The sequence below is a fragment of the Rutilus rutilus genome, assembly GCF_951802725.1.
Source record: "Rutilus rutilus genome assembly, chromosome: 6".
Taxonomy (NCBI): Eukaryota; Metazoa; Chordata; class Actinopteri; order Cypriniformes; family Leuciscidae; genus Rutilus; species Rutilus rutilus.
The window spans coordinates 9,905,078-9,977,166 of NC_140214.1; the positions used below are offsets into that span (position 1 = coordinate 9,905,078).

The window sequence follows — 72,089 nt, forward strand, 5'->3', positions numbered from 1 at the left end:
GGCACTCATTCAATCCCACAATGCACTGCAATAACGAGTGTACAACCAATGTATGCACAACAGCTAGAGAATACCCATAATGCACTGTGAGAGTTGCGTGCTGAATGAATTCTCGCATCTTGCTTTCAGATGAATCTTCTCAGAGTGTGTGCGCAAGTTTGTGTTTGTTGTTTGACAAATCTGTTTTTAAGTGTTTTGTTGCATAGTGGCTTTTTTCAGAATACAGCATATTTACCTTTCTCTGCCTTTCCCTCTACAGCCCTTCTATCTACAGGGGTAAAAGTGTCACTGCTGACCTTTGAAACAATCAAATATTGCTTATTTGAGATGTCATCACTAATTTAAGCAAATAGCGATGCAAATTTGATTGTTTTTAACAGTGTCTTTTTTTTCTCTGTGTGCAAATTTTTTTGTGGACAGCTGTGCAGTCAATTTATCATCCCCTTCTGCTGCCATACAGTTTCCCCAAACCCCTCCCCTTTCCTTAGGCACATCCAATCCAAAGCCAATTTCCCCTTTTTTCTGGACCGCCTTCTTCAGTGACTAACCTATCAGAGCCCTCCTATCAGTCACCAGTCAACTCCAGCCTGCAGTTCACCCAGACTTTAAACAAAAAAATGTTCCTGAGACCATGCATTAGAAGTTTTATTGTAATTCTTATTGGTTTTAGCATAACGATCTCTATTTTGTTTTAAGTTTATACATTCTCTGGATGGTTGAGAGCAAAGCACTTTATATATTTGACACTATACCTTCACCCTCTCCTTGGGTCATTTTGACCCAAAATTCATTCAAATTTGAGTGTTCTTCAGAGTTGCACAAGACCTTGTCAGTTTTGTCACACTTGAAATTGGAATACACATAAAAAAAAATGGACTGGATTCAAAGAGTTTTTGTGGTTGTAATTAAAAAAATAACAAATCCAGGTAAATTTGACCCCTATAGGAATGAATGGGAAATGGGGAACATGTTTTTGTGTCAGAAAAACAAACAAAAAACCGTGCACAACCCAGAACGAACACACACACACACACAAATAAAGAGAAGAGACAATAGAACATCCCACACTCACATAAAAACACACACGCCTAGAAATGCACATTAAAATAATGGTGGCAGATCATTTACTCCCTGTTGAGTTTTAAGGCCATCTAGTAGCAATATTCATTAAATGCCATGTTATATTTTTCCCACATGAGGTCAGCAGAGACACCCAATGCATGACTTTCTAAACGGAATTTAGCATGTACTGCAGTTATTTTGTATTTAAAGAATGTGAAGAATGTGCTTATTGTTAAAATATATTAATTTAGAGGTCAATAAAAAAAAAACATTTTTAAAATTAAAAATAGAATGAAATGATAAAAGCTTATGGACAAATGAAGTGTAGTGAAATGAAGTGAAATTACAATGAAGTGTAATTTTAATGCTTCGGGTCATTTTGACTTGTGAGAGAAGGATGTGCAATTCAGATACAAGGAGAGTATAAAGGTTAAACAAAGTATGAAGTTGATTCAACAATTTGTCAGCTTCACCTTTGTTACTCCAAATATTAATTCTAGGTTTAAGGAACTCCAATATATGTGCAAACAACAGAAGTTTCCTAGTATACCCAACAACATTTTAAAGCAGCCAGGTTACAAATTATTTTGTGTTGAATCAGCTAGTTCACAACTGAATCAGCCACTATTTCACAAGGGGGAAAAAGGAAAATGTTATAAATAAAATCTATGAAATAAAATTAGAAGCTTATAACTGATCTGATGTCAGACCCCAGCCCTCATGTGTCACACACACAAGAGTTACAGATAAAATATCTGAGCAACCCAATTCTGTATTCTGAAGTTTATTTATTTGTATGAAAGATTTTACCAAGACAGACTCTAAATATTCATAGTAACACATTGCAAAACTAATCCGAACCCTATACCCGTACTGAGCTTTGACAGACACAATAGCACAGTACCTTTCTGCAATGCATGTTAGAGCTATTGGGCTCAGCAGGTGGAGAGATCACATGGGCTAGACTTTGTGTTCTGAGATTCAGAGATATTGGCTGAACTGCATCGGGAGAAGGGCAAGATATGAAAAAAACTCAGCTGTGATCTGAGGCAGTAAAAGTGAAACATACGGTTACGAACAACAGCAAAAGTTGATACGACTAATCGGTTCCAGATCCTGCCTACATTACTGATACAGAATAAATATAACGTACAGATAGAGTACAACTTTCTCTGCATGTTAAAATATAGTACAGATACAAATATCTTATGATTTCAGTCTTTCACTCCCACTCTGACAAAGAACAGGGGCTCCTGAATTCCTGTCCAAACTCACTGATCCATTTGTTAGCCACTGAAAAAACAAACAATTTTTACCATTAACATTTCTCTTTCAATCATCAGCTTTTCTTTTCAAATGATTCATGACCAAATTGATTTTCTCCTCAAACACAGGAACTGTTATAAAAAATAAATAAATAAATAAATAAATAAAAAAAGTTCACACAGAGTACGATTGTTTGGTTCAAGAATACCATACAATTAAAAAAAAAAAAAAAAAAAACACACACAACACAATAATACCTTTATTTTACAAAGAACGTTCACAAATAAGACACTAATGGTGATGATACACAGGACAACTTTTTGAGCAATGTTGCTGGGCAATCTTGCCGAGCGAATGTTGCTTGGGCACTTTCCCATTGAGAATGGGCAACAAATTTCTATCTGGATAATTTAGATTGGTCGTGGGCCCTGTGTCTCATCTGGTTGCCCAATCAACATTGCTCAAAAAGTTGCCCTGCGTATCATCACCTTTAGATTAAAATAATTTGTATTTTGATAAAGCTATACAGTAGAATATTGTTTTATGAATATAAAACTAAACTTTTGAGCAGAATGGTTACTGCTCAAATAAACAAAACTAAATATGAAGTGACATTTAGATATTTTAATATACATTGAGGAGGATACACAAAAGTTCCAAAATCATATTTTAGATATATCTACCTAATTTAATTTAAAAACATACCCCATTTGTTACCCATTAACACAGGGCATCCAGCGTGCTCCATATTCCAATTCCTTTCACCATTTCTGTGGAGATTGTACCAAAGCAAGGCTGAACCCTGCAAGATCAGAGAGAGGATGCTGAAATTATTCTTTTATTTGTAATTAGTACTTAGATTTAACTTAGATTATCCTTGTATAAAAACACAGAATTGAGGGTTTACCTTTTTCGGATGCACTGCAACTCCAACTTTAGGGAACACAGTGGCGCCCCCCATCTCCACATCATTCATCTACAGCAACAAAACATTTATTTGGATAGTTACAGGTAATATTAATACCTTTAATAGAAATACGGTTTAATGCCATTGAGGCAAATTGTTTTTCTGACAGCTGCACTTACAACTTACTGTAGTTGACACTGTCAACTTACATAAATTAGGAATGTAGCAATCCTGTCATTCTCCATCTCCTGTGAGGTCAAACATTCTTTAGTTAGTTTGTAATTATTTGACTGATCAACATGTAATCCAGTAAAAAGCCTAGTAGTAGTAGTAGTAGTAGTAGTAGTAGTAGTAGTAGTAGTAGTAGTAGTAGTAGTAGTAGTAGTAGTAGTAGTTACTTTTCAAACTGGACACATGAGGTTTGTGCTGGCATTTTAATTTATTTTCAAAGTAGATAATTAATTCAATTATCACTCGTAAATCCAAAACTGCCAAAGATTCCCGAGGGGACCAATGCCAAATTATGTGTTGTTTACAAAATTGATGTAATGTCTGTACAGTGAACTTACAAATGCATCAAGATGCAGTTCATATCTTCCACCAATGCCATAATTCTGAACCTGGAAAATTATTACATCACTCATGAATCAGTATTGAAATAGAAACAGTCTAATGTTTCACATGGAAAGTGCATGTTTATGTCCACTTAAGAATTCAAGAGTATATGTATGTATATATATATATATATATATATATATATATATATATATATATATATATATATATATATATATATACTGTATATATATATATATATATATATATACATACATATATACACATACATATGTACATACATACATCCATACACACACCCATAACTGTTGTACAAAAGTCTTAGGCACGTTAGTATTTTCACCCCAGAAAATGTTTTTAAACAGTTATTTATATATTTTGCTGTAGTGTGTCAGTAGGAATTTACATTTCCAAACATTAATTTGATACACTGCCGATTTGGCAGGTTTTCCTACTTAAAGCATGTAGAAGTCTGTAATTTTTATCATAGGTACACTTCAACTGTGAGAGACGGAATCTAAAACAAAAATCACATTATATGATTTTTAAATAAATAATTTCCATTTTATTACATGACATAAGTATTTGAACACCTACCAACCAGTAAGAATTCCGGCTCTCACAGACCTGTTAGTTTTTCTTTAAGAAGCCCTCCTGTTCTCCACTCATTACCTGTATTAACTGCACATGTTTGAACTCGTTACCTGTATAAAAGACACCTGTCCACACACTCAATCAAACAAACAGACTCCAACCTCTCCACAATGGCCAAGACCAGAGAGCTGTGTAAGGACATCAGGGATAAAATTGTAGACCTGCACAAGCCTGGGATGGGCTACAGGACAATAGGCGAGCAGCTTGGTGAGAAGGCAACAACTGTTGGCGCAATTATTAGAAAATGGAAGAAGTTCAAGATGACGGTCAATCTCCCTCGGTCTGGGGCACCATGCAATATCTCACCTCGTGGGGCATCAATGATCATGAGGAAGGTGAGGGATCAGCCCAGAACTACACGGCAGGACCTGGTCAATGACCTGAAGAGAGCTGGGACCACAGTCTCAAAGAGAACCATTAGTAACACACTACGCCGTCATGGATTAAAATCCTGCAGCGCACGCCATGTCCCCGTGCTCAAGCCAGCGCATGTCCAGGCCCGTCTGAAGTTTGCCAATGACCATCTGGATGATCCAGATGAGGAATGGGAGAAGGTCATGTGGTCTGATGAGACAAAAATAGAGCTTTTTGGTCTAAACTCCACTTGCCGTGTTTTGAGGAAGAAGGATGAGTACAACCCCAAGAACACCATCCCAACCGTGAAGCATGGAGGTGGAAACATCATTCTTTGGGGATACTTTTTTGCAAAGGGGAAGGACGACTGCACCGTATTGAGGGGAGGATGGATGTGGCCATGTATCGCGAGATCTTGGCCAACAACCTCCTTCCCTCAGTAAGAGCACTGAAGATGGGTCGTGGCTGGGTCTTCCAGCATGACAACGACCCAAAACACACAGCTAGGGCAACTAAGGAGTGGCTCCGTAAGAAGCATCTCAAGGTCCTGGAGTGGCCTAGCCAGTCTCCAGACCTGAACCCAATAGAAAATCTTTGGAGGGAGCTGAAAGTCCGTATTGCCCAGCGACAGCCCCGAAACCTGAAGGATCTGGAGAAGGTCTGTATGGAGGAGTGGGCCAAAATCCCTGCTGCAGTGTGTGCAAACCTGGTCAAGAACTACAGGAAACGTATGATCTCTGTAATTGCAAACAAAAGTTTCTGTACCAAATATTAAGTTCTGCTTTTCTGATGTAAATACTTATGTCATGCAATAAAATGCTAATTAATTACTTAAAAATCATACAATGTGATTTTATGGATTTTTGTTTTAGATTCCGTCACTCACAGTTGAAGAGTACCTATGATAAAAATGACAGACTTCTACATGCTTTGTAAGTGGGAAAACCTGCAAAATCAGCAGTGCATCAAATACTTGTTCTCCCCACTGTATATATGCTTTCAGCCCCCAAAGCTTATAATGTATCCCATTCCTTGGCAAAAGATAATATTAGAAAAATCAAGCAAACCAAATGTACCCTGCAAAGAGGTTTCTTTCTTTGGGTTTAGGGTTTGTTTTCCGAACAGCGTTTAAATTAAGCCAGGAGTAAGCCTTAATCTGCAATAGTTAATCATGGCTTAAAAACAAAATGGCTTTCTGAAACACACCTGGGGCCGTATTCACAAAGAATTTTAAGGCTAAAAGTAGCTCCTAACTGGCGAATTTAGGAGCAACTCCTAAAAATAATGGGCGTGTCTCTCGTAACTTTAGGACTCCTAATTTTTTTGACTAAGAGTAATTCACAAAGCATTTTAGCCCTAAAAGTAGCACCTAAGCCTGGGACAGCTTAAAAGAAGTCGAGAGGACTCCTAACTCACTAAGACCTATTTACAAACCGCTTTTAGTGACATTTCACGTTGCGATGTTTTGAAATGCGTATGCGGCGGCTACAGGAGCTTCCAGTCGCGAGGGAACAATTTTGCATTGTAGCCATAACTAGGGATGCAATAACGCCACCAACAACAACCAAAACTAGGCTACTCATTGCATGTAAACTAATTGTAACGTTTGATTGTGAATCAAATTAAAATGTTCTTCTCTTTGCAAACGTATAGGCAGAGGCATATAGTGACAGATTAATTCAATAATGTTGCAAAGATATTGCATCAATCCATATGTTTCATTAGGCTACTAGGCTATTTGTTTTTCCTTACTCTTTATTCATTTAGGCTATTTATTCAGTTATTCATCATCTTCCGTCCTTCGCACTACTTGTGTAGCGCACGCATTCTCAGACCTGTCACCTGTCAATCATCATCGTAGGGGAGGGGTTTGGAATCATTCCCGCGTTACAATCATCAGCAAATCAAGGTGGTCACTTCAGTCAAGCTCGTGCATGAGTAATGACGTCATCCATAGCAACAAAGACTCACTCTTAGTTTAGGAGTTGTCATTTTTCTTTACTAAGAGTAGGTCTGAAAGGCGTTGTGAATAACTTTTAAGAGAAAACTCCTAGCTAAAATCTTTTAGTGCGATTCAGGAGTACTCCTAGTGGTAAGATAAAATGCTTTGTGAATACGGCCCCTGGACTATGGAGTCCTGAACTAAAATAAACAAGATTCATTTAAAACCAACTGTGCTAATCTGAATTATAAAACGTGTTCCTATAAAACATGGAATGAAGAAAAGCTTATTGTATGGCAGCAGAAAAAAAAAGACTGCAATAAAAAAAAACCTTTACTGAACAAGAGAAACCCAATTTTAAAGCAAATAGCAAAGAAAAAATTAACACATCAGCTGTGGAATCTACGAAGCCCCTAAAGGGACATGGTGAAGGGGGAAAAATGAATGGGAGAATTTTTTTTTTAAATAATCAATTGTCACTGAGGGAACTCAAAGTTTCCTGCTCTACACACTCCAAGCAGGATTTGAAACCAGGGTCTGCCTCTTGAGGCCAGGGAAGTGAAGTTTACATGCACAACTCTTACTAGCTTGCCTCTGTTACATACATACAGTACTGTGCAAAAGTCTTAGGCACGTGAGTATTTTCTCCCCCAAAAAATGGTTTTAAGCCAATTATTTATATATTTTGCTGTAGTGTGTCAGTAGGAAATATCAGTTTACATTTCCAAACAATCATTTTGCCATTAAATTGTAATAATTCAGTGAAATGTTTGTATGCACAAGGAGTCTGACACCAGCCGGTATGATCCACACAGAGATCTGATCCCACCATCACAGAGTCTGTCTGGGATTACATGAAGAAACAGAAAGAACTGAGACAGACTAAATCCAGAAGAACTGTGGCAACGTCTCCTGCTAAACTGTGTGCAAGTGTACCGAGGACAAAAGCAGATTTAAAACGCAAAAGGTAGTCACACCAAATATTGATTTGATTTAGTTAAAGGGGCTATGTGTATTTTTTTCTACTAAAATGAATCCTTTTTTTATTGCCTGTGTGTGAGGGGGTTGTAATCTCACATTAAAATGATCCACTTGGCGGGTTTTGCCATTACCTCTGAAAGCAAGTATTCCAAGAAAACTACATATAGCCCCTTTAATAGAAGTTAACTGATAAATAAAATCTATTTATGACATTATTTTTGAAAGCATCCTCCCTTTACAGCATTTTTACAAAAGTGCCTAAAACTTTTCACAGTACGGTAGCTTTGCAGGATGGTTTCTTCAAGCATCTTGGAGACGTTGCCACAGTTCTTCTGGATTTAGTCGGTCTCAGTTTTTTCCATGTAATCCCAGACAGACTCAATGATGGTGAGATTAGATTTCCGTGTGGAGCACCAGGTGTTTGTCAGATTCCTTGTACATACAAAAAGCTCACTGGATCATTAGAATGTATGGGGAAATTAATGTTTGCAAATGTAAATTCCTACTGACACACTACAGCAAAATATACAAATAACTGGCTTAAAAACATTTTCTAAGACTTTTGTACAACAGTTCTGGGTGTGTGTGGGTGTATATATATATATATATATATATATATATATATGTGATCTTCACTGACATAGTCCAAGTAATCCAACGTTAATCTGAAGTTAAACCTGCCTCCTGGTAAATTTAATTTAAGCCTCAATTAAATCCTGGAGCAGCTTTAGTCTTTCCTCCAGGAAATCATTTTATTAAACTCTGGACTAGGCCAAGTCTAGGACTATTTAAAACCATAACAGAGAAAGCAGATTTGTGTTAATATGGTTTTAAAGGCCATTTTAGTCCAGGACTAGGCTTAATCTCTGTCCGGGAAACCAGCCCTATATTTATTTGCTTGCTTATTTAGTTAAGTAGTGCAAAGTATGTTCATGCTAACTGCAAGGCATAGCTGACAGAAAAGAAAATATAAGATGCCTGTGCATGATCATAAGCCATCTTTCTTACTGTGACGTACAAGCAGTGGTTCAGCTGTTTCCATGGAGAGTCCCGTAACATCACCAATCCTCTGACTGACACCAGCTTCCACAGGGTCAACGCTTAGAAAAACACTGAAAATATATAGTGATGATTATTCTTTGCGTAGTAAGTGTGTGACTAAAACGGTTTAATATTAAGTCAAATACTGACAAACATCATGTAAGACTATGAGAGAATTTAAATTTTGGGGTGAACTACGCCATTATAATGAAGTGATTAATAAACATTAATTAAACCTTTGAGAAACACGTAGTTTTGAGATTCCATAACGATTAACTTCCGATCTAGAAAGCTGTAGGCAACAAACAGGAATGAACGGTCAAGTATATGACTATGTATATGACTATGTCATTTATGTATATGGCTAAAAGTATGTGAACACCCCAACACCACACTTATGTTTGCTTTCTGAGCATTTGGTTTCAAAATCATTGGCTCTGATTTTGGATGATGAGACCTGCATGCCGGCACTTAGAGCTCCAATTTATCTCAAATGTGTTCAGTGGGATTCAAATCTGGGCTTTCTATAGATCAGCCAAGTTCTTCCACACAGACCTCAATGAATCATTTCTATATGGACCTCACATGAAGCACAATTCTCTACAACCAAGGTTTAAATTAGTCAATTTTAAGCTTAACTGTACAAAATTTGACTTTCATTCAAAATTGGTCAGAAATGATAAGATTTGTTGATTTGATTTATTCTATTCAGTTTTAGATTTTTCTCAAGGTTTACACATCAGCTGGGGAGTAAAAAAGTAGATATATTGTCAATAAAAAAAAAATAATACAAAAAAAAAAAACACTTTATAAATGTGTGTAAAGCAAAGAAAATAAATAGCTGGCTCTATAACTTAGGAGAAGGGTCCATGGCAAGGGGTTCATCATATTTTTGAAAATGTTTGAAACCCACCAATCTAGAATGTAATTATGTCATAGCATTAAGACTTGTCTTCACTGGAATTAAGGGGCCAAGCAAACATGTTCATTTGAAATGGATGTCCACATACATTGAATATAATGTGTGGGGATAGGGGGATAGAATATACAGCCTGTGCAGTATATAAAAAATAAAACATCATTGTCTATAGAAAGTCATGGAAGACATGGAAACCCAACATGTGTGTGTGTGTGTGTGTGTGTGTGTTCGATAGTCACTTGAGGTCTGGAGATATTCTTCAGGATCTCCATCTCTCTGTCTGATATAATGTCATGATATCTGATGATGCGAGGCTCGTCCCACTCCACTTCCTCTTTCACTGGTGCGTACATCAGTCTGGGGTTTCCTCCACCTGTGCTGTACCTACAGGACAGCGCCCTCTGTCTCTTGGAGATCTGATTTGATTAAATAATAAACTTCCAATCAACACACAAAGCTTCACAATGACTGTTTGTAATTTCATGTCAAATAATGATTTAAATTTTAGCACTTGCCCTCTCATCAATCTCTCCTCTGCACAGTGCCTCATAGTTACTTGACTCTGTGTTCAGTGGAAATATGTCAGGGTTGCTCTGTAAGTGAAGGAGTCTGTTCAGCTGAACTCTGGCTTCATCATTACTTGGATCTGAGGCAAAGTTGTTTATGACTTGAAACACAACAATTTAGCAAAACTGTCTGCCAAACTCAAATATAAAAATATTAAATTAAATGCAGGACAGCATGGTCTCACCCAGATTTAGAAGCTGCTGGCTGAAGTATATTGCCACAGACAGGCTGCCAAAATGATAGACTGAGTAACTAAGGAAACGCAGCAACTCTTCCTCAGTAGTGGTTGAGTTTTCTGTTAATCTGTCCAGACTGTACAGAAACCAGAGAAAGGCATGCTGGAATTTGTCCTCGTCATAAGCGATCAACCCTACATTAAAAGCCTCATCTGCATTTAGAGATGTTTCTGTGAAATATAAAGCATAAATCAAATCGGAAAAAGTGAAACTCTCTCAGTGAAATTGCATTGGTGCAAAACTGCAGGACAGTTTACCCTTTGTGATGTCTTCTGGGTGGAGTTTGTAGATCTCTTGCAGTCTGATCAGTCCTGAAGCGGCACCATCCAAGTCCTCCAGCTGTGGGATCTCTAGGATCATTGCGTCCAACTCATTCTGATACTCTTCACACGGAGTAAGATTCGGCTGAATGTGTTTTTCAATATAGATCAAATCATTTCTCATTTGTCTGAGGAGTCTGTAAGCTGCCACAGGATCTCTCACAGCTTCCTCTGGGTTCTCAGAGTCGGAGTATAAAAGCAGAAGATTCGGAAGAACACTGGAGAAGACAGGGGTTCATCAAAAGTTGTAATTTTAGAAGATGTATTAACATAATCCTTGATCTAGAATCATATATAATTGTTAAACATCCATTCCAAATTTGAATGTTTTTTTAATCAAAAAAACATTCATCTTGTAGTTTAATGGTATATTGGGAATAATGAAAGGGTTTTCACCTCTTCATTGTCTCTACATTCTCAGCATCAACACACTGACTGAAGAGCTTCAGAAGGTCTTTCGTCTTCCCATACAGTTGTGCAATTTGATCTATAAAACAATCTGCACTTAATTGTCAAAAGGGATTAGATTTATGTATTAATTCATTTTTACATCATTAGAGTTATGATGAAAGAGGTTTATTAGGCAAGAAACCAAAGAGACAGTTAGTGTTTAGTCAATAATGGAATTAAAAAGTGAAAGAGTAACTATAAATGAATGAGTGCAGAGTTGAAAGAGTTGAAAACAACCGTGGTATACTATTGTTCACTTTTGATCAAAAGTCTTACAGCTAAAGACATAAAATCAACTTATGTGTAAAAACAGTTGGAAAAATATGGACAAAATCCTACAACATTAAATTATTACTAATAAAAAACAATATAAAATATAATGAACTGATATTGAACTGAAACAATAACCTGTTGATGAGTAGAATTCATGCCTAGCATCAGCACAGACAATCCAAAAACAACCCATAAACACCGTCAGTTCCTTTACTGCCATTAGCAGACCTTCAATATCTCAGAACTCAACTTATCTGTATCTTTCAGTGAAATTGATCTTAAATACCAAGTTCTGTCTTAAACTCTAGATGGCGCATGCTGATAGGTCCTTAACTTAATTTGGTAGTTATCACATCGTTATCTGATTGGTTGCTGTTGCATTGGCGGCCAATGGGCTGCGGCTCAACATTCAAAAAAATACTGTAGTGTTTTGCTTAGCAGTTTGTAGGCTTCTCATTGCCGCGTGCTTTTTCAGAAAGCATCCGAAATCAACATTTAAGTCAAGATAAGTGAACGCTCTTTTACTCCATGTCTCTGTTCACATTGCGTGGTTTGCATTTAATTCCTAAATGACAAATCAAAAGATTAAACTAAGCGTCATGTTTAACCGTCTTGTGGAGTGATTGGAGCTGCAGTGTTTGCGTAATTTTGTTTATGCAGCATCAAGCAATAATTGCTGTGAAATACGGTGTTTAAGATGAGAAAAAGCTGAAGTGAAATAAACATTGGCATTTTCAACTGGGTTATGTTTAGCTGCATATTTCTGATGCGTTTATTTATTTCCATGGAAATTGTTTTCATTATTCTTAATGTGTGTGGTTGATTTCAACTGCAAGCAGTGTCAGACCAAACCCGTCTTTCTGTCTCGCTCTCAACAGCTTTTTCATTATCAATAAGAGTATAAGGTTCATATCAATGAAAAGCAAAACTTTACATGAGTGAGTGTTACCGGGCTGGTTGCGGCAGGAACAAGGATCTACTCAGGCCAGAATATATATATTTTTTTAAATCAACAAATTAATAACATGTGCACAAAGTCTTAGCAATCTTAAAACAAACCAACATAGCATAGACAAGAACAAACCACTACAACTGAAAACTGAGGGCTATAATACAGGGTGAATAAGGTAGAAAACAAGGAACAGGTGTTGCTAATCAGTTAACAAATGAGCAACTATGGAAACAAACGGGCTGTGTCCGAAATCGCCCCTATACACTTTAATAGGGCACTATTTGAGGGGACAGCCATTTGTAGTGATGTCTGAAGCCATTATGGATGTTATTGAGTGTACTCATTCAATCCCACAATGCACTGCAAGAACGAGTGTACAACCAATAGCCGTTTCTCTATACCAAGTACGCAAAGTTCGGACTTGAGTCCTTGGTAGTTCGGAGTTGACAAGTTCGACTCAGGAGAACGAACTCCCGAGGACGGGAGGACGCAAGTCCGATAATTCTGAAATGGAACAGCAGCGTGCTTGATAGTGTCACTCAGCTCGCTCTGGCTACTCCGGTTATCTCTTTATGTATATCTAGGCTACAAATAAAACAAAATATGTTATAAACCACCACTTTGCCTCTTTTCATTTTCATTAAACAAAATCTTTAACATAATGGCCACACAAATGTGGTTCAGGCAACGCAATTGATCTTCACTGCATATTTATAACAACACGAAATATAAAGCACAACCCTGACTCTTTTTGTTTTCATTTTAAAATATGATGAATAAAAAACATTATAATTGATCATTAAAACTAACATTTAGCAAAAAGAGACAGGGTTGTGTCATTTAATTTTATTATATATGTACATACAGTGAAGAGAATGTAGGCAACATGTAGGCTATAATAAAATATTTTATGTTTTAAATTTATAAAATGAAATGACATAACCTTTTTTGTTAAATGTCAGTTTTAATGATCAATAATAGCCATTCTAAAAGTATAAGTAGCCTAAAAGGTATAAGAAGCTGTACAATAATAAAGCCAACGATTCAGTCAAACATAAGTCAGCTCTCTAGGCTACAACGTTAAAGTTAAATAGACTAACGTTAAATAAAGCTGAAACTTCACTTTGCCCTCAGCTAAAATGTTTTGCCAGGGAACAAATTATAGATTATTGAAACAAATAAAATAAATAAATCGCCCGTTAGATATACTACACAAGACGAATGTTAAACCACTAGACTAGAGACATCCGAGCCAGCGGCAAGTCAGCAGCAGTAGCCGAGGAAAGGCTGTTCTCGGCGGGGTACGAGCGCCGAGCGTCCGATCGCCTGGTTCTCACAACTCCGAAAACGTCAGATCAAATTTTCAAATAGGCGCTATCTTTATAAATAAACCAAAGATTTGAGCTTTAAACAACTACATTCTCGCCTGAAATACTCTTAAAACTACATTTCGTGACACAATTACAGCAGTATTTTTAAATTACGTGGGGTTTCTCCTCCGCTATTGAGGCTTGCTGGTTGGTGTGAGATGCATTCTGGGATACCTGGCTGTCTCAAGTCCACACAAGTCACCTCTCGATGCATCCTCGGTAAAAGGGGCGGATCAAGAACACATCCGGGGATTTGAACTGGACTTGGCTAGATGTGAACTTTGAATTGGAACAGTACTAGGGCAGCAACTGATGACGTTTCACAAGTCCACAAGAACACAAGTACAGACAAGAACGCATATTGAGAAACGGCTAATGTACGCACAACAGCTAAATACCCATAATGCACTCAGTGAGAGTTGCATGCTGAATGAATTCTCGCGTCTCACCAGGAGATGGCGTCAGCAGCTGAATCATTCATCCATTCATTTTCCAAGCTGGTCCAGAGAAACATCATACAGGTATACATATTTAATTGATTATTAAATTGTTTAATTAAGGTTTATACATGCTAGTTTCCATGCCAGAAACAAAGTGGCAGGCCTTCTGGCACACTCTGTGCCCGAATTCACTCACTCGTTTTCATTCACTCCTTCAAGTGGACTATATTAGTGGAGTAATGTAGGGAATAATATTCTTGAATGAGGGTATAAAAGGCAATTTCAAACACTGCAAGGGGCACATTTAGGGTTGCAATGGACCCGGTTTAACTTACCAACGGTTCAGTTTTTATCACGGTTTTGAGGGGTTTCTGTATGGTTCAGTAGGTGGTATGTTCAGGGAAAAAGGTCTAGTCAAATAAAAATAAAGACTATAAGAACAAATAATGAAACTAGAGTCAACAACACCAATAAATACAACAGAGCAAAGATAATAAAATAAACAGTGCTTTTCAGGCTATTTTGGTATCTAACAGTAGTTTTCGGGTACAGAAATTGAATAAAGTAATCAAATGTAAAATAACATTGCATATAATCTTCACTGAATTAAATAAATATGAATCATTATTAACGTTATAAAAGCTATTCAGAGCAGTGATTGATTTCCTTGTTTTTGTTGTTTGATTAACAGTATACACAAAGACAGCAGGAATATTAAGGCTTCTGTCACTTTAAGACATAATGCATGATCTAGTGCACTGATACTGTACACATGTGTTGTCTTTCTGGACTGTTTACATTTACTTAATACATAACCTACTATGTTTGCTAGGATACTTGCCAAGATTGGCATGTTGACATCATTTTTGTGAATTTGTCCGTTCAAGACAATATTTGTGCGCTGCCTTAGACGCGGCTTTCCATGTGCGTGCTTCAGATGAATCTTTTCAGAGCGTGTACGCAAGTTTGTGTTCGTGTGCGTTGTTTGACAAATCTTTTTTTAAGTGTTTTGTTGCATAGCGGAAAATGTAATTTTTTTATTTTTTTTTAAATACAATATATTTACCTTTCTCTGCCTTTCCCTCTACAGCCCTTCTATCTACAGGGGTAAAAGTGTCACTGCTGACTTTTGAAACAATCAAATATTGCTTATTTGAGATGTCACTAATTTAAGCAAATAGCAATGCAAATTTGATTCTGTTTTTAACAGTGACTTTTTTTCTCTGTGTGCATGTTTGTTTGTGGACAGCTGTGCAGTCAATTTATCATCCCCTTCTGCTGCCATACAGCTTCCCCAAACCCCTCCCCTTTCCTCAGGCACATCCAATCCAAAGCCAATTTCCCCTCTTTTCTGGACCGCCTTCTTCAGTGACTAACCTATCAGAGCCCTCCTATCAGTCACCAGTCAACTCCAGCCTGCAGTTCACCCAGACTTTAAACTGGCCAGTCAAAAGCAGCACAGAGTGGCCTTTCAACCGAGTCATGGGATTACAAGAGAGGATTAAAAGTGACAAAAACTGACATTTTTTTCCGCCTGAGACCATCATTAGAAGGTTTATTATTGGTTTTATCATAATTATCTCTCTTTTTTTTTCATTCTTTTTTTTTTTTACACATTCTCATTGGATAGTTGACAGCAAAGCACTTTGACAGTATACCTTCATCCTCTCCTCGGGTCATTCTGACCCAAAATTCATGTTCATCGGAGTGGCACAAGACCTTGTCAGGTTTGTCACACTTGAAATTGAAATATACACACAAAAAATGATCTGGATTCAAGATTTTTGGTTGTAAATTATAAAAATAGTAACAAATCCTTCCCTAGCAGGTACATTTTACATTTTATATATATATATGCAAACAGCAGAAGTTTCTTAGTAGGTCTATACCTAACACATTTTAAAGCAGCCAGGTTACAAATTATTTTAAGTTGAATCAGCTAGTTTATTTTTACAGTGTACTTTGAAATTGGAAAAAGGGCAAGTTATTGAAACTAATTTGGGCAGGTGCCAGGTGTATAATTCCAAAAAGCTGAACCTGAAAAAATGATAAATGCAGCATCACTTAAAAGACTCATGATTGAAACTGATATTTCAGGTGGAGTTGCATTGAGGCCACTATTTCACAAGGGGAAAAGGAAAATATATCATAAATAAAATCAGAGGCTTATAACTGATCTGACATCAGAGCCCAACCCTCATGTGTCATACACAAGAGTTACAGATTAAATAACTGTACCCAAATGTGAGCAACCAAATTCTGCATTCTGAAGTTTGTTTATTTGAGAATTGACCAAGACATTCATTGTATTCATCCAAATATTAATTGTGAAGCTTTGCAAAACTAACTATACCCTTACTGAGCTTTGACAGACACAAAAGCACAGTACCTTTCTGCAATGCATGTTAGAGCTAAAGGGCTCAGCAGGTGGAGAGATCACATGGGCTAGACTTTGTGATCAAAGATTCAGAGATTGGCTCAGAACAAGAAGGGCAAGATATGAAAAACTCAGCTGTGATCTGAGGCAGTAAAAGTGACAGAAATATAGTTACAAATAATAGCAAATGTTGATACGACAAATCTATGTTACAGATCTTGACTACATTACTGATACATAATAAATACAACGAACAGCTATAGTACAACTTTCATTGTAGTTAAAATAAATACAGTATAGTAGATACAAATATCTAAATACATTATAGGCTACAGATACAAATATCTTATGACTTAAGGCCCTGAATCTTCATTTGACAGAATATATGATCATGTGATATAGGCTATAGGCTCATATATATAAAACATGTTCGTAAATGGGGCTGAATTCAAACATCTCGACACGCAAAGTGAAGCATTCACGTGACTGGAAAGAAAGTGAAGCTTCGTTTTTCGTTGATCACGTGTTTCTCTGAAAACAATACGCGCTCCAGCGCTGAGATTCATGAGAAATTGCGATGCGATCTCGATACGCGCTTTGAAGTCATGTGTATCATCGCTACATCGTCTTCATGTGTCAGACATGAGTCACATACTGTGTGTAGTAATTCTAACCAGTGGTCGAATTGAATCAAGTTTTATGGGGGGTCCCCACCATAAAATAAATTTCACCTTAAAAAAAAGAAGATTTTTGGGCGGTTTTTTTTTTTAGTTATTTAGTCTCGCAATATACAATTTATACAATATGTTTGATCATAATATGCATAAATATATAGTTTTCATTTATTAAAAACTGTTGATAAAGAATTATATATATATATATGTATATATATATATATATATATATATATATATATATATATATATATATATATATATATATACATACACACACACACATTTTCAGTCCAATGTTATACATCAAAGAGAGATAAACTACTATTCTTCTTTTAAATTACTTACTAAAGTGGATTTAGAGGGTGACAAAGCAGCAGACCCAAAAGGGCAACTATGGCAAATATACCAGGGCACTACATATAAGGCACTTGAAGACCCGTAAAAGCCTATGGTAAAAGCATGTGGAGGTCCTCTTTACCTGCACACTAGACAATGCCATGTTTTGGTTTCAATATTTTTTTAAATAAATATACATAATAAAATGAAATATACACTACCGTTCAGAAGTTGAGATCGATAAGATTTCTAAATGTAACTATATAAATGTATAAATGCGCTATATAAATGTATCAAATTATTATTTTTATTATTTTACTGTCACTTTTGATCAATTTAATGCAATAAAAGTATTAATTTCTTTCCCAACATTTTTTTTTTATACATTCTTACTAACCGCAAGCTTTTGAATGGTAGCGTATAATGCTACAAAAGTTTCTATTTCAGATAAATTTTGTTCTTTTGAACATTCTATTCATCAAAGTAAAAAAATTGTACACAATTGTTTTTAACATTGATAATAATCATAAATGTTTGTTAAGCATCAAATCATGATTTTTGAAGGATCGTGTGATGAAGACTGGAGTAATAAAAATTCAGCTTTAATCACAGAAATAAATTATATTTTATTGTGTTATTATTTTAAATTGTAATATTTCATAATATTACTGTTTTGACTGTATTTTGGATCAAATCAATGCAGGCTTAGTGAGCAGAAGATACTTTTGAACTTTTGAACAGTAATGTACATCCAACAGAATGATTGTAGCTTTGTTTTCCAATGTAGTATTTACCCTAAAAACAACTGGATGATTGATGTTAGTCAAATGTGATAATAATGTTTGTTCCAAAAGACTTGATTAAATGCACAAAACTAGTTTATTAGATATTAAACATATAAATTGTGACTAACAGGCTGTCAGTCTGTGTGTTGGTGGGGATTTTTCAAAGATTTCAGTAGGCCTACATACGATTTCTACATAGTTAGCCTACGTCCAGTAGGTGTCAGGCGGCAAAGGACTGTTATGAGTAAGCCAGCAGACTATTCAACCATTTCAGTGAAAAAGGCTGCTTTATTCAGGAACAAACAACGCTATGGCTATAAATGTCAATCATTGCTATTTCAAGAGTGAATCCTGCATAAATGCAGATGTAATCCCAAAACTTTGTTTGGCCATTGGTCCTAGCAGCATGAAAAACAAGTTTTAAACAAATTCTGAATGTATATTAGAGAGCATAGAAAGCGCACAATGAGCACTCCCTATAATTGCTAAAAAGCTGTTACTCATCTTCATCGAGATTTCTAGCACTCCCGTAGAACCAGGACTATTAATAATGAAAAATGAGTAACTTAAGCCTAAATGTTTCCAATTTATGCAAGGAATACAAAAGCCCCGACATGGATTGGATATAGATATAGTAGAAAGATATAGAGAGAGAAAATTACCCCTCAAAAAAGTCAACTTTCTCTTCCCGACTGCGAGTGGAGGTTTATTATTCTCTATTTTAAAATGTAAAATTAGCTTCACCGGGGCGGCGCCAATCAAGCAGTCCTGTTAACGATGTCATGCGTGCAACGATCTTTAGATGTGGGGCGGGGCGTTTACATTTTAAAGAGACATGGCAACTAACCTATAAACAAACTTAATATAAATTATTGTAAATAATTAATTCGCAGAATTTACCGTATCCATTGCATGCATTTAATCAGATTTGTCATTATTATTTTTACTAAAATAAAAATATCTGAAGGACCCCCCTAAGTCTATTTTTTACTTCTTATAGGGGGTCCCTAATACCTTATGGGGGGTCCCGGATCCCCCCAGCCCCCCCTCAATTCGAGCACTGATTCTAACCCTCTTGCTATCATCTGATCACTTTTCTTCGGGACAAACAACATTTTAGGAACTGCATAATCACATCTCTAATTGTTATTTTTCTCGTTCTTTTTTTCTTCAGAATACAGCATATGTCCCTTTTTCTGCTTTCTATTACCCTTCTATTGACAGAGGTAAGAGTGTCACTGCTGACCTTGGAACAATCAAATATTGCTTATTTGAGATCATCACTGATTTGAGCAATTAGCACTGAAAATGTAGGCCTGCTACATCTCATTTCTGCATGTGAAAGTGAAAGTGGACCACACAACAAAAACTTTGACAAAGACAAATGTATGTCCTTAGACCACTTATCAGAAGTTTTATTACTGTGTTATTATTATGATGTTTTTTGTTGTTGTTGTTGATGGACAAACATTTCATAAGCATATTAGGCTAAAAATTAGCAGGATTGCTTTGTTATAAAATGTATTTACGGTAACTCCTTAATATCATTGTTACTTAAAACTCTATCTCACTGGCCTTTGGATGGTATTCACACAAAGTGCCTGTTTGATGATTGCTCTACCCTCAAATATGATTGGACATTTGATAGGCCATGTGATTTTGATCGCATGACACCACAGCTTTGTCTAACCCATAGTTTCACTGTCATTCATGTATTTATGGGGGACCTACAAACGCTAGACCTTAGGTGTCCCACATTAGGCAGTGTCCCACATTAGGGCAATTCACCCTATTTGAAACAATTACGATAAAGAGATGAAAAATCTAAGGTAATGTATGTTAAAACAATTTAATTGAGTCTTAAGAAACTGTCTGAAAACACAGTGTTAAATAAATATTAATTTTATTTATTTTACATTATATAACATTTGAATATTAGAATAAAAAAAAAGATAAATCAGCAATAGCAACAAATGCATTCAGTGCAATTCGTGAATTCATAATAGAGCTGACACCCAACCTAAATGTCATATAAATATTAAACCACTTGATTAGGAAGAACGCAACTTACAAATTACTTTTTAAATATGATTAATTTATTCATAATAGTTGGTCTTTAAATTCTTGCAAAATTATAATTGTTGGAATATTGTGTGTGAGAGTTGAGGTATACAGTATTTACAGTCTTGTTCTCAGCATGTGAGGTTGTCCTTAAAAAAAAATCCATATATACATGCCTGCCACTGCCAGTCTTACAGCACAACACATTCACAACTACACATACCACAAAACTTGTAAAACATGTGAATCGTCATTCCAGCACAGACGGAAGAGTAAACGTCAAATTAAGCTTTAAATACAACTGCAGAGAACTAGCGTCTCATCTACAGGAATAACGCGGGTAGTCAGGTAATGTGATTATTATTAACTGATATATTGCTGAAACTTAATGTTAGTCTATTGCACTTGTTTTATTTTATCGTATATTACAGTTATTTTTAACATTACTGCTACCAGACAGTAGTAAATCATAGTTGATACAATATATAAGTATGTTACAGATCTATTTTATAAAAACGTACGATCCATAATAAATATAACAGATACTTCTATAGTACAGATAAACTTCATATGATTTTACATGATCACAGTGCCTTTCACTCCCAGTATGACAAAGAACAGGGTCTCCTGAACTCCTGTCCATACTCATGGATCCATTTAGTAGCCACTGAAAAGACACCAGAAAAAACTATAGCTCATGTCATGTGAAATTTAATTAAATTTTGTCTGATTAACAGATTTGTTTATAGATTATTGAAGATACAAGATGAAATAAAAACCTACACCATTTGTTACCCACTAACACAGGGCATCCAGCATGCAGTGTATCCAAATCCAGTCTGCCATTCTTTTCTAGGTTGTACCAAAACACGGCTGAACCCTTAAAAAGCAGAGGATGGATGCATGAATTTTACTTATATTATTCTAATACACCGCATAGATCAGTGAATTGTTTACCTTTTTTGGCTTCAATGCAACTCCAACTTCAGGAAACACAGTGGCGCCCCCTACCTCCACATCACTCATCTATAGCAAGAGCACATTATTGTTCATAATGACTGTATAAAACAGGTCATATGAAAAGTGCCTTTTTAATTCTTGTAAGCTTATAATATTTACAATTCCATTTGCATTAATCAGTGGCCAAGACTTACATAAATTAAGAACGTAGCAGTCCTTCCATTCTCCTCATCCTGTGGGATCAAACTTAAGTTATCTTACAATGATTTGATGGATCAACATGTAATCAAGCTCTCATTGACAGTTTTAGGTCCTAAAGACAAATAAGCATTTTCAAACAATGGTTTCTCTCTGGGTTAAGGACCGCATCACTTTAAGTATACACTAGAAGAGAGATTTCGCACTTTGATTTACAACATAAATTACCCACGGACATAGTCAAATCCTAAATGTGAGTTATAAAAATATAAACTAATTACCACAACATTTTGTTTACTAACAAACCATAAGTTCTCAATTTTGATGAACAGTGGGAGTGGGTAATGCCCAGCTGGTTGAGAATTTTACCATAATGTCTGACCAACATGACTCCTAGCCGGTATTTTGACTTTTAGGGTTGTGGTTGTTTGGGAGAGGACTTTAGACATGGGACCAATCAAATGGCAGCCTCATAAAAGGGAATCCACTTGTTAAGTCTGAAATCACGTCTCACCGTTTCGGGGTCCAAACACTGTATCAGATGCCAAAAGCAAACAAACAGTGCTAACATACACAGTGTGCTGTAAAACAACTGAAATCTCAGATGACCAGTGATTCATCTTTTATGAATCATTTAAATATTGGTGTCTGGGAATAAATAGTGTTCATAAACAGCTGTTAAGATAGTATTCTCAACTGAAAGGGGATTGAGGCTTGACCAGGAAACAGCATTCATTACACCATGACTTAACAAGCGGTCAGAGTTTAACATAACACTGAACACAAAGTGTGTAACACCTGGCTATACAGGTACGATACAGGACTGTTTTGTGACTGAAACATAGATCAGTTAAAAAATGTATTGAGTACTGATACATCACCACCAAGAAAACTATTTGCAAGTGAAATGTGTGAAAGAAAAAAACAAAAGATCAGGGGCAATGGGAAAGTCTCTTGAAGTAATGATGACCATAGACCTTATTTAACTCCAGAGGGAATCCATGGCAAATATCAGGTTGGCCAACAAATGTATGTAATGGCTTTATTTTAGTAAAGATATCTTACCATATATGTGTCATAATGTGGTTCAAATCTGCCACCAATCCCATAATTCTGAACCTGGAAAATGATTGCACCATTATTGAAATGTAAATTTCAGGTAAAACAACACCTACAGTAATCCTTCACAGGGAAAATACAAGTTTAAATATAAAATGGTTATATAAAAATGTAACCTAATATTAGTCCTCAAAGCGCTTAGGCGCTCTGGCAAACGTTACAAAAAAAAGCAGACTAAACCAATGTTGCCTTAGAGTCTGAAAATTATTTAGTAATCTATATATTTTGAGTGCAAGAAAGTGTGACAAAACTAGCTGCAAGACAGGCTTTGCAAAGCTATGTTAAACTACAGACAGAATTGTCCATATAAAAATATATATATGCTGCCTGTGAACAGGTGATTTCTTTCTCACTGTGACCGTACATGTAGTTCTTCAGCTGATTCCACTGAGAGTCCTGTGATGTCTGCAATATTCTGACTGATACGAGCAACAGTGTTGTCTTCCTTTAGAAAAACACTGAAAACAAGGGAATGATTTCAGCAACACTCATGTTAACATATTGAACCATATTGTAAACTTTTTCCATTTTTCTTCCCATAATAAGTGTGAGACCAAAATGGTTAATTAGTTTAATAAAATAAATAATATATATATATATATATTAATTTAATATATATAATTTTCACCTTTGAGAAGTACAGTCCTTTGTGACTCCCTGTCTTGTTTTAGATCTAGAAAGCTAGGACACACAAGGGAAATTGAACATCAAATATAAATATGAATAAATATGAAGCACACAATTCATTACAATATCAATACATTTCATTGCATTGAGATTTGTCTTCACTATCAAACAGGGGTACCTAATCCTGTTCCTGGAGATCTACCTTCCTGCAAAGTTCAGCCCCTGATTAAACACACCTGAACCAGCTAAGATCCTGAGGATCAGGGTTGAATCTGAACTTTGTTCCTAGATTTACAGGAACAGGATTGGGCACTCCAGCTATAGAAATAATTTGCCAAACCAAATTTTAATACAAGAATATCGACATACTTTTACCCATTGAATAGCACTATCAAAACTGTTAACAAGACAATAGATCCTAATAGTGACAATTATATACTTTAATGTTTGTGTGTGTGTTTTAGATATTCACTTGAGGTCTGGAGATATTCTTCAGGATCTCTATCTCTCTGTCTGATATAATGTCATGATATCTGATGATGCGAGGCTCGTCCCACTCCACTTCCTCTTTCACTGGTGCATACATCAGTCTGGGGTTTCCTCCACCTGTGCTGTACCTACAGGACAGCGCCCTCTGCCTCTTGGAGATCTGATTTGATAAAATATAATAAACTTCCAATCAACACACAAAGCTTCTCAATGACTGTTTATAATTTCATGTTAAATGATGATTTAAATTGTAAACACTGTACTTGCCCTCTCGTCAACCTCTCCTCTGCACAGTGCCTCATAGGGGTTATTTGACTCTGTGTTCAGCGTGAATATGTCAGGATTTGAATTTCTCTCGAAGCGAAGGTGTTTGTAAAGGCTCAGCTCTACTTGGACTTCGTCATTAGTTGGATCTGAGGAAAAGAAGTTTATGACTTTCATAGTTCCGCAACCTCACATATAAAAATATTAGTATTAAACTTCATGTCACTATGACCTCACCCAGATTTAGAAGCTGTTGGCCGAAGTAGATTGCCACAGGTAGGCTGCCAAAATGATAGGCTGATGAACTAAGGAAATGTAGCAACTTTTTCTCAGTAGTGGTTGAGTGTTCTGTTAATCTCTCCTTACTGTACAGAAACCAGAGAAAGGCATGCTGGAATTTGTCCTCCTCATAAGCGACCAACCCCACATGGTAAGCTTCATCTGCATTTAGAGACGTTTCTGAGAAATGTGAAATGAAAGCATCAATCAGATTGGAACTTGTTTTGAAACTAAAAAAGTGAAACTGCATTGGTTCAGACATTTCACCCTTTGTGATGTTGTGTGGATAGAGTTTGTAGAACTCTTGCAGTCTGATCAGTTCTGAAGCGGCATCATACAAGTCCTCAGCCTCTGGGACATTTGCATAATCCAGCAGCTTCTGATACACTACAAGATTTTCAAACACAAGAACGGATCCATAAACAATGGAAAGGTTTAATAAAGTTGCTTGAAAGCTTTTATCATAATTCACCTTGATCTCTAGATTTGTATTTCTATTAATAATTAATGATGAAACATGTCTCAGTCAAAGAATTTAATACCTTCATAAAGACTCAATTGAGTGTATTTGAAAATAGTCAACCATTCACTTCTCACTCGTCTAAGGAGTTTGTAAGCTGCCATAGGGTCTCTCATGGTTTTCTCAGGGTTATTAGGGTCAAGGTATGTGAGTAGTTGAAGAACCGGAAGAATACTGGATTGAAGTTCATCAAAAGATGTAGGGTTAAATAAATGTATTAATAACATATTTTTTTATCTAAAAACATATGCCTGCAAGATTGCTAAACAAACAACTGGTTTCACCAGGTTATTGCTGTAAATTGAAATATTTTAATAAAAAATGCTTTAGGGAATAATGAAAGTGGTTTTACCTCTTCATTCTCTCTACATTCTTTTCTTCAGCATCGATGTACAGACTGAAGCTTTTCAGAAGGTCTTCCTCCACATCGAAAAGCTGTGCAACTTTATCTATAAATAATTATATTTGCACTTCATTTTTTATATATAATTATATAAAATACAGACCATCCATAATGACATCTTTATTATATAAGAAACCAAAGAGAAAGTTAATAATTGTTTTGTCATTAATGGAATCAATAGCTAAAAAAGTGAATGTTTGATTGTAAATCTCAAAATATATATGTATGAAGAATGTAATTATGTATGGGAAAAGCTGTGGCAAAAGCTGTTTACTGTATTATGATCAGAAGTGTCTCAAATGAATAAATAAAATCAGCATAACAGTGTAAAAACATTAGAGAAATTTGAACAAAACACTAAAATAATGGTAAAAAAGGGAATAAACTCAAATAAATGAAGTGATATTAAATTGAATTCAAATATAATTAATAATACTGTACCTGTTGATGAAAAGATTTCATCTCCAGTTGTATAGACAATCCATGAAAACAGCACAAATACTGTCAGTTCCTTCATGGTCATTATCAGACCTTCAATTCCTCAAAACACAAAAAACTGAAGTGTGTATCTTGAAGTGAACTAGCGGAGCTTAAATACAGACTGTTCAGGTGGATCCTTTTTAAAACACACCTGTATTACATCACCTGCCCGCATTTTGCAATTTCCCAGTACTGCAATCGGAGACCAAAAAACGAAAGTGAAAAAAATTTGTGACAGTCATAATGCTCCAAAAATAACATTTAGTTTTTTTTTGTATGTAAATTAGATGTACATTCACAAAAAGGTATAATGGAACAATAATCATGATAGAAGTGGAAATGCATCCTAATTATTTTCAAGGTCCTGGGCCTTCTCTGATGTCCCCTAATAACTGGAAAAACATTAATGTGTCCTTTTAATTATGAGACCTGTTTTAAAAACACAGTTTTAATTTAACACTCTGCATACACAATTGGCATAGCCTACTTTTACGTTAAACTTTTAAGTTACAGTAAGTGAATACATGATGTTAGCTAATTGATTTGTATTATAGAACTGCATATTTCTGCCATACGGACGTGGCTCTGACACAGTCACCTCTGATAACAGATTACTAATGTAGTAATGTAGAAACATGCATGTTCTATAAAGCTGCTTTAAAACAATATGCATTGTGGAAAAAAAGTGCGATGCAAATAAATATGAATTAATTTTTATTATTTGTAGACAATCCTTTGTCTGTTTGCTGTGTAATCATTTTTTTGAGACTTATTTGAAATGAGTTGCTTTCCGAAAAGTCTGTCAGAACTAGTCTGGCCAGTCCTTTAATAGCTGGTATATGGTTTCACAAACAAATCCCCACATCTCATGTTTGTTAGGTTGACAATGACATATCAACAAAATATTTTCACAAGAATGCTGCATTACAACCACTTCTACATCACATGTAAGTGTGACTAATGCAGAAACTAAAAGTACACAATGAATTATTATCTGCATACTAGGAGCTGTCCATGAGCTAGGAGCAGGAGCAACTTTATGACTCTCTATGGGCTTCTCCCTTGACTTTATGCCTCCACGTCCCCCCGATTGACTGCGAGCTTCTCCTCCTGTCTATACGGTAATTTCCAGAGAGTTGCGTGGTTATGACGCAATCATTAGCCTATTTTTACAAAAACTGCTTCTATGGGGCCATAACGTAAGATACAAGGTAATGGAGATCAATACAGATCATATTTAGTGTGTGTTAGCATGAATCTGCAGTTTCAAAATACATGAATTACACTTACAAATTACAGAAAAATGCTGCAAATATTTTTTTATACTTACACTTGAAAGGCGATTAACACCTTTACAAATCTTCTCTTGCACATGCAAATTTAATTTACGCTTGCTATCTTAAGTAGCCTACACTTTCACAAATCTTACCCTGCGCATGCGATTCTTTATGGCATCATATAGCCTATACATAGGCTACCACAAAACTTCCAGCACAGACGGAAGAGTAAACGTCAAATTAAGCTTTAAATACAACTGCAGAGAACTAGCGTCTCATCTACAGGAATAACGCACTTGCTGGCTGCTTTACTCTATTGCACTTGTTTTGTTTTATTGCACTTTACAGTTATTTTTAACATTACTGCCACTAAGACAGTAGTAAATCACAGTAAAAGTTACATGACAATTTACATTAATACAATATACTATATCTATGTTACAGATCTACATTATAAAATGATACGATACATAATCGTATCATACATAATAAATATAACAGATAGAGTACAAATATGTCAATAGTACAGATACACTTCATAGGATTTTACATGGTCACAGTGTCTTTCACTCCCAGTCTGATAAAGAACAGGGTCTCCTGAACTCCTGTCCAAACTCATGGATCCACTTATTAGCCACTGAAAATACACCATAAAAAATATACCTCAATGTCGTGAAATTGAATGAAATTTATTAACATAGATTATAGAAGATACATTATAAGAGTAATCCAAGACAGTAAGAATTAAATAAAAACCTACCCCATTTGTTTCCCAATAACACAGGGCATCCAGCATGCTGTGTATCCCAATCCACTCTGCCATGCTTGTGGAGGTTGTACCAAAACACGGCTGAACCCTTCAAAAGCAGAGGATGGATGCAGGACTTTTACTTAAATTATTCTAATATACCATAGAGATCAGTATTACCTTTTTTGGCTTCAATGCAACTCCAACTTTAGGAAACACAGTGGCGCCCCCTATCTCCACATCACTCATCTACAGCAAGAGCACATCAATTATTGTTCATAATAACTGTACAAAACAGGTAATATGAAAATAAGTAACTTTTAAGCCTTGTTAACCTATAATGTTTACAATGCCATTTGCATTAATCAGTGGCCAAGACTTACATAAATTAAGAACGTTGCAATCCTTTCATTCTCATCATCCTGTGAGATCAAACATTACGTTATCTTACAATGATTTAATTGGTCAATATGTAATCAAGCTCTCATTAACATTAACACAAGAGTTTAAAGTCCTAAAAGCAAATTAGCATTTTCGAGCAATGGGTTCTCTCTGGGTTAAGGACCGCATCACTTAAAGTAATACACTTGCACACAGACATAGTCAAACCCTAAACATGAGTTTTAAAAACGTAAACTAATTACCACATCATATTGTAATGAACAGTGGATAATGCCCTGCTGGTTGAGAATTTTCATATACCGACTTCTGGGGGTTTGGTTACGTTTAGGAGTGGATAGACATGGGACCAATCAAATGGCAGCCTCATAAAAGGGAATCCACTTGTTAAGTCTAAATCTGAGCAATAGGACGAGATCCCATAGATGTGATAATTAAAATCAAGGAAGCAATAAAAAGTTGAACAATGGTCGTATAATTGGAGTTTTAAGCTTTTTCCAAGTAAATCTTGTCATGTGTTATTTACCAGGAAGAAAGGGATGGAAAAAGAGAAGTTATATGGCCACAATATAAACAGTTGATCATTTTAAATATCTGGGTAAGTGGTTAGATAAAAAGGCCATGGAAAGTACATTATGGGAAAGGTGGAGTGAAAATGTAAGAAAGTTATAAACCTAATGAGAGCATTAGTTGGAAAAGACTCGGGAGCAGATAAACATAGGGCTCTGATGAGGTCAACAATAGATTATGTATGTTTTGTGTATGGAGCAGCAGCTAAAACACATTTCATGAAAATGGATAGAGTTATTAATAAAGCTTGAGGATTTGTACTGGTGCGATGAGACTAACACACACTAAGGCAATCCAGGTAGAATTAGGAGAAGTGCACTCAGACCTGAGAAGAGATAAACTCATACTTACGTACTGGTGTTGTCTACATGGTTGTGTTAATGAAATCCTACCAATAGTGTAATTCAAGAATGTTGGGAATATAATTATTTTATAGGTGATGGCAGTGGATGCATGGGTAACAAAGGCTAAATTAGAGGAATATAGATTACAGAATATCTGTTTTAACTCCCCTACTCCTAATAGCAATATCCCTATTTGGCTGTTTCCAAAAATGTAGGTAGATTTAAATATAATGGAACTTAAGGAATAAATGGAACTAAAGGAATAAATGATTTATTTATACAGATGGGTCCAAATATGAAGAGGCATATACAGTACATCAACATTGAATGTAAGTATTGGGAAAAGATGACCTGATCAGTTGTCAGTTTACATGCAGAAATGATGGTGATTAGGGTTAAAGGAAGTTAAACCAGATAGAGTGGTATGTTGTGTTGACTCTGCAGAAGCCCTTTACCGTATTAAAAATATGAAATCTAATAGAGAAGAGTTAATGCTAGAAATACATCAAAGTTTATTAAGATTGCGGAGGCTCCGGATAGATGTGAGATTTTGCTGGGTACCTGCTCACGTAAGTATAAAAGAGAATGAGAGAGCAGAAAAAATAAAAATAAATCAACCAGGACGAGCGATGTATTCCCTTTGGTAAAGGAGAAGCTAAGGCAGTGATCAAAAAAGAAATTATAAAAAAATGGTTGGACAGGTGGGACATGGATACTAGTGGAAGGATATTATTACAGTCAATGCACAGGGTGTGATTAGAATGAAACTTAGTAATAAAACTAAGAGAAGAACAAGAAGTCACGTGTCACTGGCTACGTCCAAAACCGTAGGCAGCTGACTTATTGCCTCGCTGCCCTATCAGGTAATGACTTTGCAGGCAGCGTATTCACACGAAGGTACCTCACAAAACTGATTTCGGGACAAACTTCTGAGGCAGCGTAACGGTTTAAAGATCTACAGCAAAATAGAGCGAGCTTTGGTGAAAACTAAGTTAATATTTAATGACTACAATAGTAATTTCTCGGTAGAAATGACATCAAAAGTGGAAAACGTTGATCAAAAATGTACATTTACACACATAAATAGTGTTCATAAACAGCTGTTAAGATAGTATTCTCAATTGAAACGAGTAGAGGCTTGGACCCGGAAACAGCATTCATTACACCCGATTTAACAAGCGGTCAGAATTTAACATAACACTGAACACAACGTGTGCAACTCCTGGCTATACAGGTACTATACACTGTTTTGTGATTTAAGATCAGTTTTAGGTTACATTGAGGACTGATACATCACCGCAAAACGGTTTGCCATTAAAGCGAAACGTTTGACAGAAAAAACAAAAGATCAGGGGAAATGGGAAAGCCTCCTCAAATAACAACCACAAGCCTTATTTAACTCCATGGCAAATACTGGGTTGGCCAACAAATTTATTTAATGGCTTTATTTTAGTAAAGATATCTTACCGATGCATCATAATGTGGTTCAAATCTGCCACCAATCCCATAATTCTGAACCTGGAAAATGATTGCAACACTATTGTGATTAAACTTTCAGGTAAAACAACACCTACAGTAATACTTCACTGGGAAAATAAATGTTAATCTATTGAAGAGACTTTGATATGTAGAAATGTAGCCTAATATCAGCCCTCAAAGCGCTTATGGCCTCTGCATGTTACAAAAAAATGCAGACTAAACCAATGTTGCCTTGAAGTCTGAAATGGATTTAGTAATCTATATATTTTGAGTGCAAGAAAGTGTGACAAAACTAGCTGCAAGACAGGCTTTGCAAAGCTATGTTAAACTACAGACAGAATTGTCCATATAAAAATATATATATGCTGCCTGTGAACAGGTGATTTCTTTCTCACTGTGACCGTACATGTAGACTTTCAGCTGATTCCACTGAGAGTCCTGTGATGTCTGCAATATTCTGATTGATACGAGCAACAGTGTTGTCTTCCTTTAGAAAAACACTGAAAACAAGGGAATGATTTCAGCAACACTCATGTTAACAAATTGAACCATTGTATTATTTTTTTCCATTTTTCTTCCCATAATAAGTGTGAGACCAAAATGGTTAATTAGTTAATAATTAGTAAATAATATTAAGTAATATAAAATAACATTAATGCATAATTTTATTTTTGGGTGAATATAAAAGATTATCACCTTTGAGAAGTACGGATCTTTGTGACTCCCTGTCTAGTCTCAGACCTAGAAAGCTAAAGTAGGACACACAAGGGAAATTGAACATCAAATATAAATATGAATAAATAATACGCAATTGATTCCAATATCACTATATTTCATTGCATTTAGATTTGTCTTCACTATAGAAATAAAATGCCAAGCCAAATTTTAAAAGGAACTGTCCACATACTTTTGCCCAATATAGCACAACAAAACATCAAAAATATTAACAAGATATTAGATTCTAATAGTGGCAATTAAATAGTTTAATGTTTTTTGTTTGTGTGTGTGTTTTAGATAGTCACATGATGTCTGGAGATATTCTTCAGGATCTCTATCTCTCTGTCTGATATAATGTCATGATATCTGATGATGCGAGGCTCATCCCACTCCACTTCCTCTTTCACTGGTGCGTACATCAGTCTGGGGTTTCCTCCACCTGTGCTGTACCTACAGGACAGCGCCCTCTGTCTCTTGGAGGTCTGATTTGATAAATTATAATCGACTCAAAGCTTCACATTGACTGGTTATAATTTTATGTTAAATGATGATTTAAAACACTGTACTTGCCCTCTCGTCAACCTCTCCTCTGCACAGTGCCTCATAGGGGTTATTTGACTCTGTGTCCAGCGTGAATATGTCAGGATTTGAATTTCTCTCGAAGCGAAGGTGTTTGTAAAGGCTCAGCTCTACTCTGACTTCGTCATTAGTTGGATCTGAGGAAAAGAAGCTTGTGACTTCCATAGTCCCGCAACCTCACATATAAAAATATTAGTATTAAACTTCATGTCACTATGACCTCACCCAGATTTAGAAGCCGTTGGCCGAAGTAGATTGCCACAGGTAAGCTGCCAAAATGATAGGCTGATAAACTAAGGAAACGGAGCAACTCTTTCTCAGTAGTGGTTGAGTATTTTGTTAAACTGTCCAGACTGTACAGAAACCAGAGAAAGGCATGCTGGAACTTGTCCTCCATATAAGCGACCAACCCCACATGGTAAGCTTCATCTGCATTTAGAGACGTTTCTGAGAAATGTGAAATGAAAGCATCAATCAGATTGGAACTTGTTTTGAAACTAAAAAAGTGAAACTGCATTGGTTCAGACATTTCACCCTTTGTGATGTTGTGTGGATAGAGTTTGTAGAACTCTTGCAGTCTGATCAGTTCTGAAGCGGCATCATTCAAGTCCTTAGCCTCTGGGACATTTGCATAATCCAGAAGTTTCTGATACACTACAAGATTTTCAAACACAAGAACAGATCCATAAACCACTGAAAGGTTTAATAAAATTGCTTGAAAGCTTTTATCATAATTCACCTTTTATTCCTATCAATAATTAATGATGAAACATGTCTCAGTCAAAGAACTTAAATAAGCTCTCACCTTCATAAAGAGTCAATTGAATGTATTCGACAATAGTCAACCATTCACTTCTCACTCGTCTGAGGAGTTTGTAAGCTGCCATAGGGTCTCTCATGGTTTTCTCAGGGTTATTAGGGTCAAGGTATGTGAGTAGTTGAAGAACCGGAAGAATACTGGATTGAAGTTCATCAAAAGATGTAGGGTTAAATAAATCTATTTAATAACATATTTCTTGATCTAAAAACACATGCCTGCAAGATTGCTAAACAAACAACTGGTTTCAACAGGTTATTGCTGTAAATTGAAAATAGTTTAATAAAAAAAATGCTTAGGGAATAATGAAAGTGTTTTCACCTCTTCATTCTCTCTACATTCTTTTCTTCAGCATCGATGTACAGACTGAAGTTTTTCAGAAGGTCTTCCTCCACCTCGAAAAGCTGTGCAACTTTATCTATAAATAATTATATTTGCACTTAATTTTTATATATAATTATATAAAATACAGACCATCCATAATGACATCTTTATTATATAAGAAACCAAAGAGAAAGTTAATAATTGTTTTGTCATTAATGGAATCAATAGGAAAAAGGAATAAACTCAAATAAATGAATTGATATTAAATTGAATTCAAATGAATAATACCTGTTGATGAAAAGATTTCATCTCCAGTTGTATAGACAATCCATGAAAACAGCAAAAATACTGTCAGTTCCTTCATGGTCATTATCAGACCTTCAATTCCTCAAAACACAAAAAACTGAAGTGTGTATCTTGAAGTGAACTAGCGGAGCTTAAATACAGACTGTTCAGGTGGATCCTTTTTAAAACACACCTGTATTACATCACCTGCCCGCATTTTGCAATTTCCCAGTACTGCAATCGGCGACCAAAAAACGAAAGTGAAACAAAATTTGTGACAGTCATAATGCTCCAAAAATAGCGTTTTGTTTTTTTGGTATGTAAATTAGATGTACATTCACAAAAAGGTATAATGGAACAATAATCATGATTGAAGTGGGAATGCATCCTAATTATTTTCAAGGTCCTGGGCCTTCTCTGATGTCCCCTAATAACTGGAAAAACATTAATGTGTCCTTTTAATTATGAGACCTGTTTTAAAAACACAGTTTTAATTTAACACTCTGCATACACAATTGGCATAGCCTACTTGTACGTTAAACTTTTAAGTTACAGTAAGTGAATACATGATGTTAGCTAATTGATTTGTATTATAGAACTGTATATTTCTGCCATATGGACATTGCTCTGACACAGTCACCTCTGATAACAAATTACTAATGTAGAAATGTAGAAACATGCATATTCTATAAAGCTGCTTTAAAACAATATGCATTGTGGAAAAAAGTGTGATGCAAATAAATATGAATTAAATTGTATTATTTGTAGACAATCCTTTGTCTGTTTGCTGTGTAATACTTTTTTAGACTTATTTGAAATGAGTTGCTTTCCGAAAAGTCAGAACTAGTCTGGCCAGTCCTTTAAAAGCTGGTATGGCTTCACAAACAAATCCCCACATCTCATGTTTGTTAGGTTGACATATCAACAAAATATTTTCACAAGAATGCTGCATTATACAATCACTTCTACATCACATGTAAGTGTGACTAATGCAGAAACTAAAAGTACACAATGAATTATTATCAGCATATGTGTTATTGTGCTCATGGTTTATTATTATGTTCAGTAGATGTGACTAAACACAATCTCTATGTTATGTTTGTCCTCAAAAAATCTTAGTGACTGTATGAATACTGAAGTGTATCAAAATTACACACACAGTGTGTGCGTGTGTATTTTATGTTGTGTGCGTATAATGTCTCACGTATGATGACGTTGAAGAATGTCGACACTTGACAGCCTTCTTTCCTCCTTGTGGACTTCACCTAAAAATCAAGAGGAGGGAGACCGATCATTTCTTATACCACAATAAAATGTAAGTCATTCTAACTGTAACTCAACAAAAACATTAATGTTAAATCATACTGATTCCAGCACTACTGAACTCTGAAAAGAACGCTATTGAAAAGAATATCAATATATTATTTTGATATGCAATAATCAATATAAAGAATATCAATCAAGTGCTTTCAGACACTATTGGATTTGTAGCTCAAACAGTAGAGCGTGGCATTAGTAGAGCGTGTCAATGGCATGGGTTTGTTTCTCAGCAGGGAAAACAAGAATGGATATAATGTTGAATACATTAGGCTAAGTTCCTTTGGATAAAAGTGTCTGCCAAATGTAATAAATGTAAATGAATGTAAACGAATTTCACAAACAATAACATGAATCCAATAGTAAATATATAACCTTCTATACCCTATAAAATTATTAGCAGGAGCACATTTCTAGTTTGTTGATGATTAAGAGGTTTCTTACTGACAGGGCTGTTGGGGAACATAAGAAGAAAATTCTGGGAAAATAGAAGCAGACTAAATCCATATAGATGCAGTTGCAATATTAGTATATAGATAAAACAAATTTGAGTAAACACTATTAGTAGATTTTCCAGACGAAACACGGTCGGATCCAATAACTCCAACCCAACAGGGGGCACTGAAATGCTTTTGTGCTAAATAAACTCCATTGTTTCTGTTGTCCGCGGGAACGATGTCACTTTGGCGCCGAATCACACGGAGTTAAACGCGCGGAAGAAAACATCGATGCTTTAGAAATTTTAATAACACAAATATATATATATATTAAAATATATTCTGGATTTACTCAGTATCAGCAGTGCAAGACATCAACAATGCAGCGAAGCATAGCGTGAGTGTGTCCTGCTCTTTTTTGTGCTTTTTTCCGTGTTGATGATAAACTGCAATGTCTGATTCTTACTCAAGACCGTGTTTTTACTCTACCTGTGACATTAAGGGTTTTGCTTTAACTTTAATTCTTTAAATGTTTGAAAGGTGTTACCTTACACTTACAGTATCAACTTAAGTGAGCTCATTTGTCTTTCATACGTGATCTCTATGTTTCCCGCCCACAGGTCATTTTATCAGCCAATGAAATTTCACTGCACTGCACAGCGGCCATACTTACAAAAATGGCTATAACTCATGAACAGAACAAGAAATTTTCACCAAACTCGGACATGTCATGAGCTCAATCTGAGCTCACTTGAAAAAAATCGCGACGATTGGCCACTTGGTGGCGCCAAAAAATATCAATTTCTATAACCATCCAACCATTAGACCAAATGACTTGAAAATTGGCATGAGCTGTCTTTGTACGAGGTGCCACGATATATGAGGACATTGGCATATCTCAAGAAACATGGCCGCCAATGAAATTTGAGTAGCTATCCTATCAGACAAGGTTACCGGAGGCTGATCAGAACGAAACTCAGTGAGCATGTTCGACTCATGGCTCTAGAGTTCTGTAAGAATTCTGAAAGAAATCGGCCCCTAGTTGGCGCTAACTAGTTTTATGTCTCTGTCTCTAATCACATTGTTTTACACACACACACACACACACACACACACACACAATATCAATGTGAAAGTGACACGTGACGGCCAAGTATGGTAACCCATACTTGGAATTTGACCTCTGCATTTAACCCATCCAAGTTAATGCACACACATTAGGAGCAGAGTAGTGAGTAGTTAACACACACACACACACGTGGAAACGTGGATACACACACCCAGAGCAGCGGGCAGCCTTTGTGTGGCGCCCGGGGAGCGATTAGGGGTTAGGTGCAGTGTGCGAAATACGGGGGGGTCCGGGGGGGCTCGACCCCCCCGATTAACCCATGAGACCCCCTGAAAACCTCAAAAGCAAAATTTGAAGGGGGTCTCAAATTTTGGCAATTTTTTTTTTTTAAATGTAATATTTTATTGTCACAAATGGTCACTAAAATGTTTTTAAGCTCACCATGTCCAGTATTCAGAATTCAAAACATTTATTTACAATCACAAATGTTCTATTTTTTGCCAAGCGGAGCCAGCCAGTCCTGTGCACGTATGCAAATTGGCCATGTGCACCAAACAGAAGAAACATTGAGAAGTCATACTAAAAATGGCTAGCAAGCGAAAGCTAAACCAGAGTGTATTACTCACACACTTTGGGTTCACATCCAAAAAGGTGGCACTCAGAGATGAAGAACCACTCACTACCAGAACAGAGGATCCTCTCCCGCCCAGTGACTACCCAGAAAATCAACGATTAGTTGAGGCCGAGTGCTCCAAAGACGCAGCAGGTGCTGAGGTAAATTAAGCTGACTGCTGCTAGCACAAGTAGGATTGCCAACTGTCCCGTATTAGCCGGGACGTCCCGTAAATTGGACCTAATTTATTTGTCCCGTTTATTGACTGTAACGCTGATCTAACCACTGACTGAAATAACAGCAACACGATCACGAGATTCACGACACCGGTCATCATCCAATCACAGGCCATACTCGCGCGCATCAGACCCGAATAACAAACTCTAAATTGAGAATTAATCATTATTTTGGGACGAATCATTGTTTGATTTGCGAACAGAATCCTCTGCTGTCTGGTCGCTCCCGGTTCGATCCGGACTCGCGCTAACGCAAATCCCTTTCACTTTCTGCGTTAGTCAGCAAATCAGTTTTGGCGAATTAAAACAACGTGATTATTGTTCATGAGTCCAACATGCATCCATCCAGCCACGCAAGAAAACATCAAATCTACCTGAGGGAATAATATGCTGATGTGATTTGCTGCTCAAGAAACATTTCTGATTATTATTAATGTAAAAAAAAAAAAAAAAAAAAAAAGTCAGGATTCTTTGATGAATAGAAAGTTCAAAGGAGATTTATCTTAAATAAAAAAGCTTTTGTAACATTATAAATGTCTTTACTGTCACTTTTGATTAATTTAATGCATTCTTGCTGAATAAAAGAAGGCTATTACTTTCTTTAATTTCTTTCAAATGTAGTGTATAATGTTACAAAAGCTTTCTATTTCAGATAAATGCTATTATTTTGAACTATGGTTTGTGTGCAATATGACTTTTTTTTGTATGACCTTAAAATTCGTTTTAGAATTAAATTGTACATAAATAGGTTAAAGGCAGGGTCGGCAGTTTTTTTCAACAACAACAAAAAAAAAAGTCAGTTTTTTTTTACAACTTTATTTATATACCAATACATAACTAGATGAAAAAGTTTGTAGACAAACTTTAAGTTGGCATGAAAAAGCCTTGCCAGAAAGTTTGAAGAATTTTTAAAAGCTTGAAGTTTGAAGGTTTTTAGTTTTAATTAGTTTAAGTTTTAGTTTAGAAGTTTGAAGGTTTTCAGTTTAGAAATAGATAGAAAGAAAGCTTAAATAAGTCTTGATTGATTAGAAATAGTACATAGAGCGGCAACTAATGGAGTCTAATGAGCCTCTCCAACTGTCAAAATTTGAATTTAGTTTGGAGTTAGAAAGAAAGAAAGAAAGAAAGAGAGAGAAAGAAAGAAAGAAAGAAAGAAAGAGAAAGAGAAAGAGAAAGAGAAAGAAAGATAGTTTGTACCAAAGTTTGAATAAGTTTTAAGTATAAATAGTGTATAGATAGATAGATAGATAGATAGATAGATAGATAGATAGATAGATAGATAGATTTTTAAAAGCTTGAAGTTTGAAGGTTTGAAAAGTTTGAAGGTTTTTAGTTTTAATCAGTTTAGTTTAAGTTTTAGTTTAGCAGTTTTAGAAGTTTGAAGGTTTTTTAGAAATATTAGATAGAATGGAAAATGAATCTGGGTGGATTAGAAATAGTACATAGAAAGGCAGCTATTCTGTCTAATGAGCCTCTCCAACTGTCAAAATTTGAATTTAGTTTGGAGTTAGAAAGAAATATAAGATAGATAGATAGATAGATAGATAGATAGATAGATAGATAGATAGATAGATAGATAGATAGATAGATAGATGGTAGCGAGGGAGAGTGACAGTCACCCAGCCAATCATTCCATTCGTTCCGAATGGAAATAAGTAGCTCTGTTTATTGCGCCCTGAGAGGACTACAGACACTCAATTTGTATACTCTCTTTTTCAGAGTACTTACATTTTTTAATTATGTATTGGTATATAAAGAAAGTTTAATGTTCAACCTCCTATGTTGCATTGCCGTTTGTTTGAAATGTAACATCTATGCAAGATAATCCTTGAATCATTTCTTATTTAAGGCCATTCCCGTTTCGAATATGTGATTGTGTATTGTCAACAATAAGCATAAACATTCTGCATTTCCATTTTGCAGTGTGGATCATTCATTGCGACATTTAATCTGATTCTCATGTTTAAGAATCTGTTATTTGATAAAAAACTTCATGCTACTGCCCACTGAGATGCTTTTAAAGCTACTGTTGTCCATTATTTTGGCCTTCAAAACACCTTAAAATGCACATGTCGAGATAAGGAAAATCAAAAAAAAATTAAGTGTTTAAGTGTGTGTGTGTTGTCATGCAGGCTATAGACTGATTGTCTTGGCTTGCATCCATGAAATATTGTAATGTTATATGCCTACTGCAAATTGAGAAAATTTAGATCGGTATTGCGCAACAATCGGGAGACGGGGACCCCCCCCGAATATTGACGGGTATTTCGCACACTGGTTAGGTGCCTTGCTCAAGGGCACCTCAGTCATTTCCCACCGGCTCTGGAATTGAACCAGCAACCTTTGGGTTACCAGTCCAACTCCCTAACCACTAGGCCTAGGCCTATCATACATTACAGATTGATTATTTTGCAATCCTGACATAAATTAAGAAATGAATGTCACTGCAACCTTTTATCATAAACAGAGGTCAAATATCAAAGCTGGAGTCTTTAATCTTTCTAATGATACTCAAGTTTGTCCAGATCAAGTAAGAGTGTGATGTTTTAAAATGGATTGAATGTTTAAGAACAATAATCTGGGGCCATCTGCTATCTTTGCCTATAAAGGGATTAAATATTTATATCTAAAACACAAAACCACCACACAATAGCAGAGGATAGCCTCATTGAATCATTCTGCTCGGTAAATTAATTATTTTCAAGGGTTTTGCATTTGAAATCATATTTAAACTTTATAAAATCATTCAAATAACATTACAAATGACTTTGTCAAAATGTACCTCTTCAATTAGGCCTATTCATTTTATGCATCATATTTTGCAATATCACATTATGATTGCAATGACACCTGAAAATGATATTTTAAATGGGAGGCCTGAAATAAGCATTTGTTTAAGGAACTCCAATATATGTGCAAACAACTGAAGTTTCTTAGTATACCCAACAACATTTTAAGGCAGCCAGGTTACAAATTATTTTGTGTTGAATCAGCTAGTTGAGGCCAATATTTCACAAGGGAAAAATGAAAATAAAACCTATGAAATAAAATTAGAGGCTTATAACTGATCTGATGTCAGAGCCCAACCCTCATGTGTCACACACAAGAGTGTTACAGATTAAATATATGAGCAACCCAATTCTGTATTCTGAAGTTTATTTATTTGTATGTAAGATTTGACCAAGACAGATTCTAAATATAGTAACACATTGCAAAACTAATCCGAACCCTATTGAGAATGAGGAGATGTCGTCACGCCACAGCGCCCCCGCCTTCAGAGACCGCGTCATCCTCCCCTTTCCGCCATTTTGGGAGGATACCCGCCAGCACCGTTCATTGTTTGTATTGGTAGTAGAGGAGGTTGTCGCACTATTTTAGAATGCCTGGAAAACACTGCTGTGTAAAAAACTGCTCCAGTGTCTCACACGATCGTCATGGAAACCGTAGGAACCATGTGTTACAGTTTTTTCATATTTTAAAATTTAAGTAAAAAAAAAAAAAAAAATTTTGTTTGGCATTGGTAGTAAGTTTGTCCCTGTAAGGACCCTTCTCTTTTGCCGCATTCTTCTCCATTTCTTCTTAATTTTCTCGTAATTTCTATTATAATTCCTCGAGCCGTCTTTCCTGCTCCGTCTCTGTATTGCTCTTGCACTGTTGCCCCTGGCAACCGATAGCGTATCCTCCCAAAATGGTGGACGGGCTCAATTCGTCACGTGACAGCAAGCTACCTATGAGTATGTCCTCATTCTCAATACCCGTACTGAGCTTTGACAGACACAATAGCACAGTACCTTTCTGCAATGCATGTTAGAGCTAAAGGGCTCAGCAGGTGGAGAGATGACATGGGACGAGATTCAGAGATATTGGCTCAGGACAAGCTCTGAAAAACTCAGCTGTGATCTGAGGCAGTAAAAGTGACAATGTCTATAGTTACAAATGTAACTAACAAATTTGTAACTAACAAAATATATGTTACAGGTCCCGGGCAGTCGGGAGGACTGTAAGCAGTTTAAAAACTTAACAGTAAATGAGAGAGAGAGAGAGAGAGAGAGAGAATAGTTAGTGGTTGCTTAAAGGTCCTCTTTGTTGTCTTTTAATCAACATTGTACTTCAGAGTCAAGACACTTTGAATCACAGGATTCATAAATACGTTGAAATACATATAACATATAGATACTTAAATCAAATCACAACAAATAAGTAAATAAATAAATCAAGAAACCTTAACCATATACAGACATGGTCTAGCTAGCCTAATTCACACAACTGGCTGAAATCGTAAGTATACACGAATGGACTTCTTTATGACAGAAGCATGTATGTATATGATATATATGACATTAAAACATGTAAATAAACATTTGATATGAAAATTAATGAATTTAATAGCTAACCTTAACAGTAAATGAGAGAGAGAGAGACAATAGTTAGTGGTTGCTTAAAGGTCCTCTTTGTTGTCTGAGGATGCACCACAATCGTCACGGCAACTCCACTCTCTCAACTGCCAACCAGAATTCGGAAGATGCAGCTGAGCTGCCCAATGTAAACTCAATTCAATAATAAAACTTATATAATACAAGTAAACTAAAATAGGCATGTGTAGGTAATAAAATAAATAAAGAAAGAAATTTATACAAACAATCCTGTGTTACAGATACAGACAAATCTGTGTTACAGATCCTGCCTACATTACGGATACATAATAAATATACTTTCTCTGTAGTCGTGTTAAAATATATATAGTACGGACACAATATATCTTATGACTTCAGGCCCTGTAGAGTCTTTCACTCCCGCTCTGACAAAGAACAGGGGCTCCTGAATTCCTGTCCAAACTCATGGATCCATTTGTTAGCAACTGAAAAAAATAAAATAAATAAACAGTAAGAAAAATAAACGTAATGATCGTAAACCTTTAGCTTTCAACTGTCCGCTTTTTTTCCTTCAAATTATTCATGACTAAATTGTTTTTCTCCTCAAACACAACAACTGCCATTAAAAAAAACAACAACAAAAAAAACATGTAAAACACCCCATATGGTGTGAATGTTTGGTTTAAGAACACTATAGAATATAAAAAAGGACAATAAAATCTGTCACGAATAAGACACTTAGTTTAAAATAATTAGTATTTTGATAAAGCTACATACAGTATAGAATGTCTTATGAATCTGAAATTAATTTTAGATATATTAAAGGTGCTGTATGTAGTTTTCAGTGACCTCTAGCGGTGATGTTTCAGATTGCAACCAATAAGTTTACAAGCGCGTGCTCGAATTTATGAGCGAGCACTGTGGGTACCGAGCGGTACCAAGACGCAACACACCGGAGAAAGCATCACACAACATGCTTGAAACTAAGGTAAACTCCCACTGCAACATTACAATAATAGGCTACTTTTATCAGCTTGATGTTGAACTAATGCTCCATGCTCGTACCATGATAAGTATGGAACCCTATCAATCGTGCCGAATTTTGCCACTGCAAGCAGCACTTCACATTTTCTTCAGGAAATGTACATTCTAGGTTTGTAGATTAGGTTTTTCCATGATTCAAATGCCCTGCCGATGTTGAGCCGTGTTTTTTCACCCGAAGTTCATGCGAATCACGTCTGGCCTTACGAGCTTCAGCAGAAAAAAAACTTTTTTTTTTTTTTTTCAATATGTGGAGTTTGTGTTGGAGTCTGTGTTGTGCTGGGAGCAGGTCGTTTCTTAGTGTTATCAGACATGTCATAAGTTGCATAAGTCATAAGTCACAGTTGCAGTGTCCTCGCTGTTGAGTGCAAAGTCAGTAGGCTAGACAAGAGGCTCGGGAGCCACGTCACTGGATTTCGCGGTAAATCCGACCTGGCACCTTCACATAAAAATAAGAATACTTGCTTTCCGAGGTAATAGCAAAACCCGCAAAGTAGATCATTTTAATGTGAGATTACAACCCCTTCACACACAGGCAATAAAAAAAAGGATTCATTTTAGTAGAAAAGTTACATACAGCACCTTTAATATTTATTTATACATAATATAAGGCAAGGGCGTAGATTTGGTTTGAACATTGGGGGGGGGGTTGAAGTTTGGGTCTGCATATTTTTCATGTGATCATGGTATAAATATTGGGGGGGTTGTAATGCATAGATTTAAATATTGGGGGGGTTATCTCCCCCCCCAACCCCCCCACAAATTACGCCCCTGATATAAGGATAGGATACACAACAAAAGTTCCAAAATAATGTCATCAAAGCAGCCAGTGATATTTCAGATTTATCTACCTATTTATTTAACAACTTACCCCATTTGTTACCCACTAACACAGGGCATCCAGCATGCTGTGTATTCCAATTCACGTCACCATTTCTGTGGAGATTGTACCAAAACACGGCTGAACCCTGCAAGAGCAGAGAGAGGATGCTGAAATTATTCTACTATTCTACTATATATATATATATATATATATATATATATATATATATATATATAATTAGTACTTAAAATATCCTTGTATAAATCACAGAATTGAGGGTTTACCCTTTTCGGATGCACTGCAACTCCAACTTTAGGGAACACAGTGGCGCCCCCTATCTCCACATCACTCATCTACAGCAACAAAACATTTATATGGATATTTACACAGGTAATATTAATATAATAGCTATAATAGAAATACTCTTTAATGCCATTAAGGCAAATTGTTTTTCTAATAGCTGCACTTAGACTGTCAACTTACATAAATTAGGAATGTAGCAATCCTGTCATTCTCCTCCTCCTGTGAGGTCAAATATTCTTCAGTTAGTTTGAAATTATTTGACTGGTCAACATGTTATCAGCTCTCAATGATGCAGAATACAGAGCTTACATTTGTGCTATTAAAGCCTGCAAGCTTTTTCGAGCCATTGGTTCATTGGTTCATAAAACCAACTGTAAAGTGTTTGTGTAGGTGTCAGGCATGATGCACACCTTTTAGATTTTTAATAAAATAAACTGTCAAATCATGTGTAAATATTGCTATTTTTGCAGTTGATTTTATGAGTGCAATTCTCTTCAGATGCTATTGAAGTTAGAAATGTGTATACCCATGTCGTATGTATAACTTTAGAGATGGTCCCTATTAGCAAATATCGAACATCCAGTGTCAAGCTAACTTTATGCAAATGTGAAATGTTTTGAATTTAGATATTCACAGCCTAAATATACAACCATGTTGAATTTCAGCCAATAAAAATGCAAGCCCTAAAAATACAATGCATTAAAATGCAAGCACAGTTAATGCAATGCATATTTTTTTCAAATAGTGCAATTCAACAAGCTTTTTGTTTCAAAAACATATGGCATTATTTTACTTCCATATTATGGCAATTCAATTTATTTTTGTTTATTTTTATTAATTTTAAGTGAATCATTTAATTAATTTAATTAATTTATTACTACTAAATCCAAAACAACCAAAGGCCATTCGAAATTCCTGAGGGAACCAATGGCAAATTCTGTGTAGGTTTATTGATGACATGTCTGTACAGTGAACTTACCAATGCATCAATATGCGGTTCATATCTTCCACCAATCCCATAATTCTGAACCTGGAAAATGATTGCATCACTTATGAATCGCTATTGAAATGGAAATATACTGATATACTATAAGCTCCCAAAGCTTATACTGTATGCCATTCCTTGGCCAGAGATACTGAAAAGCAGAGCAGACCAGTGTTCTCTGCAAAGAATGGGGTTTCTTTATTTGCTTTATTATTTAGTTAGACAAAGTGCAATGTCCATGTTTACTGCAAGGCATAGCTGGCATTAAAGAAAATATGCAACCTGTGCATGAATCATGATCATATGCTTTCTTTCTTACTGTGACATACAAGCAGTAGTTCAGCTGTTTCCATGGAGAGTCCCGTAACATCTGCAATCCTCTGACTGACACCAGCTTCCACAGGGTTATTGCATAGAAAAACACTGAAAATATCGTGATGATTTTTCTTTGTGTGTGACCAAAATGGTTTATTATTATGCCAAATACTACTACTCTCATATTAAAGGAATAGTACACCAGGAATTTTTTTTGTATTAAAAAAATTATTTACCAAACATAATGTAAGGTTATGACAGAATTTACATTTTTGGGTGAACTATGCCATAAATGAGGTGATTTTAATAAATATTTATTATACCTTTGAGAAACACGGTAAACTGAGACTCTACCTTCTCCATCTTCATAAATCTCCGATCTAGAAAGCTGTAGGCAACAAACAGGAATGAACTGTCAAAGTATACATTTATGTATATGGCTAAAAGTATGTGAACACCCAAACACCACAATTATGTTTGCTTTCTGAGCATTTGGTTTCAAAATCATTGGCTCTGATTTTGGATGATGAGGCACTTAGGACTCCAATTTATCTCAAATGTGTTCAGTGGGATTCAAATCTGGGCTTTCTATAGATCAGCCAAGTTCTTCCACACAGACCTCAATGAATCATTTTTAAATGGACCTCACATGAAGCACACAATTCTCTACAACCAAGGTTTAAATTTGTAAATTTTAAGTTTCAGTGTACAAACTTTGACATTTGACTTTCATTCAAGACTGGTCAGAAATGATAAGACTGATTTTATTCTATTCAATCCATAGTTTAAGATTTCTCTTAAAGGGATAGTTCACTTTGAAATAAATTTTTGATATGTTTTAGCTTACCTCAAGGGCATCCAAAATGTAGGTGTCTTTGTTTCCGCAGTAGTTTCAATTTTGATATTTTTAGGTCAAACCGTTCTTGTCTGTCAGTCATATAATGCAGGTCGATGGTCACTGTCTCAAAACACAAGCACAGAGTCCAAATTAAAACAATTCCCCATCGTCCAAATTAAACAATTCCCCATCATAAGTACACATTGATGGCCTAAGACACGAAACGAGCGGTTTGTGTGAGAAAACGAACAGTATTTATATCGTTGTTATCTCTTGAAAACAGCACACGTCCAAATGATCTGACGGCGCGGGCGGGTATAGATATATACATAGTTGTCGCCTTGGCTACGGTTTCGTTCCAATGAACTGCAGTAGCGAAGGCGATATCTAGTGTATACATCTATACCCGCCCGCGGGCGGGTATAGATGTATACACTAGATGTCGCTTGGCTACGGTTTCGTTCCAATGAACTGCAGTAGCCAAGGCGACATCTATTTATATATCTATACCCACCCGCGCCTCAGATCATTTGGACGTGTGCTGTTTTCAAGAGATAACAACGATATAAATACTGTTCGTTTTCTCACACAAACCGCTCGTTTCGTGTCTTAGGCCATCAATGTGTACTTACGATGGGGAATTGTTTAATTTGGACGATGGGGAATTGTTTTAATTTGGACTCTGTGCTTGTGTTTTGAGACAGTGACCATCGACCTGCATTATATGACTGACAGACATGAACGGTTTGACCTAAAAATATCAAAATTGAAACTACTGCGGAAAAAAAGACACCTACATCTTGGATGCCCTTGAGGTAAGCTAAAACATACCAAAATTTTATTTCAAAGTGAACTATCCCTTTAAGGTTTACGCATCAGGTATAGGGATAGGGGGATAGAATATACAGTTTGTGCCAGTGGCGATTTCTTTAAGACTGCAAGGGAATGCTCGGCTTCCCCTATAATGTCAAAAAATGAATGGTCAAATATGTAGGCTACTATTGTATTAACATTTTATTGACTAAAATGCGTTAGAAAACGTTCGTCTCAAAGACGAGTTCGTTCAGAATCAGTTACATACAGAGGGTCGGCTTACTCGATTTCCTTCTCATACATTCCCGTAGCGTCAGTGCATTTGACTTCAATGGGCTGCTTCGAACAGTTTTTTTCAGCGCTTCGAAACTAGATGGTCATTGGATAAATGCTGCGATTATGTCCCCCTCATGGAAGCTCAGCTTCTCTGGGGGTGAATGAGGAGTGGGCTGGCCTGGACTCCGGGCTTCCGCGTGATGATTGGAGGGTCTGTCGAAAGGCTGCGTCTCCTTTTGACTGACAGCGATTTCATACAATAAAAAGTCGCTGATGTTGAAGCTGTTCGAGCTCAGTCACATCGCGGATTTATCAAAGACAAACTGCTGCAACCTATTTCTTGATATTTGCTTGTCGAAATTGCTAGCCAATTTTTATAATACATTTCACAGAAATATACATTTATACCTTTATTATATTTTTTATATTATTATTATTAGTAATAATTCAAAGATAATTATTAAAATAATTAAAAAAATATCTTATTATTAGTAGCATTATTATTATACTTTATTATATTATTATTTATACCTTTATAATATTATTACATTCATTTTTCACAGAGCATTTTTTTGAAAAGGAATGTAGAATTTACGTATAAATAAATGAATAATTTGTATGATGTAGGCCGAAAATGAGCTTCCCCTCTTTGAAAGACCAGCAGCCGCCACTGGTTTGTGCAGTATAAAAATCATTATGTCTTTACAAAGTCCCCATAAAATATGGAAACCAAACATGTGTGTTTGTGTTAGATATTCACTTGAGGTCTGGAGATATTCTTCAGGATCTCTATCTCTCTGTCTGATATAATGTCATGATATCTGATAATGCGAGGCTCATCCCACTCCACTTCCTCTTTCACTGGTGCATACATCAGTCTGGGGTTTCCTCCACCTGTGCTGTACCTACAGGACAGCGCCCTCTGCCTCTTGGAGATCTGATTTGATTAAATATAATAAACTTCAAATCAACATACAAAGATTCACAATGACTGTTTGTAATTTCATGTCAAATAATGATGTAAATTTTAGCACTTGCCCTCTCGTCAACCTCTCCTCTGCACAGTGCCTCATAGTTACTTGACTCCGTGTTCAGTGTAAATATTATGTCAGGGTTGCTCTGTAAGTGAAGGAGTCTGTTCAGCTGAACTCTGGCTTCATCATTACTTGGATCTGAGGCAAAGATGTTTATGACTTGAATCACAACAATTTAGCAAAATTGTCTGCCATACTCACATATAAAAATATTAGTATTAAACTTCATGTCACCATGACCTCACCCAGATTTAGAAGATGTTGGCTGAAATATATTGCCACAGACAGGCTGCCAAAATGATGGGCTGAGTGACTAAGAAAACGGAGCAACTCTTCCTCAGTAGTGGTTGAGTATTCTGTTAATCTGTCCAGACTGTACAGAAACCAGAGAAAGGCATGCTGGAATTTGTCCTCGTCATAAGCGACCAACCCTACATCTAAAGCTTCATCTGCATTTAAAGACATTTCTGTGAAATGTGAAATGAAAGCATAAATCAGATTGGAAAAAGTGAAACTCTCAGTGAAACTGCATTGGTGCAAAACTGCAGGACAGTTTACCCTTTGTGATGTCTTCTGGGTGGAGTTTGTAGATCTCTTGGAGTCTGATCAGTCCTGAAGCGGCACCATCCAAGTCCTCCAGCTGTGGGATCTCTAGGATCATTGCATCCAACTCATTCTGATACTCTTCACACTGATAAAGCTGAATGTGTTTTTCAATATAGATTAAATCATTTCTCATTTGTCTGAGGAGTCTGTAAGCTGCCACAGGGTCTCTCACAGCTTCCTCTGGGTTCTCAGAGTCGGAGTATGAAAGCAGAAGATTCGGAAGAACACTGGATGAAGACAGAATACTGAATAGTCAAATATACAGTCACTAATAATATGATTTAACGGTTTATCACTTTCGACCAATAGGTGGCACAATTACGAAATGTATGTAGTGTGGTCAGAGTGAAGTGACAATAACACATACAAAGTTTGGTGACAATATGTCAAGGCATTGCAGAGATAAAGCCTGAATAGTCATTTTGGCATCATGCCTCAACTTTGTTGCTGCGGTATATGAAAACGGTTTTGTCTATCGACACGAAATCCACAAAATTTTATCGGCACGGTCTAAAGATGATACGATTCGATTTTGGTGAAAATCGGATGAACGGTCTAGGAGAAGTTTGAAAAAGTAGGTTTTAAAAGAAAATAAACATGGCGGACAGGAAGTTTGGCTGACTATGGCAAAATTGGCATAACCCAAGGAATATATTAAGACCGGTGTCATTACAATAGGCAAATTTATTCAACAGTAATTAGCATTTTTGGAAATTTTGTTATAACTTTTTTACCACAAGGTGGTGCTGCCCCAAAACTTTTTAGTACCTTCAAGGCATGGTGCCAATGACTCATACAGAGTTTCGTAACAATATTCTAATGTGTTCATAAAGTATAGCATTTTATATCACAATACTGTATTGACGTCAATGGCAATTTCATGTTTTGTTCTATTATAGCGCCAACAAGAGGCACAATCCTACTATTTTTTTTTGTGTGTGTCCTAAGAGTGAGCCCATACATGTGTGTCAAATTTTGTAAAAATATTTCATTTCGTTTTGGAGACATTTATATGTATAAAAACATAAAAAATGACCCACACCTGACTTTATTTGCATTTTCTTGCCACTTACTATTAATATTTTGACATTTGAGCATTAGCGTATAGCCAACAACCAATGTTTCCAAACTCCTGACGGTGGTTTCGTCTCGATCGGTCGGCTCGAACGGTTTCGAAGATATTAAATACAGCATTTTGGTACAAAATTCAAAATGACCGGCACTAAAATGGTCGATATGGAAAAATTGGATATTAGTCGACTCGGCATGCCCTTAATCTAACAAGAACACTTTAATGATTTTAGGACAAACCGTTCAGAAGTTGTAAGCAAAAAAAAAAAAGGCACCAAACCGTACATGTCATACGATAAAAGCATTGTGGAGATATAGCCTTACTTCTGTTTTCGCACGCTCTACGTAAAATAAGTATGTGCGGTATTCTAGAACGATTTGACGAATAAACATGAATTTCATAACTTTTTGTCTGCATGGTCTGAAGATGTTCTGGTTCAATTTTCGTGAAAATCGGAGCAACGGCCTAAGAGTAGTTCGAAAAAGTATTTTTTTCAGAGAATTTAAAATGCCGGACAGATTGTCATGACGGGAAATGACGTGATAGGATGCAATCGAATCAGCTTGAGCTAAGGAATCAAATTTTGTTTCTAGCCCTTATGGTTCAAAAGTTATTAGCATTAACATGAGTGAAAATTTGGACAGTTGGTGGCACTAGAGGGATTGAGTTAGAGACTCCAAATTTGCCCTCTATCACTGTGCCAAATTTCAGAGCGGAAGAAGAAGAAGAAACGGAAGAAATATAGCTACAAGCAGCAATTATCGCGGCCAAACGCAAGAAGACGATAAGAGATGCCAACATGGCAGGGAATGTCAGCCCAACTGCAGCAAGGAGCAATTAAAGACATTTTAAGATGATTTTAGGCAAAATAGCTGAATAATAATATATACAGCAACTAAAAATATGATTTAATGGATTATCACTTTCGATCAATAGGTGGCGCAGTTAAGAAATCGATGTGATGTGGTCAGAGTGAAGTGACAATGACACATACAAAGTTTGGTGTCAATATGTCAAGGCATTGCAGATATAAAGCCCAAATTTGCTGCTGCGGTATATGAAAACGGTTTTGTCTATCAACACGAAATCCATAGATTTTACTCAGCATGATCTGGAGATGATACGATTTGATTTTGGTGAAAATTGGAAAAACGGTCTAGGAGAATTTTGAAAAAGTAGGTGTTAAAAGAAAATAAAGATGGCGGACAGGAAGTTTGGCTGACCATGGCAAAATTGGTATCTATGTTTCCGGCATAACCCAAGGTATCTATTAAGACCATTACAATAGGCAAATTTATTCAAAAGTTATTAGCGTTTCTGGAAATTCAATTATAACTTTTAACCAAAAGGTGGCACTGTCTCAATTTCTTTTAGTACCTTCAGGGCATGGTGCTGTTTGGCATTAGCATCTAGCCAATGACCTATGTTTCCAAACTTCTGATGGTGAACTGGTTTCATCTCGATCGGTCTAACGGTTTCGAAGATATTGGCAAATGGTTTTTAAGTCCTAAATCACAACGCTACACAAACCATAAGGCGAAAACTAACATGTTTGATATCGTTGAACTTGCCAAGGATTCAGGAATCTAACAAGATGACTCCTGTGAAAATCAGTCAGCCACACCCAGAGTTATAAGCATTTGAACATTTAATTTTACCACTAGGTAGCGCTGGTCTGGTGCTGGTCGAAACTTCTCAGGCTCCTTCAGGGCATCATACTGATGACCCATACTGAGTTTCGTAATGATATGTTCATGCGTTGATAAAATACAGAAATTGCCGACTAGGTGTCGATTTGGAAAAATTGGATATCATCGACTGAATCTAACGAGACCACTTATATGATTTTTGGACAAATCGTTCACACTGCAAATTTTTTTTTTTTTTTTTTAAATACAAAAAAGTATTTTTGTTTAGTTTCCAGTCCAAATATCAAAAAATTCTTAAATTAAGATGCATTTACTAAAGTAGAAAAATGCCATAAGATATTATGTCTTGTTTTCTGAAATAAGTCGAAATTAAGTGAAAAATGTTGCTTGTTTTAAGCAAAAACTCACTTAATTAACCCGCTAATTTTGATTTATTTCCCCAGAAAACAAGACATAATATCTTATGGCATTTAATGCATCTTGATTTAAGAATTTTTAGATATTTGGACTGGAAACAAGACAAAAAAAACTAAGTAAGAAAAGCATTTTTTGCAGTGCATAAGTTATAAGCAAAAATAGCCATTTTTCATATCTCCGGACCAGTTGGTGGCGCTGCACCGAAACACAGCATGTCGCCTCAGGTCATGCTTCTGATGACATGTACCAAGTTTGGTCTGAATACGATATAGCGTTGCGGATATACAGCCTTAAAGTCCACATGAAATCAAAATTGACCATATTTACTTTGTTTGCCTAAATTGATCGTTTTGTGGTGAACAATTCATCCATGCAAGTCATTCCACACAAAAAAAATGTTTGGCTTCGTAATCTTTAATCAAAATCTGAAAATGCCCCTCCCCTCTGCATTGGAGGACCTTCCCTGATGACGTAGGTTTGACGGCTTGGTTTGGGAAACGCTTAACCACTCCCCTCAAACCGTTAGTCTGCTATGAGCAGAGATGGAGAGGAGGAGCGCTAGAGTAAAACCCTGCCCTCTGTTCAATATTCCTTTTCACTGGGAAATAAGTCACAACACTGGAGAAAAGTTGTTTGCAACTTCCGGTTCACGCGGACTTTAAGTCTGTTTTTGCAAGCACTACGTAAAATTAGTTTGTGCAGTATTCGAGAACGGTTTGATAAATCAACTTGAATTCCATAACTTTTTGTCGGCATGGTCTGAAGATGATCTGGTTAAATTTTCGTGAGGAGGAGTTTGAAAAAGAGAATTTTTTCAGAGAATTCAAAATGGCGGAAATATTTCCATGACAGAAAATGACGGCATAGGGTGCATTCGAATCACCTTGAGCTAAGGAATCAGAGGAAAGTGAAAATTTGGGCAGGTGGTTGCGCTAGAGGGATTAAGTTAGAGACTCCAAATCTGCTATGGTGACTGTTCAGACTGTCCTCTATCAGTGTGCCAAATTTCATAACTTTCCCTCAAGCGGTTTTGTGGGCTGCCATAGACTTCCATACAGAAGAAGAATAATAATAAGAACGCCAACAATTTCAAGAGGTGCCTACACACTTTCAGTGCTTGGCCCCTAATAAGATAATAAGAACGCCAATGATTTCAATAAGTGCCTACGCACTTTCAGTGCTTGGCCCCTAATAAAACAACACATTGATCTTGTAGTTTAAAGATGAACTGAACTGGAATTTTGAGTAAAGGTGATATAACAGATGTATTTTATTTATTCTCATTGGTACAATTTTTAAAGTGGCAGAATTTTTTAAAAGGGATAAAATGGTATGTTGAAAATGTTGTTGTTGTTACACGGGCGCCGCCATGTTGGATTTCAACATTCGGCAACGTCACTGGAATGGTAAGCTACTCCGTTGCTAACCAACACTAGCAGAGCAGCCATTGCATGCAGCCCCTGGATTTCGAGTCCGTAGTGAGCATTTTTTAGTGACAGACTATTTAGAGAGTTGTACTTTCAATACAACCGGTTCATTGGTGAGGGTTAGGCTAAACCTGAGGCCATTCCGTCAATGTTAAACTTTTCAGGCTGTAGTACAGGGCAGACCGATAGACCAATGGCAAGTACTAACACCACCGATGCTATCTATGTAACCGCAGAGACAGGGCGCTGAAACGCTCACGTCAAGGCAGAGGACAGAGAAGTATGTTAACTGTTATCATGATAGCAAGCTAAGCAAAGGGCTGGATGTAACGTTGTCACATACACAAAACATATTGTGTTCAATATAGCTTTATAGCGTTCAACAAAACTGAGACACATTCATTGAAATTGAGTAACAAAATCAAGCTATATACCAAACGATCCAACCTAGGGAAAGAGCTAGCAGCTAACGTAAACACGTTGGAAGCACTTTTGTCAAACTCCACAAGCTAGCCACCACTCCGACTATATAAACCGTATAAATCATGACTCGTCTCGATAATAATGCGTTTACTAGCTGCTAATAAAACCACAGCAGGTCTGTAAACAGATTCCAATGTCCTACCCACCCTGAAGCTAGCTGATGTCCATCGTCTCAGGCAGGGTTCGAATTATGATTTCATCTTTGTGGGGGTCTCTTTAAAAAAAAAAAAAAAAAAAAAAGTAGCCTATGAGCAGGCTTAATAATGTAATATAAAAATATAAAAATTTGTAAATATAATACAAATTTAATAAAAAAAAAAAAGCGTTGGTAACACAATTCAATTTAAATAGTACATTTGGTTTAATTTGTCGTTTAATGAAGTCTAAGATCCAGTGGTAGAACTTTTGCCAAGCGTGTCAGAGGTTCTGGGTTCGAATCCGTACTCATATAGTTTTTTTTTTTTTTTTATCAAATCCGATTATGTTTATCAGTGGTTGTATATCAGGCAGAGACACGTTTGTGTGCATTTTGTTTTGTAATTTCACTGGAACGAATAGAGAGTCTCCACAACGGATTGAAGCGAGTGAAGACTGCGGTCAAGTGGGCCGCGCGTTGAAAATACACGGTCAAGCCAGCCGCACATTTTTTTAGTATGCGCGTCTATTTGTGTACTTACGGTATGGGTGCTGGAAGAGGCCAAAATTGATTTTAAGACACATTTTTTGCTATTTTCCATCTTATTAGGACACAAATAATTAAATTTCATGATTTTTTTTTTAAATACGACTTTTAATTGTGTTTAATCTTTATTATTTTAATGTTTGTAGGCCTATTATTTACATTAATTATTACATTAATTATTACATAATTTATTCATGTTTCATATTAATGTTAATACATCATTCTTTTTTTACATTTTCATGATTTTTTTTAAGATATGACTTTTATATTTGTTTATTTTTTATTATTTTAATAATTGTAGGCCTATGATTTACATTAATTATTACATAATTTATTCATGTTCATATTAATGTTAATTATTGTACACCATTCATTTTTATTGTCAATTTTAATGTTTAAAATATGATACATTAATTATTATACTTTAATAATTTATGTAAATTAAATTTAAATAAAATTATGTAAATTAAATTATTAATGTTAATTATCATACATTAATTGTTTTGCATTCTTATTGTTGATTTTAATGTTTGTATATATAAAGTATTCATTCATTAATTGTTATACATCATGTATTAATGTTTGTTTGTTTATTTATTTATTTACTTACATTTTAAAGTAAATGACAAATATGACACAACAGGCTTTTGGTGCCTTTTATTCTGTTAATTCTCATTGAATTGCCTATGAGCTATAAAAACCTGATCTACAAAATATACATTCATACCTGATGTATGAAATATGATACTCAAAACACACACACACGCACACGCGCACACACACTTGTATGTATATGTAGGTTATATATTTGTTTGTTTTGGTGGCTTCGTCAAATATGGTTCTCTCCTGTAATATCTTAATATCATACTATACTGTTTATGTGTATACGCTTTGGACAGAGTTGGGACAGGTTGGGGTGGTTGGTTGTGAGGAAAATGAGATGTTCCATCTCAAGGGGTTATCCTCCAATAAAATGAATTGAAAATGAGACACACACACAGGCATTTTATATATAAAAGGTCACAATTTTGCCATTTTATTTTACGTTCTAGCACTTACATAATGTCCCATTTTCAAACACTCATATGAGTGACCCTAACTATTACTGTATTTATGTTCAAGTCATTTTACTGTATGGGTTTGGAGAAAAATAAAGGCCAATTCACCACAATCATGTATGTGCATTCTAGCACTTGCACCATGTCCTATTTTCAAACACTCATAAAAATGTTTTTATTATAGGTTTGCTCATTATTTCATTTGATTCTTGTTCAGAGTGACTCTGACTATTACTGTATTCATTGTCAAATAAGTTTACTGTATAGTTTTGGAGAAAAGTAAAGGCCAATTCACCCCAATCACCAAAGTGCATTCTAGCACTTACAACATGTCCCATTTTAAAACACTCATAAAAAGTGTTCCTTCATAGGTTTGCTCATTCTTTCATTTGATTCATGTTCAGAGTGACCCTGACTATTACTGTATTTATTTTCAAATAATGTTACTGTATAGTTTTGGAGAAAAGTAAAAACAAACTCACCACAATCACTTTTTATAAGTGTGAAAATGGGACATGGTGTAAGTGCTAGAACACACTTTGGTGATTGGGGTGAACTGGCCTTTACTTTTCTCCAAAACTATACAGTAAAATGACATGAAAATAAATACAGTAATAGTCAGGGTCACTCTGAAAAGGAATCAAGTGAAAGAATGAGCAAACCTATGAAAGAACACTTTATATGAGTGTTTGAAAATGGGACATGGTGTAAGCGCTAGAATGCACTTTGATGATTGGGGTGAATTGGCCTTTATTTTTCTCCAAAACTATACAGTAAAATGACATGAAAATAAATACAGTAATAGTCAGGGTCACTCTGAACAGGAATCAAATGAAACAATGAGCAAACCTATGAAGGAACACTTTTTATAAGTGTTTGAAAATGGGACATGGTGTAAGCGCTAGAATGCACTTTGATGATTGGGGTGAGTTTGTTTTTACTTTTCTCCAAAACTATACAGTAAAATGACATGAAAATGATAACAGTAATAGTCAGGGTCACTCTGAACAGGAATCAAGTAAAAGAATGAGCAAACCTATGAAGGAACATTTTTCATGAGTGTTTGAAAATGGGACATGGTGTAAGTACTAGAATGCACTTTGATGATTGGGGTGAATTGGCCTTTATTTTTCTCCAAAACTATACACTTTTTATGAGTGTTTGAAGATGGGACATGGTGTAAGCGCTAGAATGCACTTTGGTGATTGGGGTGAATTGGCCTTTACTTTTCTCCAAAACTATACAGTAAAATGACATGAAAATAAATACAGTAATAGTCAGAGCCAGTCTGAACAGGAATCAAGTAAAAGAATGAGCAAACCTATGAAGGAACATTTTTTATGAGTGTTTGAAAATGGGACATGGTGTAAGTACTAGAATGCACTTTGATGATTGGGGTGAATTGGCCTTTATTTTTCTCCAAAACTGTACAGTAAAATGACATGAAAATAAATACAGTAATAGTCAGGGTCACTCTGAACAAGAATCAAATGAAATAATGAGCAAACCTATAATAAAAATATTTTTATGAGTGTTTGAAAATAGGACATGGTGCAAGTGCTAGAATGCACATATATGATTGTGGTGAATTGGCCTTTATTTTTCTCCAAACCCATACAGTAAAATGACTTGAACATAAATACAGTAATAGTTAGGGTCACTCATATGAGTGTTTGAAAATGGGACATTATGTAAGTGCTAGAACGTAAAATAAAATGGCAAAATTGTGACCTTTTATATATAAAATGCCTCTGTGTGTGTCTCATTTTCAATTCATTTTATTGGAGGATAACCCCTTGAGATGGAACATCTCATTTTCCTCACAACCAACCACCCCAACCTGTCCCAACTCTGTCCAAAGCGTATACACATAAACAGTATAGTATGATATTAAGATATTACAGGAGAGAACCATATTTGACGAAGCCACCAAAACAAACAAATATATAACCTACATATACATACAAGTGTGTGTGCGCGTGTGCATGTGTGTGTGTTTTGGGTATCATATTTCATACATCAGGTATGAATGTATATTTCGTAGATCAGGTTTTTATAGCTCATAGGCAATTCAATGAGAATTAACAGATTAAAAGGCACCAAAAGCCTGTTGTGTCATATTTGTCATTTACTTTAAAATGTAAGTAAATAAATAAATAAACAAACAAACATTAATACATGATGTATAATAATTAATGAATACTTTATATATACAAACATTAAAATCAACAATAAGAATGCAAAACAATTAATGTATGATAATTAACATTAATAATTTTATTTACATAATTTTATTTAAATTTAATTTACATAAATTAATAAAGTATAATAATTAATGTATCATATATTAAACATTACAATTGACAATAAAAATGAATGGTGTACAATAATTAACATTAATATGAACATGAATAAATTATGTAATAATTAATGTAAATCATAGGCCTACAATTATTAAAATAATAAAAAATAAACAAATATAAAAGTCATATCTAAAAAAAAAATCATGAAAATGTAAAAAAAGAATGATGTATTAACATTAATATGAAACATGAATAAATTATGTAATAATTAATGTAAATCATAGGCCTACAAACATTAAAATAATAAAGATTAAACACAATTAAAAGTCGTATTTTAAAAAAAAAATCATGAAATTTAATTATTTGTGTCCTAATAAGATAATAGCAGAAAATGTGTCTTAAAATCCATTTTGGGCTCTTCCAGCACCCATACCGTAAGTACACAAATAGACGCTCATACTAAAAAAAATGTGCGGCTGGCTTGACCGTGTATTTTCAACGCGCGGCCCACTTGACCGCAGTCTTGCACTGTACGTGAACTGGAGCGCATCTCATCCTAACTTAACCGAAACTCAGTGTATGCCTTACACACATGAGAAATATAGAAAGCTTGAAATGTCTTTAAACGAAACAATTCAAAACGAAAATAAATAGGCTACTCTCTGATTATGTAATGATGTGCATTTCTCTCTGTAGGGGCGTTCACTACGGAGATGGCGATCGTCAGCTTAATCTTTGCTGCCGACACTGTTTATTAATATAAATAAATGCATGCGCGTCACCGGATTTACAAATGCACATCTTGCTTGTTGCACGCACACATATGTAGGTAGGCTACATATTACGAAATAACGAGATATTATGTTGAAATAATTAGGTATATATTAATAATTATTATTAATATAATAATAATATATTAATAATTATTAATTATCATTATTAATAATAAATCTATAAGAATATTTGATTGAATGCTGAATGTTGCTTGTTCAATTGAATACAATTAATACTTTAATTGTGATAATTAAAATAATTTATTATTAAATATTAAGTGGCCTATGTTTGCTCATTTATTAATACTATTTGTATATATCTAGCACCCCCTCAGCACCTGCGTTAAAAAATTCTCTGGCGCCGCCCCTGTTTATAACGGCCCACGTATTAAAAAAATGGTAGGTTTAAATCGGGCTTGGGTTCATAATTACAGTTAATGTGTCGGGCCGGGCGTGTGGTGGTAGTCAGATACCCATGCTATTAAAATGACTCATTTTCGTCTGTGTATAGGACCTGCAGCTGCAGCTGCCTATATACCTTCCCAGGTTCTACCATGCCGGTGACGTCATCGGAATTAACGCAATTTTTGTGTTGCTTAAAAAAAGAGCTATATTGATATTTTTAATTCAAATTTTTTGTGTAATTTACTTTTAATTGTCATAAACAACACATTATCAACTTTGATTATTTCAGTTCAGTTCATCTTTAATGGTATATTGGGAATAATAAATGTTTTCACCTCTTCATAGTCTCTACATTTTCAGCATCAACACACTGACTGAAGAGCTTCAGAAGGTCTTTCGTCTTCCCGTATAGTTGTGCAATTAGATCTATAAAACAATCTGCACTTAATTGTCAAAAGGCATTTGATTTATTAATTAATACAATTTTACATCATTAGAGTTAAAATGAAATAGGTTTATTAGGTAAGAAACTAAAGAGAGAGTTATTATTATTAAGACAATTATGGAATAAAAAAGTGAAAGAGAGTAAATTGTTACGTATGAGTGCATCAGTGCTGAAATTATGGCAAAATGAAATGAAAACAAACAACCAACTTGTCATGACAACAGTGTAAAAAGAGTTGGAGAAATATAGACAAAAGAAACAATAACATTAAATTATTACTAATTTAAAACTATATATATATAAAACATAATGAATTGATATTGAACTGAAATAACCTGTTGATGAGAAGAACTCGTGTCCAGCATCAGCACAGAAAATCCAAAAACACAACATAAACACCGTCAGTTTCTTTGCTGCCATTGTCAGACCTTCAATATCTCAAATCGCAACTTGTGTGTGTCTATCTTGCAGTGAAATTGAGCTCAAATGTATAGAGGCACACCTGCCCACATTTCACCATTTCTCAGTATGCTTATTATCTGAGAACAAAAACAAAAGCGAAACTTTACATGAAGTCAGGGGGCTGGTTGCGGGAACAAGGAAGCATAGAGACAGGATCTATTCGGAGCAGGGATTTTTATAAACCAATAAAAACAGGAGCACTAAGTCTTAACAATCTAACAACAAATACAAAATGCTGCAATCCAACATAGCATAGACAAGAACAAACCATTACAACTGAAAACTGAGGGCTATAATACACATGGGAAATGAGAGTGGAAACAAGGAACATGATGTGGCAAAATCCATTAACTAATGAACAATTATGGAAAATAACAGGGGCATAATAGTAACTAAGACAACCAAACAGGAACTAATCAGAGAGGAACAGGGACCAAAGAATATATATAAAATCAATATAAAAGCTCACAAAAAAACAACAACAAAAAAACAAACATAAACATGACAATAATGGCGTATCACAATATAGATTTGTTTCTTGTAGTTACTTGGCTACGAATATACTTTGAAACTTTCATGTTGTACAATTGGAGATAACAAAGGGTATAATCGTGGAAAGGAAAGACATACATCAAGGCCTGCTCTAATAATGTTGTCTAACAACTAGACAAACTTTACTACTGGCATAGTGTCCTTTTTGTTGTTGGAAGAATGCTGCACTTACAACCACACCTGCATCACATGTAAGTCTGACTAATTCAGAAACTAAAAGTAAAATGAATGATTGCTTACATTATTTTATCTGTGTTATGAGATTAGGGATAATAATGATCACACTACAATAATGTTTGTATTATTATATGCATAAGTAAGATTTTCAGCAATAAAACATTAAAAAACACTTTCTGTTGGAAGACATGGGTAATTCACTAAGACTAGTTTGCTGAAGTTAAACTTGTAAGTGAAATGTTTCCCTTTGGTCCTGTGTAAAATTTGCTTAAAATTTGCATCTGTCTGTGATGAAAAGCAGGCTCTGTGCTGGCCTGCATTAGAAATTATGTTACAGAATTCACAGATTCAGTTTAGCAAACATTGATTGGAATCAGTATGACTTTGCATGTTTCTGTTAAGTTATTGCAGATGCAAATATGATTAATTTATTCAACAGTTACAGTCTTCAAAATCTTCATTAAAATTACGATTGTTGGTATATTGTGTGTGTTGCTATGAGAGTTGATATTGACAGTGTTCTCATGCGAGGTTGTACCTTTACAGCCTTCATAAACATACAGCCTGCCAGTCTTCCAGCACAACATTTACAACTACACATACCACAAAACTTTTAAAACATGTGAATCATCATTCCAGCACAGACGGAAGAGTAAACGTCAAATTAAGCTTTAAATACAACTTCAGAGAACTAGCGTCTCATCTACAGGAATAACGCACTTACTGGCTGCTAGGATTGATCAACTCATGTAATGTGATTATTAATTGATATCTTGCTGAAACTTTATTTTACTCTATTGCACTTGTTTTGTTTTATTGTACATTACAACCACTTAGACAGTAGTAAATCACAATAAAAGTTAATACAATATACTATATGTTACAGATCTACTTTATAAAATGATATGATACATAATACTTATACATAATAAATATAACAGATAGAGTACAGATAAGTCGTCATACAGATAAACTTCATATGATTTTACATGGTCACAGTGTCTTTCACTCCCAGTCTGATAAAGAACAGGGTCTCCTGAACTCCTGTCCAAACTCATGGAACCATTTATTAGCCACTGAAAAGACACCATAAAACAATATAGCTCAATGTAATGCGAAATTGAATTAAATTTAGTATAATTCAATAGAATACATTATAAGAGTAATCCAAGCCAGTAAGTATTAAATAAAAACCTACCCCACTTGTTTCCCACTAACACAGGGCATCCAGCATGCTGTGTATCCCAATCCACTCTGCCATGCTTGTGGAGGTTGTACCAAAACACAGCGGAACCCTTAAAAAGCAGAGGATGGATGCATGAATTTTACTTAAATTATTCTAATATACCATAGAGATCAGGTGTACCTTTTTTGGCTTCAATGCAACTCCAACTTTAGGAAACACAGTGGCACCCCCTATCTCCACATCACTCATCTACAGCAAGAGCACATCAATTATTGTTCATAATCACAAATCAGGTAATATGAAAATAAGTAACTTTTGCAGTTTAACTTATAATGTTTACAATTCCATTTGCATTAAAAGTGGCCAAGACTTACATAAATTAAGAACGTTGCAATCCTTTCATTCTCATCATCCTGTGAGATCAAACATTATGTTATCTTACAATTTAACTGATATAAATACTAGTGTAGAATATTGCATAGAAACCGTGTCTATTCCTCGTTTAGTGAGATCAAATAACAAATCTACTGCAGGATCTAGGAAAAATCTAATTGTTATTAAAACAGAAAATGTTGCTATTAGTAAACAAAAACAATTTCTAAAGCTAGGTCTTCTAAACATTAGATCACTCACACCTAAGGCAGTTATTGTAAATGAAATAGTCACAGATAATAGCTTCGATGTACTTTGCCTAACTGAAACCTGGCTTAAACCAAATGATTATTTCGGTCTAAATGAGTCTGCTCCTCCTGGATACTCCTATAAGCATGAGCCCCGTCTGATTGGTCGTGGCGGTGGTGTTGCGACAATTTATAGAGATATTCTCAATGTTACTCAGAAAGCGGGTTATAAGTTTATTTCGTTTGAAGTACTTGTACTAAATGTTACGCTCTTAGATGTTAGAAAAACATCCCTATTATCTCTAGCCTTGGCTACCGTATATAGACCGCCTGGGCCTTACGCTGATTTCCTAAAAGAGTTTGCAGATTTTCTCTCAGACCTATTAGTCAATGTCGATAAAGCATTAATTGTTGGAGATTTTAACATACACGTAGATAATCCAAATGATGCGTTAGGGGCTGCGTTTACAGATTTATTAAATTCATTTGGGGTCAAGCAAAACGTCACCGGACCAACTCATCGTCTTAATCATACACTCGATTTAATTATATCACATGGAACCGATCCAACCGATATAGATATTATACCGCAAAGTGATTAAGTCACTGACCATTACATGGTAACTTGCATATTACGTACTGCTGTAATATGTCATGCGGCGCCGCGTTATCAACCAGGCAGAACAATCCTTCCATCCACCATAGATAATTTCTCAAATTGCTTATCTGATCTGTCTCAGCTGCTGCCTGAACCCAAACAAACAGATGAACTAGAAGAACTAACTAGCACTATGAGCACTATTCTCTCTAGAACATTGGATGTTGTTGCACCTATTAGATTAAAAAAGGTCAGAGAGAAAATTAAAGCACCGTGGTACAACAATACTACGCGTGTTCTAAAGAGAGAAACCCGTATTTTAGAGCGTAAATGGAAACAAACTAATTTAGAGGTCTTTAGAATCGCGTGGAAAGACAGTATGTCACGTTATAAAAAGGCCCTAAAAGCGGCCAGGGCTGAGCACCTCCGCAAACTAATAGAAAATAACCAAAATAATCCAAGGTTTTTATTTAACACCGTGGCTAGACTAACAAATAAACAGACATCACCCGAACAAAATATCCCGTTACAGTTTAGTAGTAATGATTTTATGAAGTTCTTCACTGAGAAAATAGAAAGCATCAGAACCACAATTGTAAACGTTCAATCTTCAGTTGCGCCTTATAATTCAGCCTTAATTATCACCCCGCAAGAACAATTACAGTGCTTTACAACTATAGAACAAATAGAGTTAAATAAACTTATCACTTCCTCTAAAACAACAACATGTTTATTAGATCCGATACCAACTAAACTACTGAAAGAAGTGTTACCTGTAGTGGAAGAGCCTCTCCTCAATATTATTAACTCGTCTTTATCTTTAGGTCATGTTCCAAGAACATTTAAACTGGCAGTTATAAAACCTCTCATTAAGAAACCACAATTAGATCATAATAACCTAGCAAATTATAGACCCATTTCAAATCTTCCATTTATGTCTAAAATATTAGAAAAAGTGGTGTCCGCTCAATTGTGTTCTTTCTTGCAAGAAAATGATATCTATGAGAAGTTTCAGTCTGGTTTCAGGCCGCACCATAGCACAGAAACTGCGCTCGTTAAAATCACAAATGATTTACTTTTAGCTTCTGACCAAGGCTGTATCTCAATACTAGTTTTACTTGATCTTAGTGCTGCGTTCGATACTATAGATCACACAATACTCTTAGATCGACTACAAAATTATACTGGTGTTCAAGGACAAGCATTAAGCTGGTTTAGATCATACTTATCTGACCACTACCATTTTGTCTATTTAAATGGAGAATCGATCATAACTCCAGTAAACTATGGAGTGCCGCAGGGATCTGTGTTAGGCCCTCTATTATTCTCAGTATATATGATGCCCCTTGGAAATATTATAAGGAAACATGGAATTAGTTTCCATTGTTATGCTGATGACACTCAAATATATATTTCATCACGGCCAGATGAAAACGCTAAATTATCCAAATTGACAGAGTGTGTTAAAGATATAAAAGATTGGATGACGCGTAATTTTCTTTTATTAAATCCAGACAAAACAGAGGTACTACTTATCGGTTCAAAAAACCGCCCACAAAACCTCTCGCAATACAACTTTAATATAGTAGGATGTCCTGTTACTTTATCCTCTACAGTAAAAGACCTGGGTGTTATACTCGATTGCAACCTGTCTTTCAAAAATCATATTTCATATGTTACAAAAACCGCCTTTTTCCACCTTAGAAACATTGCTAAGCTACGTAATATGCTATCAGTTTCTGATGCAGAAAAGTTAGTTCATGCATTCATGACCTCGAGACTAGATTACTGTAATGCTTTATTAGCCGGTTGTCCTGCATCCTCAATTAACAAGCTACAGTTAGTCCAAAATGCCGCCGCTAGAGTTCTTACTAGATCAAGAAAATATGATCATATAACACCGATTTTATCATCACTGCATTGGTTACCTATAAAGTTCCGTATTAATTACAAGGTATTGCTACTGACTTATAAAGCCCTAAACGGCTTAGCTCCAGTCTATTTAACGGATCTTCTATCGCCCTATAATCCATCGCGCTCTTTAAGATCACTAAATTCAAGGCTTTTGGTCATACCTAGGATATCCAGAACCACCAAAGGAGGGAGAGCATTTTCACATTTAGCTCCAAAACTCTGGAATAGCCTTCCTGATACTGTTCGTTGCTCAGACTCGCTCTCCCAGTTTAAAACTAGATTAAAGTCGCATCTCTTCAGCCAGGCATTCATATAATATTTTTAATCTTACAGTTCAAATTACAATCCGGCCTCTAGTTAATAAACGCCAGAGGAGAACTGGCCCCCGACTGAGCCTGGGTTCTCCCAAGGTTTTTTTTCTCCATTGGGTCACCTGATGGAGTTTTAGGACACTATTAGGTCACTTGATGGAGTTTTTCGGTTCCTTGCCACTGTTGCCTTTGGCTTGCTCAGTTGGGGATATTCTGGGGATATCTAATTTGATTTTATCAATAAATTCCACTAGAAACAAACCTTGTTGTATTATTTTAATTTAATACTGTGAAGCTGCTTTGATACAATCTGTATTGTGAAAAGCGCTATACAAATATACTTGACTTGACTTGACTTGACTTGACAATGATTTAATTGGTCAATATGTAATTAAGCTCTCATTGACACATGAGTTTAAAGTCCTAAAAGCAAATTAGCATTTTCGAGCAATGGGCTCTCTTTGGGTTAAGGACTGCATCACTTAAAGTAATACACTTGCACACAGACATAGTCAAACCCTAAACATGAGTTTTAAAAACGTAAACTAATTACCACATCATATTGTGATGAACAGTGGATAATGCCCTGCTGGTTGAGAATTTTCATATACCGACTTCTGGGGGTGTGGTTACGTTTAGGAGTGGATAGACATGGGACCAATCAAATGGCAGCCTCATAAAAGGGAATCCACTTGTTAAGTCTAAATCTGAGCAATAGGACGAGATCCCATAGATGTGATAATTAAAATCAAGGAAGCAATAAAAAGTAGAACAGTGAACTTGAAGTTATATAGCCACAATATGGAAACAGTTGATCTGGATATTTAAACAGTTTAAATATCTGGGCAAGTGGTTAGATAAAAAGGGTACAAGGAAAGTACATAGCCTATGGGAAAGGTGGAGTGAAAATGAATGAAACTTTTAAACCTAAAAACCTAAAAAAACGTTTAAACCTGAGAAGAAATAAACTCATAGATACTGGTGTTGTCTACGTGGATGTGTTAATGAAATCCTACCAATAGTGTTATTCAAGAATGTTGGGAATATAATTATTTTATAGGTGATGGCTGTGGATGGGCAACAAAAGCTAAATCAGAGGAATATAGATTACAGAATATCTGTTTTAACACCCCTACTCCTAATAGCAATATCCCTATTTGGCTGTTTCCAAAAATGTAGTTAGATTTAAATATAATGGAACTAAAGGAAAAATGGAACTAAAGGAATAAATGATTTATTTATACAGATGGGTCCAAATATGAAGAGGATAGGAAAGGCATAGAAATATCAACATTGAATGTAAGTATTGGGAAAAGATGACCTCATCAGTTGTCAGTTTACATGCAGAAATGATGGCGATTAGGGTTAAAGGAAGTTAAACCAGATAGAGTGGTATGTTGTGTTGACTCTGCAGAAGCCCTTTACCGTATTAAAAATATGAAATCTAATAGACAAGATTTAATGCTAGAAATCCATCAAAGCTTATTAAGATTGCGGAGGCTCTGGATAGATGTGAGATTTTGCTGGGTACCTGCTCATGTAAGTATAAAAGGGAATGAGAGAGCAGAAAAAAATCAACCAGGACGAGCAATGTATTCCCTTTGGTAAAGGAGAAGTTAAGACAGTGATCAAAAAAGAAATGATGAAAAAATGGTAGGACAAGTGGGACATGGATATAGTGGAAGGAAATATTACAGTCAATTCACAGGGTGTGATTAGAATGAACAGAAGGGATGAGTTAACCAGACTGAGGATTACATTGTTTTTATTAGGTAAAAGTCAATCAGATGAATGTTTGGAATGTAAAATCACAGAAAGTGCAGAACATAATGTTTCATTGTACAGTAGGCTAGGAAATACAGGGAAGGGAGGATTAGACTAAAGCAAAAGATAAGTCAGGCGGGAAGAAAATGGAACCGAGGGTGTATTGGGAACAACAGGAGAAGGGGTAAAGGACACAGAAAGCTGTTGTGGAATACCTGAAGGCAGAGCTGCCAACTCTCACGCATTCACCGTGAGACTCACGCAAGTGACACTTTTCACACGCTTTCACGCCACACATCTATTTTCTCACGCACAGAAAAATCGCGAAGCAAAGAGGACACGGAGACCGACAGACTAGACAGAGCAGGTTAGTTATGATATAAAAAAATCTCAGCTCTCAGATTCTGTCACTTTTATTACGAAATTCAAACAATAAATACCTTTTTGGCGCTTAAATGTGACGCGACAGATCCCTAGCGGCACGTGAACCGATCATCTCTATAGCTAATAGTAAATAAACACGAATGAACACTGTTGAAAGATACAGTACAACTTACCGAAATGTATATTCCTCATACATAATATCGACCAATCAATCAAACAAAGGGGGAACAATTATGTCACATAACATTTACCTCAGGAAAGCCATTTGATGACCATAATATAGGCTATAGCACGTTAGTTGGCTGATATGTGTACTATATTAGCCTACATATTTAGTATATTTTTACTTATATCATTAAATAAAGTTGTTATTATAATAAAAAAACTCATTATATTTAATTAAATTTTTAACCTTAAATAATACTGCCCGCTGATAGGGCTCTCTGTATGTTTACACCATTAAGTGAGTTGTTTTTTTCTTGAGAAAAATGAATGCCTACCTTGTGTATCCTACCTAATATTTATCCAAATGAGTCAATATTAAATCAAATCACAATAATTGAATTGAATTGAAATAATAAAAAAGCGTAGCTTACCAGAAATTGTAGCCTACCATGTAAACATTGTAACATGTCACTAAACCTAATCAAATTCAGTTTAGTTACTAAAATGTTTTGATAATCACAATACACTTATTGTGATGCAATACAATTTTTTTTACATCCTAATGTAATGGGAAAGTCTCCTCAAATAACAACCACAAACCTTATTTAACTCCATGGCAAATACTGGGTTGGCCAACAAATTTATTTAATGGCTTTATTTTAGTAAAGATATCTTACCGATGCATCATAATGTGGTTCAAATCTGCCACCAATCCCATAATTCTGAACCTGGAAAATGATTGCAACACTATTGTAATTAAACTTTCAGGTAAAACAACACCTACAGTAATACTTAGGGAAAATAAATGTTAATCCATTGAAGAGACCTTGATATCCACTGAAATTTTAATATAAAATCGGTGTATAAAAATGTAGCCTAATATCTGTTATCGGACTAAACCAATGTTGCCTCGAAGTCTGAAATGGATTTAGTAATCTATGTATTTTGAGTGCATGAAAGTGTGACCAAGCTAGCTGCAAGACAGGCTTTGCAAAGCTATGTTAAAGTTGTCCATATAAAATATATATATATGCTGCCTGTGAACAGGTGATTTCTTTCTTACTGTGACCGTACATTTAGTTCATCAGCTGATTCCACTGAGAGTCCTGTGATGTCTGCAATATTCTGACTGATACGAGCAAGCAGAGTGTTGTCTTCCTCTAGAAAAACGCTGAAAAGGGAATGATTTCAGCAACACTCATGTTAACATACTGAACCATATTGTAAACTTTTTCCATTTTTCTTCCCATGATAAGTGTGAGACCAAAATGGTTAATTAGTTAATAATTAGTAAATAATATTAAGTAATATAAAATAACATTAATGCATAATTTTCATTTTGGGTGATTATAAAGGATTATCACCTTTGAGAAGTACGGATGTTTGACACTCCATAATATCTAATTGTAGACCTAGAAAGCTAAAGTAGGACACACAAGGGAAATTGAACATCAAATATAAATATGAATAAATAGCACACAATTCATTCCAATATCACTATATTTCATTGCATTTAGATTTGTCTTCACTGTAGAAATACTGTAAGTTGCCAAGCCAAATTTTAAAAGGAATGCCCAAAATAGCACAACAAAACATCAAAAATATTAACAAGATATTAGATTCTGAAGGTGGCAATTAAATAGTTTAATGTTTTTTGTTTGTGTGTGTGTTTTAGATATTCACTTGATGTCTGGAGATATTCTTCAGGATCTCTATCTCTCTGTCTGATATAATGTCATGATATCTGATGATGCGAGGCTCGTCCCACTCCACTTCCTCTTTCACTGGTGCATACATCAGTCTGGGGTTTCCTCCACCTGTGCTGTACCTACAGGACAGCGCCCTCTGCCTCTTGGAGGTCTGATTTGATAAATTATAATAGACTCAAAGCTTCACATTGACTGTTTGTAATTTCATGTTAAATGATGATTTAAATTGTAAACACTGTACTTGCCCTCTCGTCAACCTCTCCTCTGCACAGTGCCTCATAGGAGTTATTTGACTCTGTGTTCAGCGTGAATATGTCAGGATTTGAATTTCTCTTGAAGCGAAGGTGTTTCAAAAGGCTCAGCTCTACTCTGACTTCGTCATTAGTTGGATCTGAGGAAAAGAAGCTTATGACTTCCATAGTCCAACCTCACATTTAAAAATATTAGTATTCAACTTCATGTCACTATGACCTCACCCAGATTTAGAAGCCGTTGGCCGAAGTAGATTGCCACAGGTAGGCTGCCAAAATGATAGGCTGATGAACTAAGGAAACGGAGCAACTTTTTCTCAGTAGTGATTGAGTTTTCTGTTAATCTGTCCAGACTGTACAGAAACCAGAGAAAGGCATGCTGGAATTTGTCCTCGTCATAAGCGACCAACCCCACATGGTAGGCTTCATCTGCATTTAGAGACGTTTCTGAGAAATGTGAAATGAAAGCATCAATCAGATTGGAACTTGTTTTGAAACTAAAAAAGTGAAACGGCATTGGTTCAGACATTTCACCCTTTGTGATGTTGTGTGGATAGAGTTTGTAGAACTCTTGCAGTCTGATCAGCTCTGAAGCGGCATCATCCAAGTCCTCAGCCTCTGGGATATTTGCATAATCCAGCAGGTTCTGATACTCTACAAGATCACACAAGCACAAGTCTCAAACACAAGAACGGATCCATAAACAACTGCAACGTTTAATAAAATAGCTTGAAAGCTTTATCATCATTCACCTTAATCTCTAGATTTTTATTTCTATTAATAATTAATGATGAAACATGTCTCTGCCAAAGAACTTAAATAAGCTCTCACCTTCATAAAGACTCAATTGAGTGTATTTGACAATAGTCAACCATTCACTTCTCACTCGTCTGAGGAGTTTGTAAGCTGCCATAGGGTCTCTCATGGTTTTCTCAGGGTTATCAGGGTCAAAGTATGTGAGTAGTTGAAGAACCAGAAGAATTCTGGATTGAAGTTCATCAAAAGATGTAGGGTTAAATTAATGTATTAATAACATATTTCTTGATGTAAAAAACATATGCCTGCATGATTGCTAAGTATTCACAACTGGTTTCACCAGGCTATTGCTGTAAATTGAAAATATTTTAATTTAAAAAATGCTTTGATGCTTAATAATGAAAGTGTTTTCACCTCTTCATTCTCTCTACATTCTTTTCTTCAGCATTGATGTACAGACTGAAGGTTTTCAGAAGGTCTTCCTCCTCCTCGAAAAGCTGTGCAACTTTATCTATAAATAATTATATTTGCACTTCATTTTTTTATATATAATTATATAAAAAATGTATACAGGTATTTCTATTATACTTTATTTCCATCCATAATGAAAAATCTTTATTATATAACCAAAGAGAAAGTTAATAATTGTTTAGTCATTAATGGCATCAATAGCTAAAAAAGTGAATGTTTAATTGTAAATCTCAAAATATGTGAGTAAATATATGAAGATTTAATTATGTATGAAAAAAGCTGTGGCAAAAGTTGTTTACTGTATTATGATCAGAAGTGTCTCACAAATAAAATGAATAAATAAAATCAGCTCAACAGTGTAAAAACAATAAAAGAAGAAGAGAAATAACGATAAATAAATAAATAATGAACAAAACACTAAAATAATGGTTAAAAAAGGAATAAACTCATATATTAATTGATATTAAATTGAATTCAAATAAAATTAATAATACTGTACCTGTTGATGAAAAGATTTCATCTCCAGTTGAATAGAGAATCCATGAAAACAGCACAAATACTGTCAGTTCCTTTATGGTCATTATCAGACCTTCAATTCCTCAAAACACAAAAAAACTTGTGTATGTATCTTGAAGTGAACTAGCGTTAAATACAGACTGTTCACGTGAATCACCTGTCCGCATTTTGCAATTTCCCAGTACTGCAATCGGAGACCAAAAAACGAAAGCAAAACAACATTTGTGACAGTCATAATGAACATAATGATAATAAAGCTGTTTATTTCTGCCATACGGACATTGCTCTGACAAAGTCACCTCTCATAACAGATTACTCTTAATTGTAATCTGCATGCATGTTCTGTAAAGCTGCTTTGAAACGTAGTTTTGAAACTGCATGAATATGTATTGTGAAAAAAAAAAAGTGCTATACAAATAAATATGATAAATACATTTTTGTATATAATCCTTTGTGTGTTTGATGTGTAATAATTGTTGGACTTATTTTAAATGAGTTGCTTTCCGAAAAGTCTGTCGGAACTAGTCTGGCCAGTCCTTTAATAGCTGGTATATGGTTTCACAAACAAATCCCCACATCTCATGGATTGTGAGGTTGACATATCAACAAAACATTTGCAACAGAATGCTGCATTAGCAACCACTTCTACATCACATGTAAGTGTGACTAATGCAGAAACTAAAAGTACACAATGAATTATTATCTCAACAGCTATATGTGTTATTGTGCTCATTATGATTATGTTCAGTATTTCTTTTATATTATAGATGTGACTAAACACAATATCTTATGTTTGTCCTTAAAATATCGTATAGTGATTGTATGATTACTGAAGTGGATCAAAATTACACACACAGTGTGCGCGTGTGTATTTTATATTGTGTGTATAATGTCTTACGTATGATGACGTTGAAGAATGTTGACACTTGACAGCCTTCTTTCCTCCTTGTGGACTTCACCTAAAAATCAAGAGGAGGGAGGGATCATTTCTTATACCACAATAAAATGTAAGTCATTCTAACTGTAACTCAACAAA

At 35.5% G+C, this 72,089-nt stretch overlaps 5 protein-coding genes across 10 annotated transcripts; all 5 read right to left on the reverse strand.

Annotated features, from left to right (window-relative positions):
* Window positions 1-1,832: 1,832 nt before the first annotated feature.
* LOC311292132 (prolyl 4-hydroxylase subunit alpha-1-like) lies at window positions 1,833-11,804 on the reverse strand. Of its 4 annotated transcripts, none has more exons than XM_084411662.1 (13): window positions 11,684-11,804; window positions 11,222-11,312; window positions 10,763-11,043; window positions 10,454-10,675; window positions 10,218-10,348; window positions 9,942-10,118; window positions 9,020-9,075; window positions 8,761-8,854; window positions 3,805-3,855; window positions 3,445-3,483; window positions 3,236-3,304; window positions 3,034-3,130; window positions 1,833-2,355 (listed from the first exon to the last, which is right to left on the reverse strand). In XM_084411662.1, the coding sequence occupies exons 1-13, from the start codon at window positions 11,766-11,768 to the stop codon at window positions 2,285-2,287; spliced, it is 1,464 nt and encodes a 487-aa protein (XP_084267788.1). In that variant the 5' UTR covers window positions 11,769-11,804; the 3' UTR covers window positions 1,833-2,284. The 4 variants fall into 4 exon arrangements, with proteins under 4 accessions (XP_084267788.1, XP_084267787.1, XP_084267790.1 ...); XM_084411661.1 differs by having other exon boundaries at window positions 11,222-11,324; XM_084411664.1 differs by lacking the exon at window positions 3,805-3,855.
* Window positions 11,805-21,135: 9,331 nt separating this feature from the next.
* On the reverse strand, window positions 21,136-25,972 carry LOC311291477 (prolyl 4-hydroxylase subunit alpha-1-like). Its single transcript, XM_084410513.1, has 12 exons — window positions 25,847-25,972; window positions 25,355-25,451; window positions 25,025-25,176; window positions 24,750-24,869; window positions 24,441-24,662; window positions 24,207-24,352; window positions 23,923-24,099; window positions 23,188-23,268; window positions 22,770-22,823; window positions 21,504-21,572; window positions 21,330-21,426; window positions 21,136-21,213 (listed from the first exon to the last, which is right to left on the reverse strand). Exons 1-12 carry the CDS (start codon window positions 25,926-25,928, stop codon window positions 21,143-21,145), a joined length of 1,368 nt encoding a protein of 455 aa, XP_084266639.1. The 5' UTR covers window positions 25,929-25,972; the 3' UTR covers window positions 21,136-21,142.
* Window positions 25,973-27,475: 1,503 nt separating this feature from the next.
* Window positions 27,476-37,127, reverse strand: LOC311292133 (prolyl 4-hydroxylase subunit alpha-1-like). 3 transcript variants are annotated; one of them, XM_084411665.1, is made up of 17 exons: window positions 36,874-37,127; window positions 34,629-34,689; window positions 33,618-33,658; window positions 33,428-33,526; window positions 33,137-33,233; window positions 32,804-32,955; window positions 32,533-32,652; window positions 32,224-32,445; window positions 31,990-32,135; window positions 31,725-31,901; window positions 31,399-31,451; window positions 31,109-31,202; window positions 30,691-30,741; window positions 28,294-28,332; window positions 28,091-28,159; window positions 27,923-28,019; window positions 27,476-27,799 (listed from the first exon to the last, which is right to left on the reverse strand). In XM_084411665.1, exons 4-17 carry the CDS (start codon window positions 33,507-33,509, stop codon window positions 27,729-27,731), a joined length of 1,470 nt encoding a protein of 489 aa, XP_084267791.1. In that variant the 5' UTR covers window positions 33,510-33,526; window positions 33,618-33,658; window positions 34,629-34,689; window positions 36,874-37,127; the 3' UTR covers window positions 27,476-27,728. The 3 variants fall into 3 exon arrangements, with proteins under 3 accessions (XP_084267791.1, XP_084267793.1, XP_084267792.1); XM_084411667.1 differs by lacking the exons at window positions 33,428-33,526; window positions 33,618-33,658; XM_084411666.1 differs by lacking the exons at window positions 33,618-33,658; window positions 34,629-34,689; window positions 36,874-37,127 and having other exon boundaries at window positions 33,428-33,553.
* A 4,756-nt stretch (window positions 37,128-41,883) lies between these two features.
* On the reverse strand, window positions 41,884-51,305 carry LOC311291478 (prolyl 4-hydroxylase subunit alpha-1-like; the record flags this gene model as incomplete). The annotated part of the gene is made up of 9 exons (XM_084410514.1): window positions 41,884-41,954; window positions 43,382-43,478; window positions 43,618-43,686; window positions 43,817-43,855; window positions 47,624-47,800; window positions 47,902-48,035; window positions 48,143-48,364; window positions 48,456-48,730; window positions 51,268-51,305. 9 exons carry the CDS (start codon window positions 51,303-51,305, stop codon window positions 41,884-41,886), a joined length of 1,122 nt encoding a protein of 373 aa, XP_084266640.1.
* An 8,535-nt stretch (window positions 51,306-59,840) lies between these two features.
* Window positions 59,841-70,488, reverse strand: LOC311291479 (prolyl 4-hydroxylase subunit alpha-1-like; the record flags this gene model as incomplete). The annotated part of the gene is made up of 13 exons (XM_084410515.1): window positions 59,841-61,484; window positions 61,607-61,703; window positions 61,775-61,843; window positions 61,969-62,007; window positions 68,028-68,078; window positions 68,425-68,521; window positions 68,715-68,770; window positions 69,034-69,210; window positions 69,305-69,450; window positions 69,536-69,757; window positions 69,845-69,964; window positions 70,142-70,293; window positions 70,481-70,488. The coding sequence occupies 13 exons, from the start codon at window positions 70,486-70,488 to the stop codon at window positions 61,414-61,416; spliced, it is 1,305 nt and encodes a 434-aa protein (XP_084266641.1). The 3' UTR covers window positions 59,841-61,413.
* Window positions 70,489-72,089: the final 1,601 nt, after the last annotated feature.

Excerpts from the sequence above, each read along its gene's own strand:
- LOC311292132 (XM_084411661.1), bottom strand. The coding sequence starts at position 11,768 with ATGGCAGTAAAGGAACTGACGGTGTTTATGGGTTGTTTTTGGATTGTC. Across the intron at positions 9,076-9,941 it reads AGAATATCTCCAGACCTCAA|CTTTCTAGATCGGAAGTTAA; the intron begins GTGACTATCGAA and ends TGTTGCCTACAG. Across the intron at positions 3,305-3,444 it reads TTGCTACATTCCTAATTTAT|ATGAATGATGTGGAGATGGG; the intron begins GTAAGTTGACAG and ends TTGTTGCTGTAG.
- LOC311291477 (XM_084410513.1), bottom strand. The coding sequence starts at position 25,928 with ATGACCATGAAGGAACTGACAGTATTTGTGCTGTTTTCATGGATTGTC. Across the intron at positions 24,870-25,024 it reads TCAATTGAGTCTTTATGAAG|TGTATCAGAAGCTGCTGGAT; the intron begins GTATTAAATTCT and ends AAAATCTTGTAG. Across the intron at positions 21,214-21,329 it reads GTTAGTGGGTAACAAATGGT|TGGCTACTAAATGGATCCAT; the intron begins GTAGGTTTTTAT and ends GTGTCTTTTCAG.
- LOC311292133 (XM_084411665.1), bottom strand. The coding sequence starts at position 33,509 with ATGACCATGAAGGAACTGACAGTATTTTTGCTGTTTTCATGGATTGTC. Across the intron at positions 31,203-31,398 it reads AAGATCCGTACTTCTCAAAG|TGTTTTTCTAAAGGAAGACA; the intron begins GTGATAATCTTT and ends CCTTGTTTTCAG. Across the intron at positions 27,800-27,922 it reads GTTATTGGGAAACAAATGGG|TGGCTAATAAGTGGATCCAT; the intron begins GTAGGTTTTTAT and ends GTGTATTTTCAG.